The sequence below is a fragment of the Macrotis lagotis genome, chromosome X, assembly GCF_037893015.1.
Source record: "Macrotis lagotis isolate mMagLag1 chromosome X, bilby.v1.9.chrom.fasta, whole genome shotgun sequence".
NCBI classification, from domain to species: Eukaryota; Metazoa; Chordata; class Mammalia; order Peramelemorphia; family Peramelidae; genus Macrotis; species Macrotis lagotis.
The window spans coordinates 35,976,288-36,048,376 of NC_133666.1; positions in this window are offsets into that span (position 1 = coordinate 35,976,288).

The window sequence follows — 72,089 nt, forward strand, 5'->3', positions numbered from 1 at the left end:
GTTTCTGAGGTTAATTAGTGATATTTCATTTTGCCATGTTAGACAGAGAGCCTCAACAATGGAAACGCCATGAAAGAAAACAGCTCCTTAGGAGAGCAGTATTTAATGAGCCAATATCAATAGCTTGAAAGAGCAAGCTAAGGATTGCTACTGAGTGCCAACCAAATACAATTTTCGAGCAGGGTGGTTCTGAAATGTAACTTGGAAGACCCCCAAAGGTGATTCTAAAAAGAAAGCTCCCCTTTTGAGCTTTCAAAGTAATGCTCTATCCTTTTACTTAGTCTCAAATTCCTACCTTTCAGTCAACCCCTACATAAGAAAGCAGTGGGCAGTTTCTCTAGAAAGTCATTGTTACCTGAGGGGAGGGAGGGCCTCAGGGGATACAGGTACTCTGCATGGGGTATCAGACAAGTCATTTCATTCCTCTCAGCTTCTTTTTCCTCACCTGTAAAATTTGAGAGTTTGTACTAGATAACCACATCTAGGTTTAAATCTATGATCCCATGAGTCTCCTGTTAGGGTATTAGTCTGGATTCAGTGAACCGATTATTTGATTTTTATCTTGGAAGGTACAGCAAGACTAGAACTAAGGAGTGACTTGAAGAGGGACATTCTCTTCTGCATTTTTACTCCATTTAAATTTATCACACAGGTGCACGTCCTTGTGCATACCTCAAAGAATTTAGTATCTAATTCACAGGCCTTCTTACCAAGGGATTTCAACATACCTACATGTTTATTTATTTATTTTTGATTTTTATTTTTGTCGGTTATTTTTGGTGAGACAGTGGGGTTTAGTGACTTGCCCAAGGTTACACAGCTAGGAAATGTTAAGTATCTCAGGTTGTCCTGACTTCAGGACTTGTGTTCTATCCATTACGCCACCTAGCTGCCCCCAACATATGTATTTGTTACCTGAAATACTACAACTTAGCAGTTTTTCTGTCTGTTCCACTCCCATGATCTACTCTGCTATACTACCTCAGCTACACAAATGGATGATCATACACTTGATCTTACTATCATCCATAAGTATTTACTTCTTTCAATCACTCTGAAGCTCCTTTATCCAGTTATAAACTGGAATCATCCTCTTACCCCATGAGCTTATTTTTCATTCCCTCTGTGATGTGTGCTCCCTTTTAACCTCAATCTTTCCCCAGTTGATTATCCTCACTCTTTATATCCTCTGCTTCCTTCCCAATCTTCATCCCTTTCTAAACTAATTCAACTTGCTACTTTCCTCTCCTATCAAATCCTGTCCTTTATCCTGAAAAATACTTTGCCAAACTTCAAACCTAGAGTACTCTCACCAGCTGGCTCCTTTGTTCCTATTCAGATGTTGTTGAAAAGAACTAGAAGACATCATACACATGGGGGAGGGTAGAGCCAAGATGGTGGCAGGAGAAGAGCCTCTCTTAGGTGCTCTCTCCAAAATATTTCAGAAACCTTAAAATTATGCCTCTTAACTAAATTTTCAAGAGACAGAACCCATAGAATTATCCAGTGATGCAATTTTCCAGCCCAAGATAAGCTGGAAAATAGTGGGAAGCTCTCTTCCATAGGATTAGAGGAGTGGAACCGTGCCAGAAGGAAGGAGCTTCAGCATCCCAGGAACAGCTCCAGGGTGCCAGTTTCCTGCCCTGCACTCCAGGGAGCACCAAAAACAACTTGGAAGACCAGCAGGAGATGCAGCGGGTGTGAAGGCCAGGTGCTCAGTGTGGCTGGCATTCACTGCAGCCCATATCCCAGGAAACAGAAGCAGGCTGGTGGAGCCATCCAGCAGGAGCCTCCAGGCAGCTGTGCCCTAAGTGCTCAGCCCAAGGAAGGTAAGGGAGTGGAGGGAGACTGCCAAGGTCTGTCCTCTGTCCCTGGAACAGAGCTCTGTGGCTTTGACCACATTCAGACCCTGGTTGTAGTCTAGGCCCCCCATAGAGCAGTCCCCCCCACCCGGCCTCCGGGGCAGAGGGGTGAGCTTGTGGTCATTCACAGACCAGGAGAGCAGTCAGGGCCTCTCACACTGAGTTCCTTGGGGAGGTGTCCCAATAAAACTCAGAAGCTCAAGAAGCACCCCCAAAACCAGACACAGGCTGGGGAAATGAGTAAACAGGAAAAAAGTAACCTGACTATACACAATTACTTTGGACCCATGAAGGATCAAAATACTCAATCTGAAGATGAGAAAGTCCAAGTTTCTGCCTCTAAAGACTCCAAGAATTATAGAAGTTGGGCTTAGGCTATGACAGCTCAAAAAGATTTTGAAAATCAAGTAAGGGAAATAGAAGAAAAATTGGGAAAAGAAATGAGATAAATGCAGGAAAACATGAAAAAGAAGTCAGCAGCTTAGTCAAGGAGATCCAAAAAATGCTGAAGAAAATAATGTGTTAAAAACCAACTTAGGTCAAATGGATAAAACAGTTCACAAAGTTATTGAGGAGAAGAATGCTTTAAAAAGCAGAATTGGTCAGATGGAAAAGGAGATAAGAAAGCTCTCTGAGGAGAACAATCCTTTAGATGTAGAATGGAGCTAAAGGAAGCTGAAGACTGTGAGAAAGTCTTCAGTTCAACAGTAAATATTTCAATACTAAAAGAATGAAAAATTAGAAAAAAATGTGAGATATCTCATTGAAACAAACAACTGATCTAGAAAACAGATTCAGGAAAGATAATTTAAAAATTATTGGGATACCTCAAAGTCATTCATGATCAGGAAAAGAGCCTTGACCTAATTTTTTAAAGAATTTTTACAGGAGCATTGCCCTGATATCTAGAAGCAGAGGGCAAAATAGAAATTGAGAGAATCCATTAGTCTTGCCCAGAGAGATCCAAAAAAAACCAACCCCCAGGAGTACTATAGCCAAATTCCAGAACTCCCAAATCAAAGAGAAAATATTGCAAACTGCCAGAAGGATACTATTCAAATATCATGGAGCTACAGTCAGTATCACACAGGACTTAGCAGCAACTACATTAAGGGCCCATAGGGCTTGGAATATAATATTCTGTAAGGTAAAAGAGCTGGGAATGCAACCGAGAATCAACTACCCAGAAAAACTGAACATTCTCTTCCAAGGGAAAAGATGGACTTTCAGTGAAACGGGGGAATTTCAAATGTTCCTGTTGAAATGACCAGATCTGAACAGAAATTTTAACCTTCAAGTATAGGACTCAGAGAGAGTGGAGGAGAAGGATAAATTATGAGGGACTTAATGATGATGAACTACATGTATTCTGGCATGGAAAGATGATACTGATAATACTCATATGAATCTTTTCATTTAATAGAGTAGGTAGAAGGAGCTTTTATAGATGAGGCATAGGAGAGAGCTGAATTTGAAAAGATATATATATATATATATATATATATATAGTAAAAAATGGAGTCAATGGGTGAAAGGGAAATGTACTGGGAGTAAGAGGAAGAAGATGTAGAATAAGCTATTTCATATAAAAGATATTTTACATAGCTTTTGCAATGGTATGGAAGGAGGGAGCCTTCATTCTCATCGCAAATGACTCAGAGATGCAACAGCATATACACTCAATAGGGTATAGACATCCAGAAAAGAAGGAGAGAAGTGGGATGGGGGAGGGGAGGGGGGATGTGGGTAATATAGTAGAAGATAGTCAGATATAACACATTTTCTTTTTTCACTTTTTGCAAGGTGCTGGAATTGGGTGGTCTGTCCAGGACCAATGAGCCAAGTGGTTTCTGGGTCTCTGGGGTGGGATGTGGGCTTGGGGGCTCTTGATCCCAGGGCCAGTGCTCTGTCTTCTGTGCCACTTGCTGTCCCACAGCACATTTTTGAAAAGGGACAGAGTGAAAGGAGAGAGAAAATTTGATAGATGGTAGTGGGGAGGAATGGATGGAGGGAATTACAATCAATAACAGCAACTGTGGAAAAATATGGAAGTAACTACTATGATGGACTTGTGATAAAGGAAGTGATCCACCCAAGACAGAGATGATGGTATCAGAACACAGACTGAAACACATTTTTTTCTCTTTCTTTTACTTTATTTCTCATGAAGTTTTATGTTTTTGTGGGGGGGGGTATTATGTTTACTCTTAAGAATATTTTAGTAATGTGTAGATTAAAGAAAAATAAAAAAATATGAAAAAAGAAATTAATAAAAAGAAATCATACTCCTATACTGCCTGCTTTGGAGGCTCTAATTAGTTTTATCAGAACCAAGGAAAGTGCTACCAACATATGTCTACTCATTTTGCTACTTGGATAGATTTGTGAACTCTGTGATGAGGGTTTGTTGTTGTTGGTTATATCATTTCAGATTCTTTGTAAGCCCATCTGCGACTTTCTTGGCCAAAGGACTAGTGTGTTATCATTTTTCAGCTCATTTTATAGATGAGGAGCTCAGTTGAGGCAAAGAGGGTTAAGTGATTTGCCCAGCATTACATGGCTATTAAGTATCCGAGGCTAAACTTACACTCATGAAGATGAGTCCTCCTGTTTCCGAGCCCTGTACTCTATCCAGTGGGCCGTCTGCTATCTCAGTTGATGAAGGTTCTCCTTCAATTGATGCTGTTTGCACTTCATCCATGCCTACCCAACTTGTATAATTTTTCCATGTCATCTTCCTACACTTGTCACTGAGGGCCCATGCCAAAGGAACTCAAGAGCTGTACATAATTTATCTATTGATCTTAGTGTTTGAGCATCCCATCTTTTTTATGGTCATATGTTTTTCTAGTGACATCCTTTCTACTGCCTTAATTACATGATTTTGCATTTACTCACACTTGCCATATAACCTCTATTACTTTTTGGGTGACCATCAATTTAAATTCCCTAGAGACTAAAATTAGAAGCTATTTAATAGTATTAGAGAAAGTCTTAAAATTCACTGAAAATTAGGGAAAATATCAAGAAGAATTATGAAAAAAGGGAAATAATGAAGACAGATTTCAAAGTAAGCTATAAAGCAATCAAATAATTTGTGGTAGACAGAAATCTGTGTCCCTTGTCCCTCCCCACCAGAACTCTCTTCTGTAACAAAGTACAGTTGATCAAAACAAATCTCTGTGTTGCCTGTCTGAAAATGTATGCCTCATTTTGTCACTGTCTTCCTTCTTTGATGAAAGACAGGAAGCAGGTTTCCTTGTAAGCCCTCTGAAGTCTCAGTTTCATTGAATTAGTCACAGCTCTGAAATCTTTGAACATTGTTTTCCTTTCTTATTCTTATTGTAGTTTTCATGCTGTTGGAAGTGGGGTTTTTTGGAGACAATTACTGATTCCATTTTGTCCTATATTAGCTGTTATCTTTCTGGTCCTTTTTATGTATAATGCCTCTTTGAAGTATACTGAGGTCTCCTTAGGTACCTCCCTTACTCTATTAAAAAAAGAAAACTCATCCCCTTCTCTTTATCTGATCAAGTAAGTCAGTATAGGAGGAACTTACCAAATGCTAATTAACTGACTGATAAAGAAAATACTTTTTGATTTGGTCTAGAAGTAAGACTATACTAAGGACTAATTATTTCCTTTGTAATAATTTAAGCATCCTCTTTCTCATTTTAAATAACTTTTAAAAAGTACTTTTTCCTGTTAGTATGCCTTGATCTTACCCTAAACTACTTTTTGAGTGGAGCTCAGGATGAATCTATATCTATATCTATTTCTATCTTTATATCTATATCATCCAGATATAGCTCTTTGTTTCTTTCCTTCCTTCCTTCCTTCCTTCCTTTGTTCTTTCTTTCCTTCCTTCCTTTGTTCTTTCCTTCCTTCCTTCCTTCCTTCCTTCCTTCCTTCCTTCCTTTCTTTCTTTCTTTCTTTCTTTCTTTCTTTCTTTCTTTCTTTCTTTCTTTCTAAAACATTCTCATCAGGCTCATGTCTGGGAAACACAGATACCCCCAAGTCACTGAGTTCTGGAACTGGAGGTCTTCAGTATTCTTTCACTCTTTGTAAGATCCTCAGGCAGTTTGTCATGTGAAGAATTGTGAAACATACCTTAACATACCTTTCTATTACCTACCCATTGTGTGTTACATTTTTTTAGGTTTTTGCAAGGCAAATGGGGTTAAGTGACTTGGCCAAGGCCACACAGCTAGAAAATTATTAAGTGTCTGAGGCTAGATTTGAACCCAGGTACTCCTGACTCCAGGGCTGGCGCCACCTAGCTGCCCCCGTGTGTCATATTCTTGAATGGGTAAATGAACTTCAATATATCTGTCTGTATTCTGTGTAGTGCTTCAAAAGGACCCTGAAATTCTGGCAACAATGACACTTGTTTTTTGTAACTTTACTCTGTGTCATTTCACACAGGACTCTTCTCCCTCCTTCATCTCTCATATCCAATTAGTTGTGTGGTCTATTGGATAATTTTCTTCATATAGCTCTCAAACCTGCTCTTTTCCTGACTCCCAGGACTACTACCCTAATTTAGGGACCTCGTCACTTGTCATCTCAACTATTGAAATAATTTATTGTTTGGATTCTTCTTCCAGTTGCTTCTTTTTCAAATCATCTTCCATAAAGTTGTCAAAAGCTTGTTAAAATAACAAGAATCTTCAATGGTTCCCTTTTGCTGCTAGTATCAAATACAAGTCCTTCCATTTGGCATTTGAACAGTCTTTTATAATCGGGTCATAGGTTACCTTTCTAGACATATGTTATATTAACTCCTTTAATGTACTAGTCTGTTAGTTTGTGAACTAGACTACTAGCTATTCTTTAAATACATTTCTTTCATTTCCTTGTCTTCTCACAAATTATTCCCAATTCCGCTTCTGGACTCAGCTCCCCCAATGTGTATTGACATTATCAGATTGGGTCCCCAGACAAATGATTGCCAGTATTTTCAGAATTCTAGCAGTAACTTTGTAGATGTCTTTCCTCCCAATCTGTAACTCAGGAGCCCCTACCAATATGCTTCTCCTAAACATAGAGATGGTAGATATATTTCCTTAGAAAAGGAATTTATTCAAAAGAGATTGCAAGAGGAGTAGTTACAAAGCATTTCTCATTCTTCTATCTCCAGATAACTGGAATGTATCCTCTCATAAATACCTACAGAGGTTTGGGGGAGAAGAATGGTCACAAACTCAAAATATAATGGTGATGAGGCATAGGTCTAGGGAATCCAGATAGCCAATACAACTAAACTCTGGAACTGCAAGGGCTTCAATGTTATTTCATTCTTTGTAGGGTCGCATGCAGTTTGCAGAGGGGTAGGCTAATCATCCTGCTTCTTAGCTGGAATGACTTTTCATAGGACCTTACATCTCTGTAAAGCTGCAGCTTAGCTGAACTTGTTCCTTGTAAGCTGTCACATCTTGGTGGGCAGACCAGTCTTCTACTATGATTGGAGAGGGGGAAGCTGATGATTTTGTGCAACTCTGTCTCACATCTATCCAATTCATGTGTGAGTCAACATAACCCTGTGATGTAATTAGATCTCTTTGAACATTTTAAATTTTAAATTAAATTGAAAATTGAAAACTTGGAAATTTTAAACATGCTGCTTGGTTACTTCATTGACTCTTCACTGGCCTCAATTGCTGCTTGGTTATACTGTACTGACTGCTCTGCCATTGGGTTTCTTCTCAGATCATAACATGTCTGCTCACTAGATCTATCTGCTAGACTCTCTGAGCTCTTTTATGGCCAATTTCAGTCTCTTACCACCTTCAGTTGCTTACTGAGCTGGGAACTCTGAATTCTTTTCAGTTCGAGGGGTACTGCATTTTTTTCAGCTGGGGCAAAACTCCAAGATTGGTAAAAGGTTTTCTTTTAATCCCTCATAGTATAAGTGATAAACTGAGGTTTGCCATTTGTTGGCAGAAATTTGCAGAGGTCTAAGCTCTCCTGTTTGACAAACTTCCTTAGTTCTGATCCAATTTCCTACACCAGGGACTCATCCTTGGCATATGGTGATCAGTTTTGGTTCAGTCAATTATACTTCCCAAGTTCCTTTCAGAGACTCATGTAGATTTGTGGGTAGAGACAAAAGTATGAATGGAATTGTGTCCTAAAGACAAATTCATTGTCTTTTTTTTGACAAGTTCATAAACATTGGAGCTATTCAATCGTGTTCTCTTTTTTAATTTTTTTTTTTTTAGGTTTTTGCAAGGCAGTGGGGTTAAGTGGCTCGCCCAAGGCCACACAGCTAGGCAATTATTAAGTGTCTGAGGCCTGATTTGAACTCAGGTCGACCTGACTCCAGGGCCAGTGCTCTGTCCATTGCGCCACCTAGCCACCCCCTGTTCTCTCTCTTTTAAAAAAATATTTATTTAGTTAAATATTTCCCAATTTTGTAAAAATTTTGACATTTTTTTAAAAAAATTGAATTCTGAATTTTCTCTCCTTTCTTGAGAAAGCAAGAAATTTGAAATTTGTTTTTAGGTTTTTGCAAGGCAATGGGGTTAAGTAACTTGCTCAAGGCCACAAAGCTAAGTAATTATTAAGTGTTTGAGACTAGATTTGAACCCAGGTACTCCTGACTCCAGGGCCAGTGCTTTATCCACTATGCCACCTAGCAGCCCAGAAATTTGATATTGATTATACATGTGAAGTGAGAACTCTTTCACAGGGTGAATACTTTTCGTTAAATTAAAAAGACTTTCACTTTATTGCAGTGTTTCTATATTTGACTCTTTTCTCTTTTCCAACAGGGTTATTTTTCTAAGTGATCTCTTTGGTTCCCATGGGTCCAATTACTATCTCTATGCTGATGATTCCCTTATCTCCTTATTCAGTCCTAACCTCTTGCCTGACCTCTAATGTCATATCTTCAGCTGCCTTTTAGATAAGGCAGTTAGGTGGCACAGTGGATAGAGCCCTGGCCTTGGAGTCAGGAGAACCAGAGTTCGAATCCAACTTCAGACACTTGACACTTATTAGCTGTGTGATCTTGAATGAGTTACTTAACCCTGATTTCCTCACATCCAGAACCATCTCCAGTTGTTCTGATTCATATCTGGTCACTAGACCCAGATAGCTCTGGAGAAGATGACTTTGGTGACTTAGCACAGCACCCCTTTACAAATCCAGTTCATGTGCTAACCTCCTTGATATTGTGGTCTTCTTTGAGAATAAAGGACAAACATCAGAAATCTTGAACCAGATGTCCTATAAACATCTTAAGTTCAGTGAGATGAAAATTGAATTCATTCCCTTCCTACTACAATCCCTCCCTCTTCCTAATTTTCTAATACTGTCAGGAGCACCGTCATCCTCCCAGTCACGCAGACTTTCAACCTGTATGTCATCTTTGTCTTTTCATCTTTTACCTTACCACCTACCATATCGAATCTCTTGTCAAGACCTGTTGATTCTCTATAACATCTTTCAGATGTATCCAGTTCTTTCCCCTGATGCTGCAATCACCTTGGTTCAGGCCCTTACCACCTTACCCCTGGCTGTTGCAATAGACTTTTGGTTAGCTTCTCTGCCTCACTTCTGTGCTCACTCCAGTTCAATCTCCCCTTGGCTGTTAAATTGATTTTCCTAAAGCACAAATCTGATGATGTCACTCCCCCTATTCAATAGCGAACTCCCTATTTCCTTTAGTTTCAAATATAAAATCATCTGTTAGCCTCTTTATAAACTGCCTCCTATCTTTCTAGTCTTCTTACACTTACCTCAACCAGACCAACTGTTCAATACAGCAATGAGGGCCCCCTTGTTGTTTCAGTGGCTGTTAGCCATGACTGAAGTGCATATGTCTGAAGGTCAGCCTCCAACAAGAAATATTTCCTAGCTATCCTTAACTCTACTACCTTTTCTCAAAGATTATCTCCATTTATCCTGCCTATATTTTGGTTTCCTGTAGCTGTTTGCTCGTTGTATAGCCTGTTAGATTCCATATTCCTTGAGAGCTATTCCAGCATTTTAGCATACTAGGAATTGAATAAATGCTTGTTGACTGTGTGTGTATTTCCTCCCAGTAGAATTTAAGCCTCTTGAGGTCAAGCAGGGCTCTGTTATTATATTTGTATCCCCAGAATCTAAGAACAATGCTTGGCACATCGTTTTTCACTCATTAAATGTTGGGTGAATTAACTTGAATGAAATGAAGCTATTTTCAGAATTTTTGACCTGATAGTTTTAAAAATAGTAAGCATAAATTCTTTTATCAATATTTATTTGTTTATTTTCAGTTCCAAATGCTCTCCCTCCTGCTGGCCTTCCTCCATCCATTGAGAAGGCAAGGAATAGTGATCATCAATTCTTAATAAGCATAGGAAAAAACTACTTAAATTCCCTAAGATTTGGAAAAAATGCAAATCAGGATGAACAACATATCTCCCAAAAGAATGACAAAATTCTCTCCGAAGTGATAAGAAGTCTAACATTTGCAGTACTGCCAAACTGTTTCCAATGTTACAGTATCTTGTTGCAAACACTTAAAATACAATATGAATCTCAATTCCTCATTTTGTGCCACCCATCTACTCTTGCCTTTAGATCCTATAATTCCATTGCTTGCAGTTTATTGTTTTCTTAAGAAAAAGTCCTTCTTTGTTGCTGTAGAAACTTATAAACAACCTATGTGGTTAACATTTCAAGAATGTCTGAATCCATTATAAGAGATGTATTCAATCACCAATAATTTATTGAGTATTTATTATATGCCTGGAAGTATGCCAGATACTGGGCATACTCTTCTATCAACTTATTTTAGTGACATGAACATCTTGAATTTGTTTTAGGAACCTTGCTTCTTATACAAAAGACATGGTTCACAGCTAAATTTTTAATGATTGTTGCCTGTGGAATGCATATGATGTTATAAGAGGAATAATTTTCTTCATTATGAAAATGCTGCTCCAAATTTTCCATGTGTTTCAGCCTCCATGTTTCCAAAGGCCACTTTGATTATTCCAAGTGCTGTTAGGTAGTTTTGAGGTGGATGGAGGAATGGGGCAATTTGAAGCTGATTGTTGTTGCTTATTTGAAACTAATTTATTTTTAAAATGTCAGAGAACCATTTCCCAATTATCATCTGACCTAAAATTGGTAGCTGTGAGTTTGCTTTCCACATATTTGGTCTGGCCATATTTTATATCTTGGAAACTTATGTTTGAGGGGAAAGGAGCATATTAAGTACTGCTTCCAAATTAGTCCTCCTTTCAGAAGCATTTGAAGTTATTTTTGACTCCTATAGTGCCATAGTGGAGAGAGGACTGGTTTCACATCCAGGATGACCCAGCAATTCACAAGATCTTGACTTTAGAGTCAGAAGAGACCTTGGAGATTTTTTTTTGCAAGATCTGCAATTCAGGCTCTAGGAGTGAAGTGATTTGCTCAATCTTAAAGTAGTCCACTGGGATTCTTTAGAAACACATGAATTGAGTTTAGATGTGGAAAGGTCTTGTGTAGTTATCAATCCAACCCCTTCATTTTACAGATGACAAACTGAGGGAGAGCTAAGATGACTTGTCCAAAGTCTCATTCTCTGGGTCCTCTCACTCCAAATTTGTTATTTTTCCCACTATCCCACCATGCCTCCCATTCTCCCAATTAGGACTTTACAACTATCCAAATTCAATCAGTGAACATTTACCAAATGTTTACTATGCCCAAAGCTTTTTTGCTAGGTACTGGTTATACAAACATAAATTTCACAATCTCTTTCTTCAAGTAACTTATTGTCTCTGTGGAGGGGGATTCTAATAGATATGTGTGTGTATACATATATATATATATATATATATATTTATAGTTCTTATATCTCTGTGTTTATATCTCTATATCTGTATCTTTATCTCTTTCTCTCTCTCTCTCTCTCTCTCTCTCTCTCTCTCTAGCTATATATGTAAGTAAGTTTAATATAAGAAATCAGATAAAGGCAACAAAGAAAGAATCTACTTAAAATGTCCTAGGAAAATTGAGGACTTACAGTAAAATGTCAAAGGTTCTCAGTTTTGTAATATGGTTGTATAACTGAGACCTCTCAGAAACCTTAGGTAGCTTCTATTCCACTTCACTCATTTTTTAAAAGAAAAGTCAACTCAACTAAAAATCAGAGAGGTCAAGGATTTGCCCACAGCCCTACAGTCTGTAGCATATATAAGATGCTACGGTCCTTTCTCCACTGCATGGTATCCTTTGAAGCTTTTGACTCTGGATTCCTAAATATCTTTAAAAATAAAATAATCAATGTAGAAAAGCATAGACTGTGGGGAAATATTTCTTCAATATTTATCTGAGAAGTATCCTATTGTTCTGATAGTCTTAGCATTTGCAATTTGTTTCAAATGAATGGTTCATTATAGGCAAATTTCTTTGCTTTCCTAACACATTTTGTTTCAAATTGTTTCTCTTCTTTTTTAAAAATTTATTTTTGGGGTGTTTTTGGCAAGGCAGTGGGGTTAAGAGAGACTTGCCCAAGGTCACACAGCTGTCTGAGGCTGGATTTGAACTCAGGTCCTCCTGACTCCAGGGTCTGTGCTCTAGCCACTGCACCACCTAGCTGCTCCACATTGTTTCCTTTTGATGCGAGGGAAGTGGCTCCTTGAAACTCTTTTTCTTGTCCTAATGCTGGGTTGTGGGTTCAGGAGAATTTTATGTTTTCTTGTACAAAGAGCTGTTGGCTTTATACCCTGCAGCCTTCCCATCCCTCTTCTTTATAGCCTGAAGATTTCAGAAGCATTTTCTTACAAAATACCAGAAATAAATGAGATGAAACAGGTAGACCTAAGAGAAAACCACCATAGCTATCACATACCACCTGCATCTGAAGGAGAAAGCAAAATGTCACATTTCAATATAGGAATAAAAATGGCAATAATTTGACTCAGAAAAACAGTAATAACTGGTACTATAATCTTGGGAATCCATTTGTTCGGAATGAAGCACCATCAGTGCTACGATGAACCTTCGAATGTGCATTAGGAGACTTCTACTTTCCCAGGTATTCCTTAAGCTTAACTGGCTTGAACACTTTTTATCATCACGACTACATCTAGACATTTGCAGTAACTGGTATGGGGATAGAAGGAATGGGCTGCAGGTGCTACATGTATTGTTATCCCAATTTTGCTGATGAGGAAAATGAGGCCTAGAGAGGCTACATGACTTGCCCAGGATCATTGAACTAGGAAATGTCAGAGGCAATATTTGAATCCAGGTCTTCTTGAATTCAATTTCCATGCTCTCTATAGAAGGACACATAATTATACTTATTCTGTCCTTGTGCCAGTCTCCAATAGTTTAACTTATTTTGGGGTATGAATGTCGCAGAATGAAGACTTTGCCAAAATATAGAATCTAGAGATGTTTCTAGTGTTTGAAATATTTTTATATTGGGTAAAATTTGGAACTTTCCAATTTATTTATTGAGTAATTTTCCTAGCTAATAGAGCAGAGTGTCTGAAGCACCAGGCAACTAACAAAGCATTTATATTTGACTTTGGAAGCATTTGTTGATCCTGCCCTTTTCTTTCTTTTTCTTTCTTTTTTTTTAATCCTATCCTTTTCTTACACGAGAGTGGGACCAAAGGCCAACCAAAACCTGTAATCACTGAATGACTAAACACATGCAGATTTTAGTGGTCCACAGTTTCACTCTAGGGTGAGGGTGCATGTGATATGGAAAGTACCCTCCCCCAGTATAAATCCAAGTCCATATAGGGGGAGTGTTGGCTGGCCACCTGTGACTTTTACAATGTGTTTAAAGGACGTTTTGCATCAAGGTCCAAATGTAAGCCAACTAAGAATTTTTCAGGAACCTAGGAGAAAAGGAAACTTTGAGACTTTATCATCAAATTAAAAAATGATTTTATTTTAGAAATTAATTAAATTTAATTTGTGCTATGCAACTTTCTTTTTCTCTGACCCCCAGGCCCAGTATTTCAGCAGTCTTTCTCAGCTTGGATATGATATATAATTTGAAGAGAGATTCTTCTGCAGAACAAGTTTAATTTTCCCTCTCATTTTTGCAAATAGAAGATGACTATTCAGGGTTTAAGCCACTTGAAACTTGTAACCCACAAGAGTCATAGCTGTGTTAGGTAAAGGACATAGGACTTTTGTCAAACTTGGTAAGATAGTAAAAGCTATGGGTTGTCTGAAGGGCTGACCCAATGTCACAGTTTTCTTGTACAACCATTTAGGTTTTAATCCCACTCATAAATCAATTTGAAATGGCTATCCAAATCACCTGCTGCAGAATTGGACCTTCCATCCCCATCATATTTACTAAAATGTTCACTGTTATCTTCTTTGTATCATTGACTTTATACGAACCCCTGAAATCCATTTACAAACTTTCTTGCCATGACTAATGGTCATCACTTAACTTCTTATTATTAACCAAATTAGTCCAGATGTTTCTAGGACCATTTTAAGGAGTTATCTGGTAATTGGTGATGGCTTCAGTTATTGTGATCCAACTTCATATTCACCTGAAATTTTTGATCCATTTCTAATACCCACTACTCATATCTGGCCACTTTTTTGACTTTAGACTTCTCTTTTTGAATATATTTATGTTGGGAAAGGTGGCTTTTCAAAGAGCATTTCTTTCCAGCGAGATAACCATGTAATTGCAAGGTCACTTAGAACAACCCAGCTAGGTGGCCCCTGTCTGTTCTTCTGTTAAATCCTGGGTGAAATATATGCTGTCAGTCTCTGATTAATAGTTCTATTTTCTCCTCACTGTATTTGAGGAATTCCCAATTCCAAGGTAATTTGTAGGGGAAAAAAAATCTCACTTTTCAAGGCCTTTCCTCAAGGTTATAGTATCTCTGGTCTATTAGTCCTCGTTCCTTGCCCTCTTGGAGTCTGAGGCATCATATTCTCTCCAAAGATGAATGGATCCACATAAAGAATGGCCCAATTCCTAGACTAGTGAATGGACAAAGTGAGTCCTTCTATCTAATATTTAATTGGGTTATTCTGAAGCTTCTGCTTTAAATCATTTTTTATCATTTTATTTTTGAAATATCTTTTGTGATGCACTTGCTTTAGGGAAAAAAGTATAAGAAAATAATAATTTGCTAAAATACACCATAGAGTATGTCCTTCTTAGGTCAAAATTTATTTTCTTCATTTATACTCATTGGCCCAATTTCATTTAAGTTCATTTGAGAACAAACCTCTTTTCTGCTTCCAAAAACAATTTTTCTCTCCCTTGTTTTTGAGTGAGTCATACATTATTTTACTCATTAAATAAGAATCTAGTTATAATGCAGGAATGAATTTATAGCACTGACATTCTTTTATAATTGCATTTCCTTTGTCCTGTTATCCTTCATATGCTTTTGGGATGAGACAGATCTTTCAACGTTTCTGTAGACAAGGAGATGAAACAGATCTCACATGGGTTTAGGAGAAGTACTGCTTTGCTGACAAGTGGTGGCACTTAGGTTCAAGGCATAGGACATTAGATTTGACACAGAACTCAGAGATCATGTATTCTAAAATTCTCAATTTACAGGTGAGAAGACTGAGGCCCAGGAAAGGGAAAGATGCTAACCTTCAATTATTTTTTATCTTTTTTATATTTTATTTATTTATTTTTCCAACTAAATGCAAAGATAGTTTTCAACAGTCATTTTTTGTAAGGTCTTGAGTTTCACATTTTTCTCCTTTCCTTCCCCCTGTTAGAGCAATCTAATATAGGTTACATTTGTATAACTATGTTAAACATATATCCATATTAATCATGTTATGAAAGAAGTATCAAATCAAAAAAGAGGGAAAAACTATAATACCTAAAACAAATGTCAAAAATTGAAAATATTAAGCTTTTCTCTACATCCAGACTCCATAGTTCCTTCTCTGGGTGTAGATGGTATTTTCTACCATGTGTCCTTTAGAATTGTCTTTGATTATTATACTACCGATAGCAAGTCTGTCATAGTTGATTATCACACAGTGTTGTTGTTAGTGTATGCAGAGCTCTTCTGGTTCTGCTCACTTAATTTAGCATCAGTTCATGTAAGTCTTTCTAGGTTTTTTGGAAGTCCTGTCCCTCATGATTTCTTTTTTTTTAATCTAATTTTTCCAATTACATGCAAAGGTAGTTTTCAACATTCAACCATTTCCAACTTTATGAGTTCCACATTTTTCTACTGTCCTCCCTTTCCTTCACCATCCCAATGGTGAGCAATTTGGTAAAAGTTGTACATGTACACTCATGTTTAATAGTCATGTTGTGAAAGAAGAATTTGAACTAAGGGGAAAATGCCATGAGAAAGAAAGAAAAAACACCCCATTCACATTTATAGTTATATTTACTAAGTATGTTTTCCTCCATGCTATCCTTCTTCCATTTATGCTTTTCTCTTGTCTTTTCCCTTATTCTTCGACACCAGTGTTGTGCTTCTGAATGCTGCCTCTGTATCAGTCCTTCTTTCTAGCAGCCCTTTCCCCTTTCCTTCTTTCATTCTTTCCCCTTTTACTTTTGTTTTGTTTTCAATTTTGTGAAGTGATGGAGTTAAATGACTTGCCCAAGGTCACACAGCTAGGTAATTATTGTCTGAGGCCAAATCTGAGTTTGTCTTCCTGATTCCAGGGCCAGTACTCATCTACTGTGTCACCTAGCTACCCTTACTTTTCTTTTTTTCTTTTTCTTTACTTTACTTTTATTTTTGTCTTCCCTTTTATCAGTCCCTTTCTCCCTAGTCCCATTTCCCTGTAGGGGAGGATACATTTTTAAACCAAATTGAGAATGTATGTCCTTCTCTCTTTGGACCAAATCTGTTGAGAGTAAGATTTACTGAATGCTCATTTTCTTCCTTCTTTCCCTCTACTTTAATATGATATTGTGCTTCTTTTGTGGTCTTATTTGTCCTCTAATGCCTTGTCTTCTCCTAGTATAATCCTTCTTTTCATGTCTTGATTGTTTTGAATCTATCTTGTGTCCACAACCTCTCAAGATATGCTACTTTTATCCTTTTTTGATAGGTGTATATATATATATATATATATAGATAGATAGATAGATAGATAGATAGATAAGACTTACCTTTCTATGTATCTCCTTTTATGATAGAAGCACAATTCTCAAGTGCTGATTGATTGATTGATCTATAAGGAACATTACCTCATAGTCAATTTATACCCATAGCCTCATGTATATTCCCCTCAACTTTCTCATTAGTTCTCAAGAGATTCTAAAATGAAAGTGTGTAGGAATATTATAGCTAAATTTCAGGACTCCCAGGCCAAGGAGAACATATTACAAACAATCAGAAAGAAGCAATTCAAATATCATGGAGCCAATCAGGATAACATAATATTTAGCAGCTTCTATTTTTTTAATCAGTCAATTATAAAGTTTTTTATTAAATGTCTACTATGTGCTAGATGTTGAACTGGGTATCAGGGATATTAATAAAATAAATGAAACAAACCCTACTCACTAGCTAGGTGACTGTATTGGGATAGCAACTCTTCATTTAAGGGTAGCATTTCTTTTTTTTTTTAATATATAACTCTATAATATTAACAAAGGAGATATCCCATCAGCTTGTGAGCTCCTTAGAAACAAGAATTGTCTTTTACATCTTTTTTGTTATCACTGCAAGTTAGCACAGTGCAAGCCACAGTATTTGTTGTTGGCTCTTTGTATTTCTTTTCTTCTTATCTTTCCTTTTTATGTTATTTTCTTTTTTCTTATCACATGCAGATAGTTTTCAACATTCATCCTTTTGCAAGTTTTTGAATTTCACATTTTTCTACCACCCTTCCTTCCTTTCCCTCTCCCCATGGCAGCAAGTAATTTGATATGGGTTTTACATGAACAATCATGTTTAGCATATTTCCATATTAGTCGTGTTGTGAAAGAAGTATCAGAATTAAACGGAAATATGTGAAAAATAAAGAAAAAACATAAAAGAAGTTTAAAAAAGTAAACATAGTATACTTTGCTCTGCATTCGTACTCCACAGTTTTTTCCTCTGGTTATGGATGGTATTTTCCATCACGAGTCTTTTAGGATTGCCCTTGATCACTGAACTGCTGAGAGGAACTAAGTCCATCATAGTTGATCATCTCACAGTTGCTGTTAATAAATACAATGTTCTCCTGATTTCACTTAACATCAGTTCATGTAAGTATTTCCAGCTTTCTGAAGTGTAGCCACTCATGATTTCTTACAGAGCAATAGTATTCCATCATATTCACATAACATAATTTGTTCAACTGGAAGCTTCTTTGTTAAAAGATCAGAGAATTAGGAATAGGATATACCACAAGGCAAAGGATCTATGATTGCAATCGAGATTTGCCTACCCACCAAAAACTGAGGATAGTCCTTTACAGAAAAACAGACATTTAGTGAAATAGAGGACTTTCAAGCATTCTTGATGAAAAGACCAGAGGTGTATAGAAAATACAAAGACTTAAGAGAAGCATAATAAGGTAAACGGGAAAGAGAAATCATAAGGTATTAAAAAAAGCTTATACTATTTATAGTCTTACATGGGAGGATGATACTTGTAAGTCCTAATTGCATTATCATTGTTAGAGCAGTTGGAATATATATTTTAGGGACATGGGTTTTAATTGATTGTGATGCAATGATATCCAAAAAATATAGTTAAGATGTGAGAAAGAAGAATATGTTGGGTGAAAGGAAAGGGAAAGATAGAAAGGGATAAATTATGTCACATAAAAGAATTTCAAAAGATCTCTTACAGTGGAGAGGAAGATGGAAGAAGTGGAGTGAAATACTTGAACCATACTATCACTGGAATTCACTCAGAGGGAATAACATAATTGCTTATTTGGGTATAGATATCTGTTTTACACTACTGGAAAGTAGGAGGGGAAAGAAATGAGAGGAGGGATTTTATAGAAAAGAGGGAAGGTTGGGGGAAGCAGTAGTCAGAAGCAAAAAAAAATTTTGAGGATTGTCAGGGTAAAAGTAGAGAGAGATTAGGATAAATGGGTTGGATAAAATGAAGGGAACTACATAGTAATCATAACTGTGAAAGAATTTTCAACAGGTTTCTATGTTAAAGACCTTATTTCTCAGAGATGTGGAGGACTGAGTTCAAATTATAAAAATAAGAGCTCTTCCCCAATTGATAAATGCTCAACAGATATGAACTGGCAATTTTCAAAGAAATCAAAGCCTATCATGGTCATATGAAAAAATGCTGTAAATCTTTATTGATTGGAGAAAAGCAAATTAAAAACAACTTTGAGGTCTAACCCAATACCTACCAGATTAGCTAATATGACATAAAGGAAAAATGACTGATATAGGGAGTGTAGGAAAGTTGGGACACTACTGTACTGTTGATAGTTCAAGCATTCTGGGGCAATTTGGAACTATGACTAAACCATGCATACCCTTTGACTACTAGGTTTGTATCCCAAAGAGGAAAAGGATCTATGTAAACAAAAATATTTAAAGTGACTTTTTTTGTAGTGGCAAAGAACTGGATATTGAGGGGATGGCTATCAGTTGGGAAATGGCTGAACAAGTTGTAATATATGAATTTAATGAAATACTGTTGTACTATAAGAAATGATGAGCAGGGTACTCTCAGAAAAATCTAGAAAGACTTAAATGAACTGATGCAAAATGAAATGAGCAGAACCAGGAGAACATTGTACACAATGACAGCAATATTGTATGATGATCAACTGTGAATAACTTAATCATTCTCAGCAATACAATAATCCAAAGGAATTCTGAAGAACTTGTGATGAAAAAAAATGCTATTCATCTGCAGAGAAAGAACTAATGGAGACTGAATGCATATTGAAGCAAACCTTTCTCTCTCTCTCTCTCTCTCTCTCTCTCTCTCTCTCTCTCTCTCTTTCTGAGTGGGGCCAATGTTTCTTACCAACATGACTAATATGGAAATATGTGCTTTGCATAACTGCACATGCATAATCTGTACCAAATTGCTTGCCTTCTCAGTTGATGGGGGATGTTGGGGGAGTAAAAGGATGGGAAAAAAGAATTTATAATTCAAAAAATTTTTACATGTAATTGGGGAAAAAATAAAATATTTTTTTAAAGAAAAAGGAATTATTCTTTTTTCTGCAGATCCTCAAAGCTTAGCACAATACCTAGGACTTGGTAGGTACTTTAATAAATGCTTTTTGAATTAAATTTTATTGAAACATCTTTGGACTTGGAGTCAAAAAACAGTTCAAATTCTCGGCCTATCACTTTTTCTGTCCAATAGACATTGAACAAGTGCAAGTCCCTTCACCACTCCGAATCTCAGTTTGCTTATCTATAAAATAAGGGATTTAGACTGAATGACTTTGAAAGTTCTTTCTGGCCCTGGTTACTATAACCAGGTAGAGGATCAAATAAAATGATATGGTGTCATATAAATTATACATCTTTGGATGTATAATTAGGGCTTAAATCAGTATTAAATTTAAGATATCTGACCTCCTCCACACCACAGGAATTGACTTGATACATACATGGCCTTAGTGAGTCACTCTTCTGTACTATGTCCTGTAATTTTGCTATTTTATTTGGGGCTTTACTTTCACAGATAAATTTATCTGTGAGTATGACTTTCTAGAGCTGTTAGCCCATCTGATCCATGACGTTTAATTCTGTATATAGTGACCTGGTATATTATTAGGGTGAATTTGGTCAGGACAGTTGTTTAAGTGATTTCTATCCAAGTTACCCTACAGTAGCATATATTTTCTTAAAAGTGTAAGTTCACATTTAGATATCTGTCAACTCTATTTGAGCTAAAGAATCATAAGTTTCTGTGTAAACAATGTAAACATTGGAATGAAATGCTTCTGAAATGTTTCTCACAAAAATGTGCACTGAATCATAGCATCCCAAAGGGACTTCAGAAGTCATCTAGTCCAAATCTATGCCTGAATAAGAATCTTCGGAACAAAGACATCTAGGTGATGCTGTAGTGGATAGAGTGCCAGACCTGGGGTCAGGAAGTCTCATCTTCTCTAGTTCAAATCCAGCCTCTAATACTGACTAGCTGTGTGATCCTGGGGAAGTTGCCTCAGTTTCCACATCTGTACAATGAGCAGGAGAAGGAAATGTTAAACCACTCCACATTGGGTCACAGAGAGTCAGACACAACTGAAAAATAATTAAACAACAACCCAAAGGAGGGAATTTGAGTAAATCTCAAGGATAGCAATGATGATGTTCAAATGAGTTCATGAGGAAACGAAGGAAGGAACTAAGGGTGTTCAGCCTGGAAAAAAGAAGTCTTGATGTGAGGTGGGGTGGGTCATAGGTATTGTAGATTTAGAACTGGAAGAAATTTCAGAAGTTATTTTTTTGATGGGGAAATGGAGACCTAGACAGATGAGATGAATGTTTGCAAGGAGAAATGACACATCTCCAATTGCGTGAGTAGAATGTAGCAGAGCTGAAAGGTAAATGCAGATTCCATGACACTAAATGAGGGTGCTTTCCATTGTGTTACATGCATAGGATTAGTCTTCAAGTCCTTGAAGTACTGTTACCCAACACAAAGATTAAACTTGATCTAGTTGATACTCCGGGGCAGAACTAACTGGGAGGTAGAAGTTACAGGGAGCAAATTGAGGTTTGATGGCAAGAAAGACTCTAACAAAGTTGTCCCCAGATCGATTGACCTTTCTTGGGTGGTGAATTTCTACTCTTGGGAGATCTTGAATCGGGAACAGGACAAATACTTGTTTTGGATATTGTTCAGATACAATTTGGTTTTTTTCACTTCAGTTGTTCTGTAGTTCTCTACTCTGAGGTCCTTTCACCATCCTTGTTAAATTTTTTAGACAATCCCTGACTTAACAATGTTCTTCCTAAAATATAGCACTAGCCTGAACACAGTACTCCACATATGGTCTAACTAGTGCAGAAGACGGGGGGGGGGGGTATTGCCTCCTTACTCTGGACATTATGTCTCAAGATCTTAATAGAGTCTAAGATTAGATTAGGTTTTTTTGATGATCATATCACACTGTTCACTCATATTGATATTGTAGTCCAACCAAACCCCCAGATCTTTTTCAGATGAACTCTTAGCAGCCAAATGCAACTTCCTTTATCTAGTACTTATAAAGTCAATCTTTTGGAACCTTTAAGTAAGGTTTAATCTCTAATGAATTTAATCTGATTTAGTTGGCCCTAATATTTTAACCTGGTGAGATTTTGTGGGGATCATGATTCTCTTACCTAGTTTATTAGTTTTCCCATCCAGGCTTGTGTCATCTGTAAATTTGGTAAGCATGGCACTTGTGTTTTCTCTTTATCTAGGGTTGCAATTGAAGCTTCTGGCTCTGTAGAATATTTCAGCACTTTGCAATTCACCAGCATAGTCTTTTAAAACTCACAGTTGCCTTCATGACACAAAGAAGCATTAGAGGAGGTCTTCAAGGGAGCATGAATGGTGACCTCCATTTTAAAAATGGATAAACTCAATGAAACCGAGAAAACTTAAGCAACTTGCCCAAGGCTAGCTGAGATTCCAATGCAGGTTTAATGATTCTAAGTCTTGTGCTGTTTCTGTTATGTAATTCTGACCTATGTCAAACTGAAGAAAGAAAGGTTTTTCCCTTACTTAACTCTTATTTCTTTGCTGTCTCAAGGCAGTTTTTGAAATTTTATGCTAAACTTTGGAAGAATTTTTGAATTTTCCTGTCTTACTTTCTGAAGGTCTAGAAGATATATATTGTATTTAACAGAAATTGGCCAGTTACTGGTCTTTTTGTGTTAATGCATATATTTTTAAACTTAAATGACATTTCAAGAAAAAAAAAAGCCCTGAAATGATAATTTACTCTTCTTTGACTCTTCATATAACAAATATTGACTAGGAAGTGAATCATGGATTGCAAAGCTGGAAAATCACACAGTAGTGAAATTTAAACTAAGAAATTACTTGGAGGAAGATTTGAAGTCGCTATCATTAAAATTGGTAGCATGACATATCCTTAGTAAATTAAAGGGGTTTACTTTTCAAGAACTATTTTTATTTGACTGAAATAACCATATATGTTCTTATTCTTTAAAGGGACAGAAAGAAGAAAGACACATTTACCTTGGTCTAAATAGCTTTCCTATGTAACTTACAAAAGATTTTTGCGTGTGTGTGTGTGTGTGTGTGTGTGTGTGTGTGTATAAAATCATGATCTTAAAAGTTATTTTGGGGCAGCTAGGTGGCACAGTAGATAAAGCACTGGCCCTGGAGTCAGGAGTACCTGGGTTCAAATCCAGTGTCAGACACTTAATAATTACCTAGCTGTGTGGCCTTGGGCAAGCCATTTAAACCCATTTGCCTTGCAAAAAAAACCCCAAAAAATTATTTTAATTTTTGTCCTAGATCTCTCAGTTCATCAGCATAAATTTCCCATATGCATATACCCTCTACCAATGTAGATCAGGAAATCATACTTTTAGGCAGCTACCTAAGGGTTACTGATAGGTTATACCTTGATCATGATTACATGGCTAGTATGTGTTAGATGTATAATTTAAACACAGTTTTTCTTGTTCAAATGCCAGTCCTCTTTCCGTTATACCGTGGTGCCGTGGTGCCTCTCTTCTGCTAACACTCTTTCCATATTATTGTAATCATAGAAACTCTGTTCTCCTCTAAAGACTCTACCTTCTCTAGTACTGGATCTACCTCTCCCCACACCCTATTCCACACACATTATCCAGGAGGGTAAATAGACATATTTCTGTTTCTCCTCTTTCTAATTCTTTCTCCTATCACCTTTATTTAACTATCTTTTTTGAGTCACTTCTTGCAGAAAAAAAAACAATCATCCCATCTAAATTCTTTTGAATATTATTTCTTGGTCTCCATGTTATTCTCTTTTTCTTAGGGAATTCAGTATCTGGCTTATAGTCATTTTTCCAGCCACCCCAATTCTTGTACTTGAGGATTTTACCTGATTGATTGATGTCCCTTGAAATGCTCTTGCTTCCTAGTTCATTAGTTTCCTTAGTTCACTTCACCTCAGCCTTACATGAGAATGGTCATGCACTGGATCTTGTCATCATCTGTGTTCCTCCTCTAAATCTGTAATTCTGTATTTCCTTATCTGACTAGAACCTCTGTCCTTCCAGCATTCCCTGTGCTTCACGCCTCTTAAACTTACTTACTTTCCTTTTTGTAGTTTGCAATGCCTCAGCCTCTCCCTGATTTCTCAAATTATTACTCTCTCCAGTCTCATTTTCTTTCCTTCACACTCTTGACCCATTACTTTCCCACTTCAACTTTATGCTTTCCTCTACTCTTGCATTCTTTTGTGTCACTGTTTTATATCTACTCATCCATGACTAGGTTTCATCCCTGGATTATTATTTCCACTATCTTCCTTCACCTATCCTGCTTACATTATATCGAACACACAACTTTACTATTTGGGTCTTCTATGCATTTGTTTATTGATTTTATTTGGACTCTCACTCTAGATGGTTCTACTCATTGTTTTGCTCTTCCCTAATCAACTCTATCACACTCCTCACAGTGACTGTTTTATACCTCTTCTCAACTTGCTAACAAAACCACCACTCTCCTCTCCTTTTTGGCATGGGACCTTTCTTCATACTTCATTGGAAAAAACCCTGAAGTCCATCATTTTCACAATTTAGAGATGGAACTTAGTGTCATCATCTCCACAAGATCTTTTTATGGCCTTTATGAAGATGTTAAGTTAATGAATAGCTTATTCTGTCATTCATTTCACTCCTGCCCTTCCCACAACCAAAGTTTAACTGAGTCATAGCTATCATGAATAGAAAGGTTAGCCACCATCTGGAATAGTATGTTCAGTTCTGGTTTTCACAATTTATTTAGGTAAGATGTTCAGCATGGAAAGGAGGTGATTGAAGAAGGAGAATGTCCAAAGGAAGGTTACCTGGTCAATGAAGGAATTCGATTTTATACCACTTGAACATTTGTAAAAAGAACAGGGAAAGAATATTTAATTTGGATAGGAGAAGACTTTTAGGGACCCAACAGGGTCATGCTTAATAATGTTTAACATCCAGATCACAAAAAATTAAGTATGGCATACTTTTAAGCTTAATCTTTATTAACATTTTCACCATCCATTTCTTAACTCGAAACAGTCAACACAACAATGAAATAAGTCTTCATGTGCTGTGTTTGCTGATTTCCTAGATGTAGATGCTCTCAGTGAAAATTTAACAATGGGCTTTACCAGTTGCTCCAACACACCCTTGAATTGATAATCATCTTGAAATGTTTGAAGGGTTATTACTTGGAAGGGGGCTTAGTTTCCTTGGGGATGATCTCAGAGGGAAAACCTAGAAAAAACTAGAAAATACTAGAAGGGAAATTAGAGTTGATAGTAAGCTAGGATATCTCAAAATGAAATGGCAGACCCTTAAGGTAGTGAGGTCACTACTTTACGTACTCTGTTCCCCTGCTGAAATTCTTCAAGCTAAGACTGGATAATTATTTGTCAGGAACATTGTAGAAGTGATCCTTAATCAGTTTGGATTTGAAATCTGAGGTTCTGTGATTTTGTGATATGCAGCACTAAGTGCTTGGTGCTTTATCTATACTTAGATATCTTTTTATTTTGCTGGGAGAATAGACATTTGTTCTTTTCTTTCTGCGTTATGAAATACTTACCACACTAAGAATAGTGAATAATGGGCATTAACATGATCTCCATTTTCATCAGTAATAGGCTTCAGTATAGTATGAAATCATTAACAATCTATGTTACATATCTTCTTCCAAGAAAGAGTCCCCTTCCTGAAAACAACTAAGATATATTTTACTCCTTGGATTTCCTTTCAAAATCCTCTTACCTGTGCATACATTTCTATTATCAAAGTTATTCTAATCCTAAAATGCTTAGTACTGTGGCAATATCTAATCCAGGACTGAATCAAACCTTATTGAAGATGTATATTTTCACAGTTATTTCTAATACGGGTTAAAATATAAATATTACTTTGCTTCCTATAATAATGCCAGTCAGATCCCATGCTGCAGCTAGCTAGACACATCTTTTGCCTCTGGCTATGTGCTGATTAATTTAATAAATCATTTATTGTCTTTGAAAGTGGTTTGAGAACAGGGACAACAGAACTTGTTTCCATACAGAAGACTTGAAACTAAGTAGCACAGTGGATAGAGCACCGGCCCTGGAGTCAGGAAGACCTGATTTCAAATGTGGCCTCAGACACTTAATAATTACCTAGCTCTGTGAAACAGTAGCCCAGAGCAAGGAGCAGCTAGGTGGCGCAGTGGATAAAGCACCGGCCCTGGAGTCAGGAGTACTGGAGTTCAAATCCGGCCTCAGACACTTAATAATTACCTAGCTGTGTGGCCTTGGGCAGGCCACTTAACCCCATCTGCCTTGCAAAAAAAAAAAAAAAAGCAGTAGCACAGAGCTTTGCCAGGAGATAGCAGTTACAGGGTTCAGTTTGGTAGTGTTATGGTGTGAATCTGTAAAAACTATTCTAGTGAATTTAAAGCGAATAAACCTGGATCTAAAGTGGTTTTTATCTCTGACTAGAACTTGTCATGGAATCTTTGATTTCAAACAGCAATTTCATTTCATGAGGTTTTACCAAATAGCTATGTAGTCATTTTGGAGGGAAAATAACTCTAGGAGTTTTTGTTTGTTTTACAAGACAGTATGTCTGCCTCAAGTTCCCAATTTCTTTTCTCACTAATATGCTGTCATAGAGTAGCAGCAAAGTAAGAAATCATTGCTTCCTGTAATAATAATAATAATAATAATAGTAATAGTAATAACCACTCCCATTTTTGAAGTGCATGAAGACTTGTAAAATGTTTTCCTTAAAACAATAATAATAAATATTTCTATAGCTTTTTAAGGTTTGCAGAGTGTTTTACAAATACTGGCTCACTGAATGTTTACAGCAATCCTGTCAAGTAGATGTTATTATGACCCTATTTTATAGAAGAGGAAATTGAGGTTCATAGAGGTTAAGTGATTTGCTCCAAATCACACAGCTGGAAAATGTCAAGACAGTAGCTTACAATGTTGTAAGATACATATTTAACAGAGAATATAATCATGATTTCCATGAAGGCACACACAGTTCATTAATCATTCAGCTTATTGAGCATTTAATAATTGTAGCCAACATTTTCTTAACATACATGATCTCAGTGGTTCTTGACAGTAACTTGTTGAGGTAAGAACTGTGAATATTATTATATTTATTTTTTTAGAGTAAGAAACAGTCTAAGAGAGGGTAACTGATTCTGCCTAAGTCACATAGCTATTAATGGGTAGAATCAGAATTTAAACCCTGGTCTCCTGTCTTTTATACAAGAAACATGGGCTATGTGCTAGATGGATGGAATAGGCAGTATGGAATGGACTTTGGAGAAGCATAGCACATAGACACAATTGTGTGTCTGTATAGTTAGTTCTATGGCAAGAGTAATTGCACTTCTCTATTCCCTTATCTGTAATAAGACTATAGTTAAATTGAATATTAAGATGGTAATACTAAGCATAGAGGTAAAGTACAAAAATGGTGACTATCGAAACATCTTCTGAAACAAAAACTTTGAGGGCAATTAGGTAGCACAGTGGATAGAGCACCGGCCCTGGAGTCAGGAGCACCTGAGTTCAAATGTGACCTCAGAACACTTAATAATTACCTAGCTCTGTGACCTTGGGCAAGGCACTTAATCCCATTGCCTTGCAACCCCCCCAAAACCCAAATCATTTTATTGCTATCTTGTGTTTTTATATAACTCAGATTTCTCTCAGTGTAAAAATATTTTTTCAAACAAAATGAAAAAAGGAGAAAAATAGTAAAATAGAGCAATGCATCTAAAAATGTCTGAAAATATGTATAGTATCCAACCCTTATGGACGTTTTATTTCTGCAAAGGGGTGGGTGGGACACAAATCTTGCCTTTAAAATTGTACTTATTTTTTATAATTTTTAAGATATTCATTAGACATTATATGTGGTTGTGTCTATACATCCCAAGTACATTGTTACAGTCTTTGTTCATATTGTTTTCTTGACTTTGTTTACTTCACCCAGCAATAGTTCATGTGAGTCTTTCTGTACTTCTCTGTATTCATATTTCAGTATTCATATTTCACAATTTCTTTAGCCATTCCCCATCTGATGGTCAGCTACTTTTTCTAGTCCTTTGTTATTTCAAAAAATACTGCCATAAATATTTTGGTATATATTATTTATTTGGAGATGTAAGACTGGAGGTCAGCAGAGGGATTAGTACAGGATAGGTGGATTTGGGAATCATCAGCTTTTGAAATATTGATTATATTCATGGGAGCTAATGAGATGATCAAATGAAGTAGTATATAGGAAGAAGAGAAGCAAGCCCAGGGTATGATTAGCCTTTCCTCCTGTTATTTGATTGAGTCATTACCTTATTTTGGTTTTTGGTGTGTTGGCCTGAAAAGATAGCTGGGATTATCTGATCTTTTGCATATAATTTTTAGTTTGGGTAGTTTTGAGAATTCTGTAGTACTGAAGAAAATGTCTATTTTTTCAACATGTTGGTCATGTGATTTAGGAAACTGACTATATTGAAAGTGAATGAAAATAACTGATTTAAAAAAACAGAGAGATCAAATCTCTTCACACTGTGACCACTAGTACATTATATGTGTAATAAGTATGCTGTATTAGAGGACATAATTTTAGAAGATGGTCTTACCCACTGTGCAAGTCCTTTTTCCTTCTCTCACCCTTACTTTTACTCCTTAGTAAAATTAAAAGAATTTCATCAAGGTTTTTCTCTAATTTTCTTTCCAACTTTAAATCCTCAAAAATTATAAAAGTTGAAGGCATACTATTAATTAATACTACCTAACCTATAGGATAAGTAAGCTAAAAACTACATACCAATGATGGATGCATAAGTACTTTGACAGTAAAAGTACCATTTAAACAAATATAAGATATATTGCCTGTGTTCAATATATTGATGAATCCAGATATTTTTAATTCAGGTAGGAAATCACTGCTTTAACTTCAGGTTTTTGTAGACCAAAAGTTTTTAAAAATCTCAGGATGCTATCTGGTGGCTTTGTCTCTATTTCCATGCAGAATGTCTTCAATACCTTTTTAATATCTAGAGTGGGTGCTCATACTGATTTCTTTCACATTGCTTATTTCACTGGAAATCCTTTTTACTGTTTTCATGCTGAATGTAATGAGTAAAGAATCATATATAAATAGGAACATTTAAAGAACCTTGAGACCAATAGGGAATGTCTCTTTTGGATTTTGTACAGGCTATCTTTCCCAATGTTGGTAAATTTCTTTGGAGTATAAGTCTTTTTTGCTTTTCACTCCATTGAATATCCATATTCTTCCAGAGCCATCATCATTGTTATATATGCCACAGGACCATGTTGTTGTTTGTCAGTTGTTTTAGTTTTATCCAACTCTTTATTACCTTATTTGGGTTTTTTTGACAAAGACATTGGACCGGTTTGTCGTTTTCTTCTCCAACTCTTTTTACTAATGAGGAAACTGAGTTAAACAATGTTAAGTGACTTTCTCAGGGTCATACAACTAGGAAGTATATGAGACCAGGATTAAAATTCAGAGTTTTATTCTGCCAGGCCTGGCAGTCTTTCTACTTCATTACCTAGTTGTCTATATATGTTATATGTGCCATATAGTTGTTTTCAATATTTGGGAGATATCTTGTGTGAAAAGAGACTTCAAGGCAGCATAGTACACTAATTCTAATAACTTTTAAAAAACCAACAAATGACAGACAAAGTAGGAGCTTAGTATATGCTCTCATCTTTTAGTCATTTGTGTGACATCAAGGAAACCCCAAATGGGGTCATAATGAATTGGACACAACTGAAGAAGAATTTCCAGTAAAAAATGAACTGCAAAAAATAGACCAGTCCTCTGAAGATATTTTGGAGATGAAAAAGCAAGTCATTTGGTTCAGTAATTCTTGTTCTTGATGACTTTTTGTGGAAGGGGGAGAAGAACTGAAGAAATATGCATAAATTGGGGAATGGTTGAACAAACTATGATATCTGGATGTAATAGAATACTATTGTGTCATAAGAAAGGACAAAGAATGACTTTAGAGAAATATGGGAAGATTTGTATGAATTGATACACAATGAAGTGAGAACAATGATAACAATTTATACTGTAAGAGTATTACTATGAAATGAATAACTTGAAAGACTTAAGAACTCTGATCAGTGCATTAGCTAACAGTGATCTCAGAGGATTGATGTTGTGAACACTGTGAACAGAGAGGTGATGGATCAAATATACAGAACGAGACACATTTTTGGACATATTTCATATGGGAATTTGTTTTCCTTAATTGTGCATATTTTTCATAAGGGTTTCATTTCCCTTTTTTCCATTGGGGATGGAATGGGGAAAGTGGGAGGGAAAGAAAATGTTTGTCAATTGAAAAAATAAAAATTAATTAAAAAATAAAAATGTAACCCATGATCTTTTCCATCTAGGGGAATATTTTTCTCTTTGTGATAACCTAAATTTTCACTAGAGAGCTGGGTGACACAATGGACAAAATATTGGACTTGGAATTAGGAAAAAACTATCTTTGTGGTTTGTTGTAATGGCACATCAAATGACATAATAGTTGTAAAGTGCTTAGCATTATGCCTGGTACATAGTGGGTATAAATAAATGCTTGCTTCTTTCTTTCTTTCTTTCTTTCTTTCTTTCTTTCTTTCTTTCTTTCTTTCTTTCTTTCTTTCTATAAATATTGATTCCCATGGACCTTAAAAGAGTGTAACTTTCATCATAGATTTCTTCTGTATGTACTTGGTTTAGTTTAATCACTTTTATGACTTCCTCAGTTTACATGTCATTGCCATTTTTTTTTTTTGTGTAGTGCACTGATGTGGTAAGGTGGAGCCAACCAAAATGTAATAGGGAAGCTATAGTCCCTATTAAGAATGGATTGCCGTAAAAAGTTTGTCAGATCTTTTAATTTTGTATCTGTGATATTATCTTAGGCAACTATATTATAGAATTTAGAGTGGAATGTGCTGTTTGAGACATGAAGAAAAGAAGAATGCCTTTCTCCTTGGTCACATAGCACACAAGTAGGAAAGCCAGGATTTAAATCTAGTTCCTCTGACTCCAAATCTATGGTTCTTTCCATTAAACCACATTGCTTCCCATAGTTGCTTTCAGTTTTATCTACAAATAATCTCAGAGTGATGTGATTTAACTCAAAACTCATTGCAAATTCTCTGTAGTCTTTTTATCTCCATGACTATCTTGTCTTTTCTATTGAGGTAGTACTTCTTTCTTCATCTTTCTCCATTCTGCTATTCAAATGAACTAAACCAGTATTACTCTTGTCTGATATATCTTTTGTCTTGGCAAAGAGTCTCCTCTGGTGACTCTTTTGCATTGTTTAAACATCTGTAAGAAATGGTAATAGTCAAAGTTGACATTTGCTTTTTGTTTTGCTTTTAATCACAAGCTTTTGTAAACTGGTCTTGTTAGAGTTGTTATAGTCATATGCAGCATTTTCTCATTTTTTTTCCTTAATTTCATATGTAGTTTGACTTTTTCCTAATCAACTAATGATTTAACTATGCAAAAGGAGCAGACTCTGACATGAGTATCATGTCTGTAAATAGTCATTTCCTTTTTTATTAAGATATATTCACTGTCATTATCTTCTAATAACCTCTATGGAGCACTTTCCAATTCTCTTTGTGGAAAAAAAAAAGTATTGATGTTGTCTAAGTACTGGGGTTATGAGTAGACTGCAATCATCTGCTCTTTTTGATCAGAGCTTTTTCACTATCTTCCTTTGTACCCAGTTTCACATGGAAGTCATCAAGTATCAGGGTTTATGTTGCTTTTGTTTGAAAGATCTTTTCAAGGTCTGAAGAGAAGTTCTCTATTTCTTTATTTACTCTAACAACTGCAGGTATCTTTCCAGTAATCTGTTGACTTATAGTGCTACAAATTGAGAAACCAGGTACCCCACAAAATGATGTTTCTTATTACTTAACTGCACATGATAAAAGTCAACTACATTAGTAAATAAAGGAAAATCTTTAAGCTATGCTAAGTTAACTACAACTTTAAATGATAAGATGAATATGGGACATAGTTAAGATTTTAAAGGAAAATTCTAATTTGCAAAAAAGTACGATTATGTAACAACTGTTTTGATGACAAAAGAACTATTTGGTTTTTTTTAAAAGAATTTTTTTGAGAGACAGGATGCCTTTGGTAACTTCCATGACCTAGAAGACGTTGTAAAACAGCAAAACAGTACTTTTTCATTGTCTCCATTTTACAAATGAGGAAACTGAGAATTTGAGAGAATAATTGACTTTCCCAGGATCACATGGCTATTAAGTAGGAGAATCAGAAAGAAATTTCAGGCCCCCATCACTCCTTCAATCCTTGTAAAGATATAGTTACAATTGCCATATGAGACAACAAGGCAAAGTACTTAGTATTTCATTGTAGTAGGTATCACGTAGATGAGCAAGAATTCACATTAATTCTGTTAACTATTTCAAATACAAAATCTTCAGAAAATGCTACTTTGCATTACTTTTTGAGTAAACAGGAGATTTTTTTCAATGACAGACTTTTTGCATGGTTTGGGACTTCTGGATTATAATTATAAGCTCTCTAAAATCAAGTCTTTCCCCTCTAGGCAAGTATCTTGTTTATAACAAAAGGATGAAAAGCTTCACATTTAGTGAATTTGACTAGATTTACTGGCTATTATTTAAAATTCCATATGTAATTCTCAGAAAAAATCATTGTATACTTTGATTGCATTTTTTCCTAGTTTACTAAGTAAATAACATCATCCGTGAAACTCAGCTGGAAGCATATAAATGGAATAACTGAGTTGTCTAGCAAAACTCCTTTGTATATTGCAAAAAACATGAACTATTCTATTTGACTAAGGAGGAGCAATAAAAGGTAGTCAAGTTAAGTAGAGAATCTTTCTATAGAACACAAATGTTATTGCACAAGGATTGAATGTGATGAATGCGGATGTTTTTCTTCTTTGGATGTTTATCGACCCAGTATATATTGCATTTTCTCTGGGGGGAAAATAAATGAAAATAACCTGGCTTAATAGAGTTCTTTGAAATAAATAATTTCCTTGCAGTGATTTAATGGGTAGAAATGCTATTCCTCTTCTTGAATTTAGAAATATTGATTAATTTTTTTTAAAGAAAACCAACTTCTGGAGTCGAATTGCATCCTTAGAGGCTAAAGTTCATTGTCTGCTCATTGGTGATAAGAGTTGGTTAGCTCTACACAGAATCTGATAGGATAAGAACAGACTGAATGTCAAGACTTTTCTATGAAGAATTGCTACAAGTCATTGAAAATAAAGATTGAAAACCTCTGGGTTACTTTCCATGGGATGCAGGTTTTGTCATGTTTTCTGAGATGTCAAAAAATGAGACAAAACATGGAATGTTGATATCATCTTTTCATAATTAATAGCAAACAGATAATACTTTAAGGTTTGCAAAGCACTTTATCTAGATTTTTCTTGTTTGATTCTCACAACACCCCTTTGCAGTAGATGCTTGTGTTATGATCTTCATTTTGCCAGTGAGGAAACAGAGGGTAAGATAAGTTTAGTGACCTGCCTGGGGGTCACACATGAGGCATGATTTGATCTCATATCTTTCTTACCCCAAATTCAGAACTTTATCTACTATGCCACCTAGTGAGGATATTTATATAATTTAGTAATGACAATAAAAAAATAATAGTAGCTAACATTTATATAGTGATTGTCTAGTACTGCAGTCACACTTTATAATTATTACCTCATTTGATCCTCACAATGACCCTGGGAGGAAAGTACTACTCCTCCTGAAAAAAAAAAAAAAAAAACCAAGACAAACGGGAGTTCAGTGATGTCCCTAGGATCATAATCCTCCTACTTATAGCTAAGGCGTGATTTGAGCACAGGTCTTCCTGCTTCCAGACTCAGCACTCTATTTATTGCAGTGTCACCGAGCCAAAGAAGTACATTGGTCCTCAATAGACTGCTTCAATTGTGAACATCTCCATCTCCAGTTATTTGCTCGATCAATAGGATCATCAGAGATGAGGAAGCAATTGCAAGTCACAAAAGCAGAGCAAGACTATATCATGTTGCTTTCCCTGCCTTTTCTTAGCTCAGGCCTCCTTTTTATACTTAGACATTATCTTTTAAGGTCTAATAAGTCAATAGGAGATTTTTTTTATCCAGATCCTTACTTAAAATCTTTGGTAGAAAATCTTTCTAATGTGATTGAGGAATTTAAGCTTTTAAGAATATACTTGCAAGAGGGAAGAGATATATTATATCTGTTTTTTCTCCTTTTGGATCACTTTTGTGTTGTGGCTAAACTTTGTACCTCCACGTTGTGTGGGGATAGAGGTAGAGAAGGGGAGTTTCAGCCTTCAAATAGAGTCAAATATGTGAGGATAAGTTCTTCTTAGATAGCCTAAGATGAATCTCTGATTTGGTAATTATTTGACACCCTAAAATGTGACCTGCCTAGCAGTTTTTTATGTGGCCACCTGTGGGTTTACTAAATGCTTTAGTGAATGAAACTGGGCTATCACAGAGCTATCACTAACAAAGCAAATCAAAATAAAGTTTCTATTGTTTCAATAAAAAATGTTAAAAGTAAGGATGGAGAGCCCTGCCCTATACCACCAACCTTGGGAAGAGCTTGAAAATCCCAGATGTGACATTCAGAACATTACTGAGAGAATCTCAGCAGAAGGAAAAATTACAGTCCAATCCACAAGGACTAGAATGCTAAAGTTCATCCTCCTTCCATATCCTTTGATCCTGTGACATTGGCCTCCTTGTTCACTGAAGAAGACACTTCATCTTCTGAGTTTGAGCATTTTTTCCTGACTTTGCCCCATGTCTAGGAGGCTCTCCCTCCTCCTATCTACCTCCTGGCTTCCCTGCTTTCTGTAGATCCTAGTTAACATCTCATCTTTTGTAGGAAACTTTCATTCCCAATCCCTTTTCGCTCTAGTGCTTTCTCTCTGTTGATCATATCTTATTTGCATGTTGTCTGCCCCCTTAGATTGTGAACTCTTTCTAAGGAAGGAACTGTCTTTTGTTTTTCTTTGTATCCCCAGGGCTTAGGCACATAGTAGGTGCTTAATAAATACTTTTAGCACAACCTAGCCCCAACCTATCCTTCTAGCCAAATTTCCCAGGCATGAATTGACCATTCCAGCACTTCTCTGCCAATCTAGATCCCACCTGTATAATGGTAGCATGGATTCAGTATGATGCCATGCAGAACAATGAAGATGGTGGTGGTGGCAGGAACTTTCCAACTTAAAGGGACCTCAGAGTATCCTGAAAGTATCACTTGGTCAGACCCACCTGGACATCAAAGCATACTCATCCCCACAAACAATTAGCAATCTAAAATGAGATAATGGTTTGTCTAGGTCTTCACCCTATTGCCATATCTCACCCCTCTTTAGCCTCTCTCAGACCTAATCCTAATTCCTTACTTTCATCTTGTTTTATCTTCCTTCTTCCTGTCAAGGACACCATCATCTTTACATTCAGTCAGGTTTGCAACCTCAGAATCATTGTAGGTTCTCCTCCTAAATTCCTCTCCCTACTTCTCATATCCTTTCTAAAATCTTGTCTCCACAACATCTCTCACATTCGTCACCTTCCCTCTACTCACATAACCATCTCCCTAGTTCTGAATTTTACCTGAACTATTCCAATAGCCTCCTAAATTTTTTTCAATTCTCTTCCCTCTTCTGATGGAATGTTGGATGGAATCATTTTCCATACCATTGCAAAGGCATAGGAACAGGAAATGGAATGTCATATGAAAGGAACATTGTGAAAGGAACATCAAGTAGGCCAGTATAACTGGGAAGTAATATGTGACAAAGAGTAAAGTTTAAAAAAGACTGAAAAGGCAGGAAGGGTTTAGATTGAATAGAACTTAAATGACAGAGGAGTTTTATTGGATCCTAGAGGTAGTCACTGGAGTTTATTGAATAGAGGGTTGACATAATCAGACAGGTGCTTAAGGATAGTCGCTTTGGGCTCTTTTTGAATGGAGTGGAGTGGGGAGAATTTTGAAGCATTGAGTTTAATTTGAAGACTTGCAATGATCCAGTTGGGAGGTAATGAAGACCTGAAGAAAGGTGATAGCTGTGTAAGTACAGTGGGTGTGATGGATGTAAAAGAGGCCGTAGGAGCAGAGACAATACAATTTGACACCTTTGGATATATGGAATGACAGTAAAGTGTTGAAGATGATACCTAGTTTGTGAACCCAGGGAACTGAAGGCCTGTTATGTCTTGGACAGCACTAGGAAAGTTTGGAAAAGGAGTAGATGTTGCATGAAAAGTAATTTGTTTTGTACATGTTATATTTGAGATACTTATAGGAATCCCCTTTGAATAAGCAGTTGGTACTAAAGAACTGGTGCTCAGGAAAGAGTGTAGGAGTGGACATAGAGATTTGGGAGTCAGCAGCTTAGGTTATAATTAAACTCCTTTGTTTCTAGAGACCTCTCTTAAATTACTTTGTATTTACTCGCTTGTATGTTGTATTTGTTAACCTGGGGATTGGTTGTTTATGATAATAGAAGGTTGGGTTCTTGAGGGCAGGGTCTGATTCCTTTTTGTCTTTAGCTCATCAGTGCTCATGCTAGAGTCTGGTAAAAGCTTGTTGAGTTGAGTCCAATTGAATTGAGATAAAATTGTCCCCTACTGTCTAGCCTTTCAGTCACAGTCTAGGCTTCTGGCTCATTTCCATTGGGTCACTATATGGGAATTTTTTGACTTTTAACTCCATCCCATCCCCATCCTTGCCACCCAGTCCCCCAGTATCTTCTTCCAGTCTTTTCTGCTTCCCCAGCCAGGAAAGCTTCATACAGCACAATGAACTTCTAAAACACTTACAGCCTTTAATGGGACGGGGAGGGAATATATGTGTGCTTCAAGGTTCAGATTGAGTATCAAGTCCCACAGTGGAGCTTTTCCTGATTCCAAACTTTATTTATCTCCCTTTTCATACAACTAACAGTTGTCTGAACCATTCATTTGATACCTCTCAGGTTGACTGGGGCAATGCTCAAACAGTGATTAAGACTTTAGTTTAAAAAGTCCAAGGTCTCCCACTGCATCCAGGGCCAACCCCCAGTCATCCTAATTCATATCTGGCTACTGGACCCAGATGACTCCGGAGGAGAAAGTGAGACTGGTGGCTTATCACAGCACCCCCTTACTCCAATCCAATTCATGTGCTTGTCATGGCATCACCTCCCTAGCGTCATGGTCTTCTTTGAGAATGAAGGACAGTGAGGTAGCTAAGTGGTGTAGGGGATAGGGCACCAGCCCTGGAATCAGGAGAACCTGAGTTCAAATCTTGATTCAGTCACTTGAATTAGCTGTGTGGCCTTGGGCAAGACTTTTAACACTATTGCCTCACCCCCGACCCTAAAAACAAGAGAACACAGGACAAACAACATTTGGGAACTATACACTACCTTTTGGCAGCTGTTGCTTTATATTGTGTATTTCTTTTTTTATGCTTATCATCTATCTGATCACCTACATGATAGGTCTGTGAAATCATGATATTGATGTTCTAGTTCTTCATGTCATAGAGAGAGAATGCGTACATATTTACTAACTCACTGGCGTCAGAAATCCTTGCACTGTATGCCCAAGGCAGGAATCAGGTTTTCCTGATTCAAAGTCTAGCTCTCAGTCCACTATGCTAGCTTGCCTCTTGTGCACAAAGTGGTTTGTCAAAAAAATCTTTGATAATGTGTTGAATGAGTGAAACTACCTATGTACTCAGCAGCCAAAACCCAGAATCCTCAGTGGTACTGAAAGGTAACAGTGAGAGCTGTTGAAAGTACATAAACAGAATGAATAACATTCAGTCACACAACACTTTGGGGTTTAAAGTACTTTGTCACATATTTCATTCAATCTTCATATCATCCCTGTGAAGTAGTCAGAGAGACTTTGCTATTCCCCTTTCACAAAAAAAAGGAAATTGAGGCTTAGATGATTTGTCACTTTCCAAAGATCCCAGATCCAGTAAGCAGCAAAGCCTGTACTTGAATCCAAGATGACTGTGATAGAAAGTTCAAGATGAGATGTCTAACTCATTACATACTATTCCATCAGTGATTTTCTTGTGTACTGTCTGAGGCAGTTAACGAGCCCATCTATCCCTAAGGAGAGTTTAGGATTAATAAATGTTCAACCCTCTCTCTGCCAGTTCATGATTCTGGAAAAAAAACACCAAAAAATTTAGAGGTGGGGGGAGAGAAAGAGAGAGAGAGAGAGAGAGAGAGAGAGAGAGAGAGAGAGAGAGAGAGAGAGACCGAGACCTTATGTATCCTTAATATTCTTTTTAAAATGGTAGGACTCTCTGTATAGCCCAATTTGTACTTTGTTTATCCAGATTTCCCAGAGATTGTGTTGTCTGGAAGCATGACATATGATTCAACTTGAATCCCCTTCAGTGAGGAAGCCTTCACTCAGTACAAATTGCTGACTTCGAATGATCCCCTGGAGACACTGAATGCCCCAAATACTGGTGACTCCAAGAGAAGTATGCCCAGTTTGAAAGATATATCTATCCACAGAATACATGAGGACTCTTTCTCTAAAAAGATCTGTAAATTACAGTTGCTGGAAGGCAACTCACCCTTGTGCCTTTGGTTTCTGTGTAAGCAATCTGCCAGTAAGTGTCAGAGCCAAGACTCCAAATGCCATTTGATCCAAGTGTCTATTGTAGCAAGACATTGCCTAGGGATGTGCTTAAATGAAGGCAGACAGATCTGTTGTTGAGCTCTCCATTTGCAGCACTACCCCGTGGAGGGAAAGAATCCTTACACTACACAATGTTGTACAAGAGTGTCCATAATGCTACCAAGATAGTGCAGGCCTCTGGGCTCTAAGGCTCCATGATGCATATCATCCTGTTTGGTATTCATCACAGCCTGAAGAAGGAGAGAATAAAGGATTTTAGGAAACAGAGGCTCAGGCAGATGAGGTGACTTGCCCTGGCTCACAAGGCTATCATCAACAAAACTGACATTCACTCTGGTTTCTCTGGACTTGAAAGCCTAGTACTGTCTACCTGACACATACATGGGAATTGAGACCGATCATGCACATCACACAGGCTCATTCACAGTCCTCTAAGTGACTGGCAGGTAGTTTTAAAATGTGGTGTATCATAATGCTTGTTCGTTTTAAAGGGAATTTCCCATTCTTGTTATCTGGTTGTCCTGAATAACAAAGTACAATTCAGGTTATATCCAGAGTCCTGTCCTTTTTTAAAGAATTTCAAGGATATCTCTTTTAGAATATGATGGCCAATATGGTCTCTCTGTCTCCCTGAACCTCGAATTTTTCTGAGTTAGTTGTTCTTCAATTTGTATATTGAAAAACAAAATAAGGCAAGCAATAATAATAAGCTTTCTCATTTCTGCAGCACTTTAAGGTTTGTATAGCGCTTTCCAAATGTTATCTGTGTCATTTGTCCCTCACAACAACTTTGGAGACGAGCGCTGATATTGTCCCTTTTTTACAGTTGAAGAAACTGAGGCCATCAGAAATTAAGTGACTTGCGTAGAGTCACACAGTTAAATGTCGGAAATCACATTTGAACTCAGGCCAGAACTATACATGTGTGGGGATGCCAGTGTTCCACGTTAGCTATGCTGCAAAAGAAAACACAAACAAAATAAAATAATAAAATAAAGTCAAAAAGTGTGCTTCAATTTGTACTCAAAGTTCATAAATTCTCTCTCTGGCTGTAAATAGTATTTTTTTTTATCATGGGTTCTTTGGAATTTTCATGGATTATTGTTTTGATCAGAGTCTTTAATAGTTGATCATTCTTATAATATTGCTATGTACAGTGTTTCCTTGGTTTTTCTCACTTCATTTTGCATGAATTCATTTAAGTTTTCCCAGGTTTTTCTGAAACTGTCTTGCTTGTCAGTTCTTGTAGCAAAATAGGATTCCATCACAATGACATATCACAATTTATTTAGCTATTCTCTAAATTATGGACATCTCTTCATTGTCCAGTTCTTTGTCATGACAAAAAAAAAAAAGAGCTGCTGTAAATATTTGTGTAGAAATAGGTTCCTTTACTTTTCATTTGCTTTTTTTTGGTGGTGGTGGTGGGGTGATTCAGACTAAGTAATGGTAATTCTGGGTCAAAGGGTAAGTACAGCTAGCTTGCTTTCTTTCTTTCTTTCTTTCTTTCTTTCTTTCTTTCTTTCTTTCTTTCTTTCTTTCTTTCTTTCTTTCTATCTTTCTTTCTTTTACAAGGCAGTGAGATTAAGTGATTTGCCCAAGGCCATACAGCTAGGTAATTATTATGTGTCTTGAGATCAGATTTGAATTCAGATCCTCCTGACTCTAGGGCTCTATCCACTGCATCACCTAACTGCCCTATGCACAGTTTCATAGCCCTCTCAGCATGGTTCCAAATTGTTCTCCTTAATTGTTGGACTAGGTCACAACTGCACCAACAGTGCATTAATGTCCCAATTTTTCCACATTGACTCCAATATTAGTTATTTTCCTTTTCTATTATGTTAGGCATTCTGATAGATATGAGATGGTAACCTCAGATTTGTTTTAATTTGCATTTCTCTAATCAGTAATATTTAGAGCATTTTTCATATGACTTTGATATCTTTGATTTCTCTTTCTGAAAACTACCCCTTCATATACTTTGATTATTTATCAAATGAGAAATGACTAATTTTTATAAATTTTATTCAGTTCCCTATATATTTGAGAAATGATCACTTTATCAGATTATATAATTTTTCTCCCATTTTCTTGTTTTCTTTTAATTTTTGGCTGCATTAGTTTTGTTCATGTAAAATTTTTTTAAATCTCATGTAATGAAAATTATCTATTTTACTTCCTTTAACCTCCTCTATCTGTTTGTCATGAGCTCTTTGCTTATCCATAGATCTGACAAGTATATTTTCCCATACTATCTTAATTTACTTATGATATTACCCTTTAGGTCTAAATCATTTATTCATTTGACCTTATGTATATATGTTGTGAAATGTTGGTCTGTGCCTAGTTTCTGCCAAACTGCTTTACAGTTTTCCTAGCTATTATTGTCTCAAGTTGAATTTTTAACCCCCATAGCTTGACTCTTTGGGTTTCAAACACTAGATTACTATGGCCATTTACTATGTATTGTGTGTTTAATCTATTCTATAGATCCACCGCTCTATTTCATCAATTATACCATGTTGTTTTGATGATTAGTGCTTTGTGACATAGAGATCTGGTACTACTAGGCTATCTTCCCTCACTTTTTTTGATTCCCTTAAAATTTTTGACCTTTTGTATTCATTTATTTATTTATTTATTTATTTATTTATTTGTTTATTAGATTTATTTTTTTCAAGGCAATGGGGTTAAGTGGCTTGCCCAAGGCCACACGGCTAGGTAATTAAGTGTCTGAGATCAGATTTGAACCCAGGCACTCCTGACTCCAAGGCCAGTGCTCTATCCACTGCATCACCTAGCTGCCCCGACCTTTTGTATTTACTGATGAATTTAATTTTATTTCTCTAATAAAATGATTCTTTAGAAGTCAGATTGGTGTGGCACTGAATAAGTAAATTAACTTAGGTAGAATTTTCATTTTTATCTATTTTATCTATCTGTGAGCAATTAATAATTCTTCAGTTGTTTAGATTTGTCTTTATTTGTGTGAAATTTTTTTTGTTTATGTTCATATAGTCCCTTGGCAGGTAGACACCCAAGTATTTTATATTGTCTACAGTTATTTTAAATGGAATTTTTCTTTCTATCTCTTCTAACTGTATTTTGTTGGAAATATGTAGAAATTCTGATTATTTATGTGGGTTTATTTTATATTATGCAACTTTGCTGACAGTGTTCTTTTTTTCCACTAGTTTTTTTTAGTTGATTGTCTAGTATTCTCTAAGTATACCATCACAACATCTACAAAGAATGAAAGTTTTGTTTTATAATTGCCTATTTTATTCCTTTAATTTCTTTTTCTTATCTTATTGCTATAGTTAGCATTTCTAGTACAATACTTGAATAATAGTGGTGATAATGGGCACCCTTGTTTCACCTCTAATCTTACTGGGAAGGCTTCACATCTATCTCTAATACAGATAATGCTTACTCTTGGTTTTAGATAGATACTCACCATTTTAAGTCAGGTTTCATTGAAGCTTATGCTTTCTAGAGTTTAAATAGGAATGGGTGTTATATTTTGTCAGAGGTTCTGCATCTATTGATACAATCATATGTTTTTTATTGTTATTGATATAGTCAATTATGCTGACAGTGTCCTAATTATGAACTGGTTCTCATTTCTGGTATAAATTCCATCTGGTCATAGTGTATAAACTTTCTGATATATATATTGCTGCATTTTACTTAAATTTTTTGCATTGATATGCATTAGGGAAATTGGTCTGTAATTTTATTTCTCTATTTTTGATCTTCGTGGTTTAGATAATAGTACCATATTTGTGTCAGAAAAAGAATTTGGTAGGACTCCTCCTTTACCTATTTTTTTCCACATAGTTTATGTAGGATCAATATTAGATGTTCCTTAAATGTTTGGTAGATTTCACTTGTGAATCCATCTAGTCTTGGGAATTTTTTTCTTAGGGAGCTCATTTATTGTTTATTCAATTTCTTTTTTTTTAAATTAGTGTTATTTAAGTATTTTATTTCCTCTTCTGTTAATCTTGGAAGTTTATATTCCTGTAAATTTTCATCCATTTCACTTAGATTATCAGTTATACTAGCATTTGAAGGGGCAAAATAACTAGTAATTGTTTGGATTTCATCTTTAATGGTGGCATGATTATCCTTTTCACTTCTGAAAGTAATAATTTGTGTTTTTTATTTTTTTTAGCTTAGTCAAATTAACCAATGGTTTATTTTATTGTTTTTTTTTTCATAAAATCAGCTTCAGGTTACTTCTTAGGTCAGAGTCTTTTTTTTTACTTTTGATTTTATAAATCTTTTCTTTGATGTTCAGGATTTCCATTTTGATACTTAATTTGAAATTTTTAATATGTTAATTCTCTATTTTTTGTAGTTGCATGCTGAATTCATTGTTCTCATCTTTCTCGCTTTTATTGATACTTACATTTAACAGTATAAACTTTTCCTTAAGAACTGCTTTGGCTGCATCCCATAATATTTGGAATGTTTTCTCCTTGTTGTCATTCTCCTCAAAGAAATAATAGACTATTTCTATGATTTATATGTTCTTCAGGATTAAATAATTTAGTTTGAAATTAGTTTTTAATTAATGCTTCCATTGTCCTTTATTAAATTTAGGTTTTTTGTATTATGTTCTAAAAATGGCACATTTAATATTTCTGCTGTTTTGCATTTGATGGTGAGGCTTTTTGCCCATTATATGGTCTACTTATGTCTAATGAAAAAATGAGAAAAAAGTATACTCCTTTCTATTCTATTCAGTTTTCTCCAGAAGCCTATCACATTTAACTTTTCTAATATTCTATTTACCTCCCTAACTTCTTTATGATTAGATTTATCTCATTCTAAGAGAGGAAAGTTGAAATCCTGTATGAGTATAGTTTTTTCTGTGTGTTTCCTCCTGTAACTAATTTAACTTTTTCTTTAAGAATTTGAATGCTATGTAATTTGGTGCATATACATTTAGTACTGATACTATATCATTGTCTATGGCACCTTTTAACAAAATGTAGATTTCCTGCTTATCCCTTTTAATAATGTCTATTTTTGCTTTTGCTTGTTCTGAGATTATTGCTACCCCTGCTTTTATTATTTTAGTTGAAGTATAGTAGATTGTGCTCCAGCCTCTTATTTTGACTCTCTGTATGTCTCTCTGTTTCAGATTTGTTTCTCTGGAAAACATTTTATTGTTGGATTCTGGTTTCTAATCCTTTCTGCAATCAACTTCCATTTCATGGATGAGTTCATCTCATTCACATTCAGATTTATAAGTACTGTGCATTTCCCTTTATTCTGTTTTCTTCTATTTTTCCTTCTCTTTTTCTTTTTATCTTATCTCTCCTCTAAAGTTTATTTTGTTCCTGACCACTGCCTTCTTTTATCTGCCCTCCTTGTTATCACCCCCTGTCTTTACCTCATTTCCTTCTCCTCTTCTATGTTGAGTACAATAGATTTCTATTAGCAATCTAGTGTGTTAGTGTGTGTATATACACAAATATGTGCGTGTAACATGTATATTATATATATGTGTGTATGTATATATATTATATATATATGTGTGTATGTACATATAATATATATATATATATATGAATTTCCCTCTGTGAACCACTTCATTTATTGCTAGGCAATGGGGTTAAGTGACCTGCCCAAGGTCACACAACTAAGTAAGTATTAAGTCTCTGAGACTGAATTTGAACTCAGGTCTTCCTGACTCCAGGGCTTGTGCTCTATCTACTGTACCACCTAGTTGCCCTTCTTTGAACCAATTTAAATGTGAGTGATATTCATGTGTCTCCCCTCCCCACCATTCCCCCCCATTTAAAATTAAAATTTTCTTGCATGCCTTTCTTTTTTTAATCAAGACATTTTTATTAAAGAAAGATTTTATTTATTTTGATTTTTACAATTTTTCTCCTAATCTTTCTTCCCTCTGCCATCCCCCACAGAAGACAGTCTTTTAGTCTTTACATTGTTTCCATGGTATACATTGATCTAAGTTGAATGTGATGGGAGAGAAATCATATCCTTAAGGAAGAAAAATAAAGTATAAGAGAGAGCAAAATTGCATGATAAGATAATGGTTTTATTCCCCTAAATTGAAGGTAACAGTCTTTGGTCTTTGTTCAAACATCACAATTCTTTCTCTGGATATAGATGGTATTCTCCATCACAGCACAAAATTGTCCCTGATTGTTGCACTGATGGAATGAGTAAGTCCATCAAGGTTGACCATCACTCCCATGTTGCTGTTAGGGTGTATAATATTTTTCTGATTCTGCTCATCTCACTCAGCATAAGTTCATGCAAATCCCTCCAGGCTTCCCTGAATTCCCATCCCTCCTGGTTTTTAATAGAACAATAGTGTTTCATGACATACATATATCACAGTTTGTTAAGCCATTCCAAATATAACAGGAAATTCACTTAATTTCCAGTTCTTTGCCACCACAAAAAGGGCTATTGTGAATATTTTTGTACAAGTGATATTTCTCCCCTTCATCTCTTCAGGGTATAGACCCAATAGTGGCATTGCTAGATCAAAGGGTATGCACATTTTTGTTGCCCTTTGGGGCATAATTCCAAATTGCTCTCCAGAATGATTGGATGAGTTCACAGCTCCACCAATAATGCATTATTGTACCAAATTTCCCACATCCCTTCCAACATTGATCATTGTCCTTTCTAGTGCTATTGGCCAGTCTGAGAGGTGTGAAGTGGCACCTCAAGAGATGCTTTAATTTGCATTTCTCTGATAATTAGTGATTTAGAGCAATTTTTCATATGACTATGGATTGCTTTGATCTCCTCATCTGTAAATTGCCTTTGCATATCCCTTGACCATTTGTCTATTGGGAAATGGCTTGTCTTTTTAAAAATTTGACTCAGTACTCTGTACATTTTAGAACTGAGTCTTTTGTCAGAAATATTAGTTGTAAAAATTATTTCCAAATTTACTACATTTCTTTTGATCTTGGTTACAGTGGTTTTGTCTGTGCAAAAGCTTTTTAATTTAATGTAATCAAAATTATCTAGATTGTTTTTAATGATGTTCTCCATCTCTTGCGTGGTCATAAACTGCTTCCCTTTCCATAGATCTGACAGGTATACTACTCCTTGATTTTCTAGTTTGCTTATAATATTGTTTTTTATGTCTAAATCCTGTATCCATTTGGATCTTATTTGGTATAGGGTGTGAGGTGTTGGTCTTATCTAAGTTTCTTCCATACTAACTTCCAATTTTCCCAACAGTTTTTATCTAAGAGAGAATTTTTATCTCAATAGCTGGACTCTTTGGGTTTATCATACCCACCAGAGAAGTTGATTAAATATTTTTCCCACAGTTACTATTACTATCTGTATTTCCCTCCACTCTATTCCTCCCCACTCTCATTTATTCTATTCTCTCTCTCTCCTTTCATCATGACCCTGTCCAAAAGTATGTTGTATCTGAGTACCCTCTCCCACAATCTTCCCTCTCTTCTATCAGGTATTCCCCGCTTCCCTCCCCCCCATTGCCCCTTATCCCCATCCCTCTCTTCTCATTTTTCTCTAGGGTAAGATAGATTTCTATACCCTATTAAGTGTGTATGTTATTTCATGTCTGAGCCATTTCTGAAGACAATAAAGGCTCCCTCATCCCCCCCCCTTGCTTTCCCCCTTTCCAGTCCATTCAAAAAGCTTTTTCTTGACTCTTATTTGAAATTTCTTAGTTCCTTCTTCCTCTCCTTTCTCTTCCTCCCTTTATCACCCTTTGACTCCATCTTTTTACTATATTATAACATTATTTTACTCTCCTTCCTGTGCCCTGTCTAGTTGTTTCAACAGGAAAGTCTGAAAGTTTCCTGTTTCATTGAAAGTCCATCTTTTCTCTGGGAAGAAGATGTTCAGTTTTGCCAGGTAGTTGATTCTTAGTTGTAAAACCAAAATATTTTTGCCTTCTGTAATATCATATTCCAATCCCTATGAGCCATTAATATAGATGCAGCCAGATGCTGTGTAATCCTGACTATGGAGCCACAGTAGTTGAATTGTTTGTTTCGGGCAGCTTTTAGAATTTTTTCTTTGACTTGGCGTTTGGGAATTTGGCTATAATATTCCTGGAAGTTTTTCTTTTGGGATCTCTTTCAGAAGATGATTGGTGAATTCCCTCAATTTCTATTTTGCCCTCTGCTTCTAGGATCGCAGGGAAATGTTGCTGTGGTATTTCTTGAAAAATGAAGTCCAGGGCGGCTAGGTGGCGCAGTGGATAGAGCACCGGCCCTGGAGTCAGGAGTACCTGAGTTCAAATCTGGCCTCAGACACTTAATAATTACCTAGCTGTGTGGACTTGGGCAAGCCATTTAACCCCATTGCCTTGAAAAAAAAACCTAAAAAAAAATGAAGTCCAGGCTCTTTTCATAGTCATGACTTTCAGGTAGTCCAATAATTTTTAAATTATCTCTTCTGGAGCTGTTTTTGAGCTTGTTTATTTTTCCAATGAAATATTTCACATTTTTTTTCTAATTTTGGGGGGAAAAGTTTTATTTGTTTTTGATTTCTTACAGTCATCAACTTCCTTTAATTCTCTTGTGCATTTGAAGAAGTTATTTTCTTCAGAAGGCTTTTTTATCTCCTTTTCCAGCTAACCAATTCTGCTTTTTAAGGCATTCTTCTCCTCATTCATCTTTTGTTTTGCTTTTTCCAATTGGCCTAAACAGGTTTTTTTTTTTTAGTTTTTGCATATTTATATATATATATATATATATATATATATATATATATAGTTTATATATAGTTTATGGTTTTAACATATTATTTTATTCAGTATTTTTTGTATTTCACCAACTTGCTGATTTGTTTTTCATGGTTTTTTTTTGTATTGCTCTCATTTCCTGTCCCAATTTTTCTTCCACCTCCCTTAATTGCTTTTTCAAAGTCTATTTTGAGCTCATCCGTAGTCTCAGCCCATTTTCTATTTCTCTTGGCAGTTTTGAATACAGAAACTTCAATTTTGTCATCATCTGAGTATGTGTTTTGATCTTCTATGGGACTAAAGTAATTTCCTGTGGTCAGATTATACTTTTTCTGTTATTTACTTATATCCTCTACCTTAATTTACAGCACTTCTAAAGCTTTGGGAGTTTTTGGGGGGGCACCCCCTGGGACCTTTAGTCCTGCAAAGTCTTATGCTCTCTTGCTTGTGCTTTCATATGTAGATGACCATAGGAATTTCCCTCTTCCCTGGAGCTGTTTGGAGGATCCCTGATATCTTAGTATGGAAGCCCCTTACTTCCTCTTGGAAAAAAGTACTCCCCTCTGCCTTTGAACTAAGACTCAGAAGGCAATGGATTTGCCAAACAGCATCTGATCCTGCGTCCAGTACAGTAAAGAGGTTTCTCTAATTTTTTTCTGAAGAGTTGTCAGATCCTCTTTATGTTTCTGGCTTGTGAGTTCCTGAAGCTGCTGCTACTTCTTTTACTACTGCTGCTGGTATTTCATCCATATGGGTTCTTAGTCTGCTTCCTCCCCCATGTCACAGTTCCCTCTTTCTGATATTCTGTGTTGCCTTGGGTTGGAAGAATCTCTCAATCTGACTGTTTGTTGACTCTGCCACTCCATAATTCAATTTGAGGTGTTATTTTAAAATTGTTTGGTGGGCAGTGTTGGGAGAGCTTGCCTGAGTGCTTCTATACTACACCATTCTGACTCTGCCTCCAGAAATACAACAAATGATTTTTTTTTAAATTAATGCATGGACTTCTCCTTGGTTATCTATTCCTGGCTTTTCACATATATATTGCCAGCAACTAGCTTCCTCTATACCTCTCTGAGAATCTATGAGTCATTCATTTAGCTGAAACTTCTTTATGTTTTCTATTTTCATTTATAGGAGAATGTCAGTATGAATGTGTTTCAGTTCCTTTGGTTTAATTTATAGTGAGAATGCTTATATGGATGTGGTCAGTTCCTCTAGTATGGGTTAAGCTGCTGGCCATTACACAAAGATTGCAAATTTAGAGTCTTGTCAACTGAATTATTGTTTGTAGACAGTCTGAAACCTAGGATTCTTTCCCCTCTCTCCCCGTTTGTCTACTACTCTCCCACTGCCAGTAGAAGAAGAGAAAAAAACCATTATCTATGTTTCTTGATTTCATGGGTTGCCCTAGCCAAACAAACCTCTGCCTGTTGTCCATCGTCCTCCTGATGAACCTCCCTGTCCTTAACTAAACCAATCTGCAGATAACACACACACACACACACACACACACACACAAACACAAAATACATGTAATTCAGTACTTCAGTGGCTTCATCATCTCACTAATGTGGATCCCCTTAAGTGCAGATTGGAACATAGCCACACTTTCCTCTTCTTTGGGACTGTTGTCCATATTAAAAAGAAATAAATCTAACATAAAAGGTGAATCCATTCAACATATTTCAGATCTTACTCTGTTTCATTGAATATTTCATGGATACTTTTGAAGCACATAATTACCAAATGTCAGACTTGGAAGGGACTACAAAGGTCACTTATTTCTAACTATACCTAATTAACAATCTCTTCTACTACATCCATGACAACTGTTCTTTACTTTCTTTAAATAAGTTTTCATTGATGTCTTTTTCTTACATATTCATAATTATCCTGTGCCCCCACCCTCCCAGAGAGTCAACCCATATATTTCAAATATATTTCAAATATTTTAAGGTCGCTTTGCATCTATACTTTCACCTTTACATCTCGTCTTCTCTAGGCTAATCACCTTCTCTTTCTTTAATTCATGTAAAATGTTTTCTAGTTCTTTTTCCTTTATGATTGTTTCCTTATGGTTCCTTTCTATGTTATCAGTGTCCTTCTTAAAATGTCACTCTTTACTGGGTAGGGAGCAGAAATGATGTCTAAGTTAGTTTACTACATGAATTTGCCTCATTAGATACCCTATTACTTTGATTATCCCATGATCTTTTCTCTGTCTTGTACATTTAATTCAACCTCCACTAAACTATATAAGATAGTCCTGAAAGTAAAATACTTAGCTTTTATATCCTGTATTTTAACAATGGCTATTGATAGATAATGTATTTGGAGATAAAAATAAACCAAGGAGATAGAATTTCTCTCTGCTTTCTTGTTGTCACCTGGAAATAGATTTTTCTCTTCATTGTAGGAATGAAAGTAAAATTCAGAAATCATAGCTGCCTGTATTAGAAATCTAGTCTAATTGCTACTGCTTACTATGATTGTCAGTAGCAGTGCCCATTTATAGTATTCATTAAAGTATCTAAAAGCTAATAAATATTTTCTAAGGCTAATAATAATGTATTCAATAGTAATTCCTTTGAAGTTTTTTCCTAAACAACCTCTGTTTACTCCCTGTCCATGTGCAAACAATCCAGGAATTACTAGACTTTGCCAAGCCTTGCTTTGGTGGGAGTGGTCCAATCTTGGCTGTGGTCTTTTATATTATTAACCTTTGTGATTTATTTGGGCTATAGCATGATGTTCAATCAACTTTATTCAGCAGAGGTTTTTTTTTTTAATTTTAGAATGTCAATGTGGCTTAGGATTGATTAAAAGGGAAGTTAGGTGTTACAAAAACTCACATGCTGTTGTTGTGTGTCCTTCATTCTCTAAGAACACTATGACATCAAGAAGGTGATTCCATGAATTACATTTGGGGGGGGGGGCTGTGCATAGTCCCCAGCTTCACTTTCTCCTCTGAAACCATCGGAGTCTACTTGAATCTGGACAACTGGATATGACCCTGGATGGGAGGCAGTCAGGGCAAAGTAACGTGCACAAGGTCACACAGCTAGGAAGGGTCAAGTGTCAGAGGCTGAATTTGGACTCCTGTCCTCCTGACTCCAAGGCCAGTGCTCTATCCACTGCACCATCTAGCTAAGTATTACCATAAGGAATGGAATAGTGAAAAGATCACTGAATGTGGTTTCAGAGGATGTGGACCCCAGACCTGGTTTCAAGAAGATTTGAGTTCAAATGTGGTCTCAGACACTCACTTACTAGCTGTGTGCCCTAGGGCAAGACACTTAACCTGTCTGTCTGTCTCAGTTTTCTCATCTATGAAGTGAGGGTCATTATATAACACCTGTGTCCCAGGATTGTTGTATAACTTAAATGAGATATTGTTCAACAGTTTAGCAAGCCTTAAAACACCCAGTTCTACCTCCTCAGCATCTCTCCTATCCACTCGTCTAATCTATCTGTCCATCAGTCAAAAAGCAGTTTATTAATGGCAGACACCATCATCTTCTCTCCCCTTACATGGCCATCGTCCTAATTTATCCTATTTTCCCCTAACTTGTATTGTTCTTTGTCCTTCATTCTCAAAGAAACCAATGACATCAGGAAGGTGACATCATGACTTGGAGGTGAATTGGATTTAAGTGAGACAGGTTTGTACAAAGTCAAGAGCGTCACTCTTTCCTCCAGAGCCATTTGAGTCCAGTGGCAAGCTATAGGTCAGGATGACTAGAAATGACCCTGGATATAGGGGGAGACCTTGGCTTTTTTAAGCTAAGGGCTTTCCCAGATTTTAGTTTTTCTGAGTCACTCATTCAGCAATTAAGTTTAGGTAAGAAATGAGGCAAAAGATGATTTCTTTTACCTACTCAAAAAGAAAAATCAGTTTGGGAGGGGAAAACCCCTCCTATGCCTCCAGACTCTTTCCTCTCAAATATACCCACTATGCTGTTGTCAAATTGATAGTCCTAAAGCACAGATATGACCCTACTTAAGAAGCTCTGGTGGGTATCCTACTGCTTCTCAAAGAAACTATAAAAATCTAGCTCTTCTTTTTGGCATTTAAAACCCTTCACATCTTTCCAAACTTACAGTGCATTACTCTTCCTGCCTCTCCCCATATACCAAATTCTTCCAAATTGGCCTTTTGTTGCTCTCTATAGGTAGCATTCTATTTTTACCTCTTGTGCCTTTATGCATGATATTCTCCCCACCCCATGCCTTACACAATCACCAAGGCTTAGCTCAGCTTCTGCCATCTGTAGAGGCTGTTTCTCATTCATCCCTCTCCCTCTTCTTAGCACCCCCTCTGGATTATTATCTTTTTTGTAACTCCCCAGTAGCACCTTGAGGGCAGTGACTATTTTTTCATTTCTGTCATTGTATCCCTAAAGCTTTGTATTGTACCCGACTAGGTGCTAATAAATATGCTAAATTGAATTGCAAGTGGAATCATTTTTGAGCTAGTATTTACAGTCCTGATATTGTTTGTATCTTTGACCTAGAATATGTCTGATACTTTTGCTCAAATAATACACCCGAGCCTTCTGTTCCTTATTGCTTCGAAACTAATTTGTCTCTCAGCTACTGTCGTTTCCCCGCTACTCCACAGCAAAACTTTCTCTTCCAAGTGATGTTTTTGCGTTTCTCTTTGCAATTTTCTTCCACCCCCTACCCTCACCTCCCAAATTATATTTCACCAACCTTCTTAGTTATTGGACTATTTGCGGTTCTCTTTACATGTCTAGGTCAGCAGAGTTGTGTATTGGCAGATATTCCTTCAATGTACTTATTTCGGGACTTCATTGGTAATCCTGACTTGCCATTTCATGTTAAGGATGATTTATAGATGATGCTGATAAAGCTGCTGAAGGAGCTGGATGGGATGTTATTAGCAGGGTCCAAAATCCAACAGAAAACAGCCTGTCTTCTCTTCTCAGGCTCTATCCTTCAGTTTGGTCTGAAGATTGAAGTACACATGCATGTGTGAAATTAGTAACAGCTAGCACCATCCCTGGAATCCTTCGGAAGTGTCATCAGGGTGCATTGTTGAGCAGCAGTGGGGAAAAGTGAAATTGCTTTTTAAGAGCCGAATTCTAAAATAAGCCAATTTTTGCCACTTCTAATTTTGGGGGAAAAAAGATGGGCAGTAATCATGTCTTTTTAATTTCCATTAAAGTATTTTAGGTGATACTGTTGATGATAGGTAGTTTGAAGTAAAGAAGGGAAAAATATCGACTCAAAAAAGGCTTTTCCACAACAATTTGAACTTCATAAGCATCATTTGGGCCTTTGTGACAAAGACAGTGAAATTCGTTGAAAAGATAAAAGCTTTGAGAGATGAAATTGGCACTTGACTTTCCAGCTGTCTCTTTTGAAGTCTCCTTCAGAAGTTTTAATAGGTAGAAACTGTTTGAATTTTGGTACTATTTGCTATAAACTTACCATGTCAGTACTCTTGTGATTGTATCCCAGAAATATCTCAAAGCTGAATTTGGTAGTCATTATTACAGAAATCAAAGTTTGATTCACAAAATTCCTTATTTCATGTGTCGGTGAGAGTCTATATATCTTCACAATGCTTCTCAACAATAAGTGAAGTTCATAACTGATGAAGAAAATCTTAGCTATCTAGTCCTTACCCCAAAGCCCCACAATAGAGCTGGTTGGACACAACAGGGATATTGCCTTTCAAGACTTACAGGACTTGAAACTTTTAGAAGAAAAAGGGGGAGAGCTCTGTGATAGGAATTCTGAACTCGGAAGATTTAAGGCTTAATTATAATTCTGATCCCAAGCTACAGACTGTGTGAACTGCTGTTGCTAAACTGTACTATGTAAACATTGCATACTGAAGGAATTTGCTTGTCAACTCAACTGGCATTTCTGGGCAGTAAGCTTGTCTTTCTGTCAACCCAATGCATCCTGGGAAATGATAAGCATCCCAAAGGAGTGTGATCTGCATGGCTAAAGAGAAAGAAAGCTCTAATAAAAACGAGCCAGTGTACCTTTTCCCAGTCTCTACTGATGCTCAGAGTTTCATTCCTAAACTTTGGAAGATAAACCTGATATTGGTTGATTAAAGTAAGACAATTAAAAATTCTTAGCTAGATGTAACATGCCATGGAAAAAGAAAGCAGAAAATCTCTAGAACCTTAAAAATTTTCACCTTTTTAACTCTGTGGTCCTAAGGAATTCCATTTTTTCAGTATATTATCTCTGCAGCTTTCTTTCCCTTGATTTTCATTACCCAGAACTCTCATGGATCTCCTATACCTCTGACCCCTCTTTCTCTGACTCTTCATCCTCCCCTTTGAATTTTGGTGTTCCCTAAAATTTTGTTCTTGGTACTCTTCTGTCTCTCCTCTCTATTGGTGATTCTGTTTCCAGCATCCCACTATTTCTTTTATTCATATGATTCTCAAAGTTGTAGCTATATGTTCCCCAGAGTTCTAACTTTCTTCTGGCTTTCTCTACCGAAAAGTTCTGTTAGCCACCATTACCTATGTAAAAGTCTGCCCATTTCAGGAAAATTTGCAGTATGAAGGGACAAGTAACAGTGTTCTGAATTAAGGGCATATTACATACAGACTTTATTTGTACCTTGTAAAGAATAAGCTTTTTGAGATGTGAATAGATTATGTTGTACTTTGTAAAAGTTGTAAAATTTTGAGTAGTTTCAGTTGCACCTCAGATAGGATGTTAGGCTTTGAGTAGCTCATTTGCATATGAAATGGTAAGAAATGCAGCTGAACAGCCTTTAGAGACAACAGATCTGTCTCCATGGTATTGGTTGCCCCCATGTTGTTGTTGAAAGGCCCATGGCATCAGGGAAGTGATGCCATGAGATGTACAGGAATTGAATTTAATTTCAGCATGGCTGTGCAAAATCCCCAGCTTCACTTTCTCCCCCAGAGACATCTGGGCCTAGTGCCAGGATGTGAATCAGGATGACTGGAGATGGCCCTGGATATGAGACAATATTGGTTAAGTGACTTGCCCAACGTCACACAGCTAGTGAGTGTCAAGCATCTGAGACTAGATTCTAATCCCTGTCCTCCTGACTTCAGGACTGATGAAACCTCTATCCACTGCTACCTAACAGTTCTTTCCCCCAACTACTCATTTGCATGGCACAGCAGGAGACACTTAGAATTAAAAAAAATAAACAACAAACAAATTTGAACACTCTTGAACCCCAGAACAATTTATTCATTATTGAAAGAACAAAGACGGAAAGAAAAGTCCTATATACACCAAAATATGATTTGGTCATTGCTAGTATAGCCTGCAAAGATGAAGATATAGCAAATATCTTGGATAGTAATCATAAGTTAGGGTTGAGGAGACTCAAGCTAGTCTAAGGAAGACTTGCCAAAAGGAGAGGCTAAGGCCAAGGCCAAATATTAAAGGGTATCAGCTTTCTAGAAGAACCTTGCTTTACTGCTTCCTTCCTGGGAGGTGTTAAGCTTTAGAGTTGAGGGAGCACTGCTAGGGAGATTTATGCCATTCCTAGGATAGGGATCTCTAGTTTTTCAAAAACGTGTGTAGTAATTCTCTAGCTAAGAAATTGTTGCAATATGTGATGCTAGAGGTGGTGGAGACTATAGCTGGTCATTCTAGCAGAAATACTGTGTATAGTGAGGAGTTACTTCAGTCCAGTAGAGTAACAATATACTTGGAACACTCCATCTTGGAACCTTATAATTCTAGAGGAATGAATTGCTTCAGGCCCAGGTTTCTTATTTGAGTACCTTACTACCAGTGTACTCTATGCATGTGTTCACTCTTACTGTTGACACTGTATAAATCTGTGGAAGAATATGCCTCAAGTTTATGGGAGTAATTTGTAGTTACTATTCTCATATTCCATCATAGTAGAAGCCTTTGCTTTTGAGCTAATTGTGGCTCCTTGTTAATTGGGAATAGGTAGCATACCAGTGGAGGCTCATGAGCTATATTAGCAGATGTGCAGACCTAGTGGATACTGAGGAATATGGGAGTCTGCAATTCCAGCCTGTGAATTCAAGAACCAAGTGGTGAGATTAGTTTTGAGAAAGAGAGTTGTTTGAAAAAATTATTGGTATCTTTTGTTCATATTCTTGTTTTACATCATAGTCATTTTCCAATATACTTTTTTTATAACTGAGAAAAATAGTAAAACAAAATGAATGAACACAGTAACCATTCTTGATAGCATATGGTATTTTGAGGAAAGTATGCTTCATTATTCTCCTTGGGGCCCAAGAGTGATCCTTGCACTTAATCTAAATTCATTTACCTTTAAGGGTTTTATTAGTTTTCATTAATGTAGTTATTGTGTATACTTTTTGGTTCTTGTTATTTTGCTCTGTATCAGTATATGGTTTTTTCATATTCTCTAAATTCTTCATTTTTATGTAACAAAAAGGTTTTATTATATTCATATATCATGATTTGTTTAGTTATTCTCCTTGGCATTTCATTCTAGCCATCGCTAGATACTTGGACCTGGCTAGAATTAAAAGGCAAAAGTTCCCTCCCTTTTATGAACAGATGACAAATCACCATGCTACAAATATAAACCCTAGAGAATTCAGCTACTAAACTGTACTGCGGCATGATGGTCAGTACAAATGGAACTGTTCTCTACAACTATATGGAAATAATATTTTAATCCATAAAAATTTCAGAAGAATATTTTAATAGCTGTTGTCTTACATAATCTCTATACTATGTGGAATGAAAAAATTTCAAAATATTGAGACCTAGTGGAAGAAATTAAAACCATGTAGGAACCTGAAAGGCTATATATTGTTATCCTTGTTATTCTGTTTACTCCTGTCATAGTTCTTTTTTTAGGCTTTTGCAAGGCAAATGGGGTTAAGTGGCTTGCCCAAGGCCACACAACTAGTTAATTATTAAGTGTCTGAGGCCGGATTTGAACTCAGGTACTCCTGACTCCAGGGCCAGTAGTCTATCCACTGTACCACCTAGCCACCCTTCTGCTCCTGTCATAATTCTGAAGACACTTTCATGAAGCTTTAAAGTATGAGCATATATGCTATTAATCTTAATTATGAAATAAAATCGTTTTATCCTATATTCCAAAGAATATTTAATGTACAGGAATAATAACAGGATAGCCTTGTCCTCAGACCAATTCTATCTGAACCCCATCAAAAAGATGAAAAGAATGAAAGAATAGTGTTGTTAATAATTACAACAAATAATAATAGTAATAACAAATGTAATTAGTATGTTGTGCTTCAAAATTTGCAAAGTGCTCTACATACATTGCATCATTTGATCATCTAACCTGGTTCATTGACCAGAAATTCATCTTTGATTCTTCCATTTGAACGAAATCAGTTACTAAGTCCTGCTGAGTTTACTATAGCAATCTTTGGCTATGTATTCTTGATGCTTTTTGACCAATAGAAAGTATAATCCCAATTTACCTAAAATATAACAATATTTTCCTATATGCATATTTTTGCCTCTAGTCTCCCCTTTCTCTAGGACCAGGAGGGTAACTTATTTCCACCAAGGATCGTTTGGATATTAATTTAAATGTGTGTGATCAAACATTTAATTAATTCACCCCTAAGAAACTCGTAGGTTTATTGAATTTTGAATCCCACCTTGGTTGCAAGGGTCAGATTATGGGCCTTATATGGTCAGCTGGATGATAGGGCATCTGTCTTTTTACTTATCCATTCATCTTCCTTATGTACTCCTCTGATCATATCATTCCTTTACTGAAAAATTCACTGTGCTCCCCATCACCTATTCCTTATGCTGGTATTCAAGATTCTCTATAGTCTGTTTCCTCCTTACCTTTCTATTCTTATATTATACCATTTCTATTTCTGTGCTTTGAACTGTAGCTAAACTGTAACTTTATCAATTATTTATACATGCCTAGAACAAAATCTTCACCCCCTTATTCTATTTAAGCTCTCCTCTCTCTTCAAGACTAGTTCCATGTTTTCCAAGAAACCTTTCCCTCCTCCCTCCTCCCTCCTCCCATTATTCTTCTAATGGAAAGTGATACTTCATTTCTTGCAGATCTCCTAGGTCTTTGTTTGGCTCTGTCCTCTACATTTGTTTTGTTCTTCCTTCCCTCATAATTTTTAAAGTACTGATTTTTTTTTTCCTTTTTTTGGATCATAAACCCTTTAAGAACAAGATCTGTTATATCTATAAGAAGATGAAGAGGTTTTGTGCAAGATAAAATGTAGAGCAAAAGTCACGAATTTTGTTAATTTTTGATGGCCAGCATTAAAATCTAGTGGGAAATATGGACTAGGAGACTGAAGTACAGTTGCCTTACCCTTCTTCATTTAGCCTCATTTTTCTTTGACTTCATTTGCCAACTAGGAAGAATCCTGGGTATGTATATACTTTGTAGCTCTCTCTTCACAGCTTCTGGGGATCTGGGAGTAGACGATTCTCACAGGAAGTTTTAGGGATGTTATAAGGCATTTCTAACTCAGTCTAAGTGTGTGAGTAGGATCAAGACTTAGAATCATCACCAGATAGAGACAATTGAAAGAATACACAATTGTAAGCCGGGCCACTCCAACTGACTAAGCATGGTGGTATGTGTTTCCCATAGCATTCACTAAACTAAAAGATATCAACTTGCCCTTGTCAGATAGGATCATAGGTTTAAAATTGGAATAGGCATTAAAAATCATCTAGTCTAAAATCTTCATTTAACAAATGAAGACACTACAAGACCCAGACAAATTAAGTGATTAGCCTAAATTCACCCAATTAGGAAGTAGAAAAACTAATACTTGAATCTAAAAACTTATGATTATAAATCCAGTTTTCTTTCCGCTGGACAATGGTGGGAATAGAGATTCAGTAAATGTCCCTGAAGAGTTGAGGATCATTAAATGGTAGCAGAGAGCACCCAGCAACCAGAGATGCATAGAAAAAATGATGTAAACCCACTGATATTGCGTGAGTCCCCACAGGAGTAATGTACCCAGCAGAGGCATGAGGCAGCAGAGGAAAGCAGATAGTGTAATGACATCATTAGGGGGATATTGGTATCCATCTTGTGTCAGAAGTTTGAGTTACCCGTGACACATGCATGTCCTTTCATGCATTTCACCTGATTACATGAGTTCTTGGCATGTGTCCCAAACAGCTTCTCTGGCCATCCATGTTTCCCTTGTGTTTGCCCTTTATACTTGTTCCTTGGACATGCTCTCTGTGTGTATACTTTCCACTACTGACAGTGGTGGAACTTGTGGGAGATCATATATTGTTTTTGTGGAGGATAGTTTACTTTCCTTGTTACTTGATTTGCTATGCTGTTTGATTCATTATCTTTTGTTTTCAACTAATGTATCCTCTGTTCAGCTGGTATAGGGAAGAACTTTTATAGGGACCATGAGAAATAATTTTGAATGGATGCTGGCCAACCAAGCACCATAAATGTGGAAAGAAATTTCGATATGAGGCATATTTTTTTAAAAAAAAGAAAGCAAGAAAAGTAAAATGAGAAAATTATTTTTCAATCCCTCTCCCTCTCCCCCTCCCTCCCTCTCTGTGGATAGAATTTTTTCATCTCAAGTCCTTCAGAATGGTCTTAGAGTACCGTATTACTCTGAGATACCAACTCTTTTACAGTAGATCATCATTACAGCATTACTGTCATTGTGCACAATGATCTGCTAATTCCTCTCACTTCACTTTGTATCTTGCATTGTTTTCTTGAAATCAGCCCCATGTCTTATGGCACAATCACATACCACATTTTGTGCAGCCATTTCTCAATTGATGAGCGTCCTCTCAATTTCTAGTTCTTTGTCACCAGGAAAAGAGCTGCTATAAATATTTTTATAATATAGTTCCCTTTCTTTTTCAACTATGATCTCTTTAGGTACCACTAATGTAGTATTGTTGGGTCAAAAGGTATGCATAGTTTTATAATCCTTTGGACCAAAAGTTATAACTAATTCATTAGAATGGCTGAACCAGCTCACTATTTTTCTAGTGGTTCATTAGTGGACTTAATTTTCCCTCAACTGCTTTAGCTATGCCTTTTCTGATAGCTGTGAGATAGTGCCTCAGAGTTTTTTTTAATTTGCTTTTCTCTAATCACTAGTGATTTAGAGCTTTTTTTCCATATGACTAAGAATTTTTGTCTTTTGTAAACTGCCATTTCATATCCTTTGACTATATATCAATTGGGGAATAGCTCTTATCTTTTTAATTTAGTTCATTTCTATAATCAGTTTCTCTTTGATATTTGAGGCTTTTATTAGAGAACTTTTCAAAAATATTACTTATTACTTCATTGTCTCTGTTATATTTTATCAAAATGTAGTTTCACCTGTTACCTCTTTTAATTAGCTCTGTTTTTGCTTTGATGTGTTTGAGATCAAGATTGCTATCCCTTACATTTTTGCTTAAACTGAAGCATATTAGATTCTTTTCCAGCCCTTTAAACTTTGTGTGCATCTCTCTGTTTCAAGTGTCTCTTTTGTAAAGAACATATTGAATTCTCATTTCTAATCCATTATGCTATCTGATTCCTTTTTATGGGTGAACTCATCTTCTTCACATTCACAGTTATGTTTGCTAATTATGCATTTCCCTTCATTCCGTTATCGTCTGTTCTTTCCCTTCCCTACCTCTCTCATTTTCTCAGAAACATTTTCTCCATTTTACCTTTCCCTTCCCCTTTTCCTAAGTGCATCCTTTTTCTCACTGCTTTTTTTGAGTGATCATTCTAACATGATCAACTTATACTCATGTACTCTGTCTATGTAGACTCATTTTAACTACCCTAATAATGATAAAGTTCTTAGGAATGACATGAATCATCTTCCTATATGGAAATATAAACAACTTCATTGAGTTTCTTAGTATTACTGTTTCATATTTATTTTTTATGCTTCTCTTGAGTCTTAGAAGTTTGAATGTCAGATTTTCTATTCAACTTTGTTTTTTTTTCATTAGGAATGTTTGAAAATCCTCTCTTTCATTAAATATCCATTTTTCCCTTTTAGGACTACATTCACTTTTGCTGACTGTGCTATTCTTGATTATAATCCTAGCTCATTTGTCTTCCAGAATATCACATTCTGAAGCCAATAATATTTTAACATGGACACCAATAAATTTTGTGTGATCCTTCTGGTGACTCTACAGTTATTGAATTGTTTCTTTCTGGCTGCTTGAATTATTTTCTCTTTGACATGGGAGCACTGGAATTTAGCTGTGAAATTCCTGGGAGTTGTATTTTGGGATCACTTTAAGGAGGTAATTGATGAATTCCTTCTATTTTTATTTTACCCTCTGGATCTAAGATATTCAGAGAAACTTTACTTGATAATATCTTGAAATATGATGTCTAGGCACTTTCTTTGATCATATCTTTGAGCTAGTCTAACAATTCTTAAATTATATCTCCTTGATCTGTTTTCTAGCTCATTTGTCTTTATGATGAGATATTTTACTGTAAAAAAATTTTCTAGGGAGCTCACATATGAGAAGGGGTGCCCTAGTTGCTATATTTTCATTCTCAAAACTTAATACAGTGTCTGAAATACAGAAAACATTGCATAAATGTTAATTGAATTGAAGAGACAATATTTAAATTGTGAGACAAGAAAAAGCTCACTTCTCTTTGGAAACAATATATTGACATATTTTTAAAGAAAATTGTTTTTTTCATAAACTTAAAGCTTAAACTCATACATTTTAATATCCAAAGAACAATGGGGATTGTATATGAAATCATGAACCTGTTATTTACCTTTTTAAAAGTATATATCAAATTTAACAAGGTAATGAGAACATTGCCATTTGTTTGTGTTACCTTCCAAATTCATTTGTTTCGTTCTGTGAATTTTTGACATTTTATCGAAACTTTGGGTTTTTCTGTCTTCATTCCATCTTTATTTATTTATTTTTGTTTAGCATTTTAAGTTCTGAACTCCCTCCCTCCTCATCCTAGTGTAGAGAAGACTATACTAAGCATACTTCTATTTATCAGTATTTTGTCTACAATTATATAACATTTTCCTTTATAGGTCTTTATTGGTTAATTTAGTATTTATAATACTCAATAACTTAGTTCACAATTATTTTTATAACAATTTTGCTGTTAATATACACAACCTCCTTTTGGTTCTGCTCACTTCACTTTTCGTTATTTTATGCAAGTCTTCCTTGTTTTTCCTTAAAATTAGCTAGGTTATTATTTCTTACAGCACAATAGTTTCCTACCATAGCCATATACCACAGCTTATTTAGCCATGGTTCAAGTGATGAGGATCCTCTCAGTTTCTAGTTCTTTTGCCACTGCAAAGAGAACTTCTGTAAGTATTGCAAAAAATAGGGATTCTTTTCCTTTCTCCCCAATCACCTTGGGAAACAGGTCTAATAGTGGTATTAACAGTGGTATCAAAGGTTTTACATGGTTTTATAACTCATTGGATATAGTTTCATTTTGTTCTTCAAAATGGTTGAATCATTTCACAGTTCTGCCAAAAATACATTAACGTTTAAATTTTTCCACCTTCTTTTCAACATTTGTCATTTAACCATTCTCTCATTTTAGTTAGTCTGATAGGTGTGAGATATCTCAAAGATGTTTTAATTTGCATTTCTCTAATCAGTAACAATTTAGAGCATTTTTTCATATGACTATATTTAATTTTAATTTCTTCATTGAAAAGTTGACTTCTTATCCTTTTACCATTTATCAAATGGGGAATTACTAATATTCTTATGAATTTGAAAAGATTCTCTATATATTTGAAACAAGACCTTTATTTGAGAAATTTTCTATTTCCTTTTTAATCTCAGCTACATTGGTTTTATTTATATAAAACCTTTTAATGTAATGAAAATTATATATTTGATATCTTATTTATTCATAATTCTCTTTCCTTACCATAAGCCTGATAGATGTGTTTCATATTTTTCTACTTTTATGAAATCTCCCTTTATATCTCTATACCATGTATCCATTTTGACATCATCTTAGTAAATGATGTAAGATATCGATCTATACCCAATTTCTGTCAGACTACTTTCCAGTTTTCCCAATAATATTTTTAGCCAAATAAGCTCATTTTTTTACATCTGTCAAACAGGAGGTTGCTACAATCATTTACTATTATGTATTATATGTCTACTGTGTTTCACTGATTCACCTTTATGTTTCTTAAGCAGTAGCTGGCAGTTTTTGATAATTATTGCCTTATAATAAAGTTTAAGATCTAGTTCCTTTCTTTACATTTTAAAATTTAATTCCTTTGATAGTCTTGATATTTTGTTCTTTCCAATCAATTTTATTTTTTCCCTGGGTCAGTAAAATAATTTTTGCTAGTTTAATTGGGATGGCATTGAATAAGCAGATTATATAGAATTGTCACTTTTTGTTGTTTGTTTGTGTCTTATCTCTGTTACTAGCCAGAGTCCTCTCTTTAAACAGAAAATTAGAGTCAAGGAGAACAAATTAAGATAGTGACCCTATCTGAAAATATCTCTTATTTCCTCTCTGAACCATTCCCTCTTTGCCAGGAGGCAGAAAGAATACTTTGGTCTCATTCTTTTACCGTTATTATTGATCACTACTCGAATTGAAATCCTGAAGTTTTCATTCTTTACAATATCATAATCATTGTGTAAATTGTTTTTCTGATTCTGTTAATTTTACTGTTCATAATGTGCTTCTGGGTTTCTTTGAATTCATATTTTTGTCATTTCCTTTGGTATAATCATATTTCATTATGTTCATATACTCTAATTTGTTCTTCTAGTTCCCAATTTATGCTTACTCTTTAAAAGAACTTTTTGTTTTTGCCTATTAAAAAAGAATTGTTATAAATATTTTTGTAAATGTGAATCCTTTTGCTCTTTCTTTGATCTCTTTGAGGTAAAGATTTAGCATTACTGAATCAAAAAGTATGCACAGTTTAGTGACTTTTTGAGTATAGATCCAAATTGCTTTCTAAAATTCTTAGAACAAGAATTGTTCCTGGAGTGTTATTACAGAATTCATAGTTCTACCCACAGTGCATTAGGATGCCCATTCTCCCATGTCCCATGTACCCTCCAGCAGTTGTCAATTAAAGCACTATTTTTTAAACATCAGTGTTGGTGGTGCTATGCCTGTATATATAACTTGAAACATCACAATTTTTGAAGATTCAAAATTGTGGTTCACTTAAAAATTCATGGAAAAGATAGATACTTGGAGTACAGAATATTACCAATGATAATGGGGGCAACTGAAGCCCTCATTGTAGTGTGTTAGTCAAAACAGTGTATTTATGGTCAGAAAACTTGTGTTCAAATCCTGTCTCTGAGATGTACTACTGCATATAAAATCTTGGGCACATTAATTTATCTCCTGAAGTGGAACAGATGTCAACAAATTATACCAGCCCACTAAATCCACCCACCACCTATTTCTGGCCCTCAAACTAGGAATGTTTTTTTATATCTTTAAGTGAAGTTTCATCATATTTAAAAATGTAAAAAAATATTTTTTGCTGGCCATCGTTTGCTGATTCCTGTAGTAGAAAAAATACTAAGCTCTAAAAAAGACTATGATCCTAAATAGCATAAAATGCACCAAAGATATGTATAGTTTTAAAAGGGGTTGGATTGCTTTTGTAGTGACAATGAGGAATAATAGTAGTGAAATGGATAGTGTATGTCTTCCTGATATTAAGAGAACCAGAGAAAAATCTCTACTGTATTGAATGACTCTTCCAAGGTGTATTTCCCGAAAGGGATGGATAAGGATTGTTGTAGGATGAGGTGGTTGTGGGGAGGGGTCCCAGGTCTGCACTGTAGTGTAGAGAGATGAGATTATTCTTTCCGTAGTGCAGATCCATCAAAGTATCTTTAGATGTTCGTTTCTCCTCTTCAACTCTGAAACTCATGTTTTTTTTTTAATTGTAAGCTACAAGAGGACAGGGAATATAGTTGGAAATTTTTTGTTCAATTTTCCAGTGTACAAATGATGTTTAATTAATACTTACTGATTGGTGCTTTCAGTTTGTTAGTTATCACTATTGAACATATGTTTTCTCTTCACGTTGTCACTCAGAGAGAAGCTGGCATTTTTCTGCGACAAAGGATGGATCAGTAATTGTCTATCAAACTCAGAAATGAGCTTAAACTCAGGCACAGTGTGTATATATCATTAATAGTAAAGGGACTATTTCAGATTGACCATTAAGAGGGAAGTAGGAGTGAGAAAGGGTAAAAATAAGAGATGGGGGAGTCTTGGAAGAAAGGAAGATGGGGAAGTAAGTGGAGAACCTCTCTTCTGCAGATACATATAATTCATGAAACTATCTGGTTTGAATTAACAATAAGCAATTGGTTCTGCCAGGTACCCAAGAAATGATCCTAGAGTCTTCTTCTTGCAACAGAAACATAACCCAAAGGCATATGAGACACACTCAGAATCACCATAGGATGCTCATATACTTTAGTCATTGCATAATATTAGTTCATGTTCACTCCAAAGCATTGACATAAATTTTAATTGAGCCTCCCAATAACCCTTTAATGTAGGCAGAGATTATTATCCACCATTTTAAAGAGGAACTAACTGAAACTGAGAAAGGCAAAGAGATTTGCCTAGGCTATAAAGTGTCAAAGCTAGGACTCAGATCTTAGACTAAAGACATTATAACATTTTGAAAGAAAGAGATGTGGTATGTGATTAAATATGCTAAGAATCTCTTTTAATTAGCTGATATTTCCTTGGAACAGTGAATTGATAGCACTTCATCCTCCTTCCAGTCTTTCATTTGTGCCTCTCTGGGGCAAGGTATTATTCTCAACCTTACTTTTCACATGAAGTAAATCCAGGCTCAGAGAGTTGAAGTGAATTGTTCAAAGGCCCACATCTAAGATAAAATTCAGACCTAGGTCTCTCCTAACTCCGTATCTACCACTTTTGCAGCAACAAATACTATGTTGCTTTTCAGATGACAATGTTGAAGTTACTTGACTAAGCTAAATTCTGTGGCTCTAAATCAGGGTCATCATCAGCAGAATGTGCTGTTTATTGTGATTAAAATTGTACCTTGAGGGTACAAACTGCAGAAAAGCGTTTCCTTACTTTTAGTTACTTCTAAAATGATAGTTTTCTAGCTTCCTTCAATCAAGGTCTGTGTGAAGAGGATCTAACTGAAGGGGGAAGGGTTGACAAAAGTAAATCAGTGTCTGTGAACCCTTGGAGACTCAAGTTAATGTGTTTGTCCCAGGTCCACTTGGTAGATTTAGTACCAAGAGATAACTAGAGTTTTTAGATTTTTTTTTCTATAAAGAAGATATAAAAATAAAATTCCTTTCAAATATTATCAGGCCAGTAGAAGGATGATCCTATTGTTCCCTTACCACAATTGAGTTTAAAATCAAAGAGTAAGTCCCACACATAGAAATATCAGCGGGGCGGGGGGGGGGGGGGAACAACTCATTTCAAGGGTACCAGTGTCATGAATTCAAACTAAGTCAGGAAATATAGGATATGAAAATCTTTTGCTGTTTGTTGCAATGAAGTTGAGGATCAGCCAGAGGACTGTAGAAAGGTGCAAGGTGGGTGTGAGCAAGTTGACAAGGAATTACACAGAAGAAGAGACATGAAGTATGTTATCAAAGAAATGCATGTTTCAAAAAGAAGTTGGGAAGTTCAAATACAAAGATGACTTGCTGACTTCTCTCAGCAGTTCAGAAATCAAGAACGACATTGAGAAACCTGCTGTAGACAATGCCACCTGGATCCAAAGAAAAACCTATGGAGTCAGGGGCAGCTAGGTGGCACAGTGGATAGAGCACTGGCCCTGGAGTCAGGAGGACCTGAGTTCAAATGCAGTCACAGATGCTTAATGATTGCCTAGCTGTGTGACCTTGGGCAAGTCACTAACCCCATTGCCTTAAATAAATAAAATCTAAAAAAAACTACAGAGTCTTAATGCATACTATATTCACTTCTTTAAAACTTCTTTTTTTGTTTTTCCTTTCTCGTGTTTTTTCTTTCCCTTTAATTTTTTTTAAATCTTATTTATTTAAGGCAATGAGGTTAAGTGACTTGCCCAAAGTCACACAGCTAGGCAATTATTAAGCGTCTGAGGCCGGATTTGAACTCAGGTCTTCCTGACTCCATGGCCAGTGCTCTATACCCTGGATCACCTAACTGCCCCTTTCCCCTTAGTTTTAATTCCTCTTTCACAGCATGACTAACGTGTAAACATGTTAAACACAAATGTACAGATACAACATTTACCAGATGGGACAGGGAAGAGAGGGTGGTAGAAAAATGTGGAACTCCTAATTTCAAATAGATGAATGTTGAAAAGCTACCACTTCAAATAATTGGAAAAAATAAAATTTCAATTAAAAATAGATGTTTGCTGGAGATCCCATGTGCTCTACTGGTATCCATATGAAGTAAAAGAAGAACACTGGGGAAACTTCCTTTGGCAAACTTCTGGGAGAATAGATAAGAGAATTTCACAGGATAGGCAGATATGGATGGGTCATCAGTTGCATTGTTGGAAGGCATATTCTCTTTGACGAAATCAAAGGTTCATTGAAGGTGTGTGGTATTATTTCTTAATGTCTTTTGAGGCAAAAAATTTATATTTGCCCTTTCAATAGAAGGGGCAGTATATAGTGACCAACTAGATTATACTAGATGATGAGGAGTCATCAGTGTCAGAATAAGTTGTTGAAAATTGCGGGTCTGAACTCAGTTTAGTTATTTGCAATTTCTTTCCCTTTTCTTCTAGCCTCATGTTCTTAAAGGATATCCAATTAGGAAGTGATAGTCCTGCTGTTTTCTGCCCTTCTCAGACCACTTTGGGAATGTTATGTTCAGTTCTGAGCACTCATTCTAGGAAGGACAGTGATAAGCAAGAGTTCATAGATTATGCATCCAGAAGGGACTCAAGTTCATGTTATTTAAGAATCAGGTGAAGTAACTAGGGATCTTTAGCTTGTAGAATAAATCTGAAGTAGTACACGTTAGTTATCTCTAAGTATATGAATTACCTTAGACTTGTTCTGATGTTCGGCTTGAGAGTGCAGAATGAAGAAAAACGGAGAATTAATGTAAGGAAAATTCAGGTTAGATCTTTATAAAAGTGGAATGGACAGTTTTTCACTGTTCACTGACAGCTCCTTGTTTCTAAACTCCCAAGTCTTTCTCTACAAGGAAGAATCCACATGATTCTTTCTGCTGAGATATTTGCCTTGGGATCCAGAATGATTTGGCTCTTTGAGAGAGAAGGCTGAGAAAATACCTTTTTGGCATTATGAACTTAAGTGGAAATAATTTTAGAAATTTGGTTTAATTTTAACTTAGAAATCACAGATTTCTCTAGCCACACCCTCCCCCCTTACAAAAACAATAATCATGTAGATCAACTTTGTTTACATATGGTCAAAGTCTGTCATGACTTCTGTGTGGTCTTTGAGACATACCCCAAGGATTTGCCAGGATAGGTACCTTTGATGAAGGCATCCACATGACCAACAAACCAGTTGAAGAAACTGTTGGCCAATATGTACAAATAATGGGTATGACAAATGAAGTATAGACAAATTGCTTCTTCAGATAGATTAGCTACAGAGAAAGTTGACTTCTCTTGAATTTCTTTGGCTGGTAACCAGGCAGCAAGGGAGGAAAGGAGGAGAAGCGGGAATTTTAGAAATTGTTTTGGACAAAATTTTGTTGCTATTGTTTGTTAAAGTATATTTTATGTCAGTAGTTATGAGTGTATTTTCAGGTGTTTTTTTGCTATATAAAGATGAATTCATAATAAAAGTAATTTTAGAATTTAAAGAAAATCTCCATAGTGTTCTCACTGAAATTGTTCTTGAGGTTTCTTCTGGTATGTACTAGCTAGGAACTGCCCAATTTCCCAAGTGTCTGTCTAGATTAGGTGATGTTTCAGCATACATACAGTAATGCAATTGGCATTGATAACTCCTGGGAAGTAGAGATCTTGACTTTTACGTTCCCCTCAAATGTGTTGAATATATGTTTCAGTGAATGAAACAGGAACTTTATCTTGGGATGACACTCTGCCTTTAGATGCCGAAGCTTGGACTTTCTCATCTTCAGATTATTTTGATCCTTAATGGGACTGAAGTAATTGTCTATAGTCAGGTTCCTTTTATTCTGTCTACTCATTTCCCCAGCCTGTGCCTGATTTGGGGGTGCTACCTGAGCTTTTGAGTTTTTTGGAGACACCCTTACAAAGACCTCAGTGTGTGAGGCTCTGACTGCTTTCCTGGTCTGTGAATAACCACAAGCTCACCCCTTGCCACGGGACTGAGGTGGGCAGGTCCCTGTTCTAGGGGGGGTCTAGACTGCGATTGGGATCTGAATATGGTTAGAGCCCCAGAGTTCTGTTCCAGGGACAGATGACAGACCTCACAATTTTCCTTGCACTCCCTTACCTTTGGTGGACTGAGCACTCAGGGCACAGCTGCCTGGAGGCTCCTGCTGGATGGCTCCGGGGACCTGTGGGCCTGCTTCTGCGGGCCTGCGGGCCTGCAGACCTGCTTCCATTTCCTGGATCTGGGCTGCTGGCCTCACTGAATGCCGCAGCCGCACTGAGTGCTCTGAGTGCTGCGACCACACTCAGGGCCTGGCTTCATGCTCATTCTGACAGAGGTTTCCCTGCTCATCTTCCAATTTGTGCTTGGTTCTCCCTGGGGTGCGTTAGGAAAGTGCTTTTGCTGCCAGGAGCCAAGGCTCCCAGATATACTGGGGCTGTTCCCAGGAGGCTGAAGTTTCTTCACTCTGGTGGGGCTGCCCTTCTAACCCCATGGAACAAGTTTTTCCACTATTTTCCATGTTACCTTGGTCTTGGAGAATTGCCTCACTGGATCTTTCTGTGGGTTCTCTCTCTTCAAAATTTAGTTAGAGTCATAATTTTGGAGAGAGCACCTAGGAGAGGCTCTTCTCTTGCTGCCTTCTTAGCTCATTCCCGCCCCCCCCCCATATAATTTAGGAAACTGAAGCAGTTTGAATGACTTGTCTATAGTCATAGCCAGTGATTATCTGAGGCCAGATTTGAACTAAGGTTAGTTATCCTGACTTCAGGCACATCACTCTGCCTACTCTTGTCATTATTTTGTCTCCTGGCTATCTAGTCCCTGCTGTGCTGACAAGAATTAGAAATTGTTTTGGAGTATCCAGAACATGGCAGGGAACTCTACCAGTTATCCAGTCCTGATGAGAATAATAGGAGACTGAGTAGTTCAGAATTAAAATGAAGTCAAGAGGCTAATTCAGAAAAGGTGAATACTAAGTGGACAGAATGAAGAAGTTGTCAACAAATTTTGATTTGCTTGCTATAAGGAAGAAGTTCCAAAATTTTTTTTGTTTGGACCTGTCATTTTTTTCTCTGTAGGGAACTCCAAGCATGAAAATTCCCTCTGCCAAACAGAATGGAAATTCTATAACTTATAGTCTTAGGGATTTCCCTGGGCCACCAAGAAGCTAAGTGGTATGCCCACTATCATAGTCTATATGTTAGAACTAGGATTTGAACCCAGGTCTTTGTGACTCCAAGTTCAGCATTTGATCCACTGTACTAATGCTATATCATGATGAAAATCAAAGAAACAGAAAACCAATATATCTTGCCTTGCTTCTGGGGTGAATATAAAATGAAATCACCTTTTTGTTGACTAGAAAGGGCCAATGAAACTCTTCAAAATTTTTTTTCTCTTGTCTTTTTCCTTATTATTTATGCATAAATTCATCCTTTTTGACATGAGCTCCATGAGTCACAATCCTGAGGTGGAAGCAGTGGGTATGTGGGCCTTTGCACAGGCTTTCAATTCTTTCTGGCTGGAATGTTCTCTCTTTTCCCTCTGCTGCCTCCTAGACACTGTAGCTCCTTTTAAGGCTCAGGAGGCTCGTCCTGATTTCCTCCCACTGCTGTTCTCTCCCTGCCACATTACCTTGAACTGATCTTGTATTTCTTGTTTATATTGGATATCTGTTTATTTTGTACCTGTTGTTTCCTGTTAATAAAATGAAAACTCCTTCAGGACAAGAATTATTTTAGTTTTATCTTGCTATCTCCTCTGCTGACAAGTAGTCGATGCTTTAAAATATGCTCTTGATTGAATGGTCAGCAAGGTACTCCTATAATCTGTTGAATTCAGTTATCCCCTTAAGGGAGGCCACTGCCCATGCAGAAACTTTAGTGACCTCTTACTTCCCATTGTCCGGACAGTTGCTATTTTTTTCTTCTAAGAGGATCAATATCAGTGATGTCAAATTCAAATAGAAATTGGGACCACACATAAGGATCCCTATAACTGCATACTGACTTACTTTTAAGATGTAACATTATCTATATTTTATTGTTAAATATTTCACAATTACAATTTAATCTGATCTCACTCTGGAGTGCAGTGAGCCCCATGTGGTAAGCAGAACCCATGTTTGACAGCTTGGACCTATTCAGCAATGAAATTACATTCTATGAGACATGAAAGATCATAGGATTCCATAACATGAAAATTTGGGGGCTGGACGGAACAACCTCCTAGGTACCTGAAGCCCAGAGAGAAAAAGTGACTTGTCTAAAGTCACACTAAGTGGCAGAGACAAGGTTTGAATCCAGATCCCTGACTTCCAGTCTCTCATTCTTTTATTTAATGTACTGTCTTTGCTCCTAGCTACTAACTGTTCTTGTCAGTCAAAGTAATCAAAGTAATCATCCCATCTCACCAGAACCTCTTTCAGGGGCAGTTATGCTTAACCTCTTACATATAGCTTCAGATTAAAAAGGGGCCATTTCCTTGACTGTCTTTACTCTGTGACTGAGTCCTTGGAATGTGTCTTCCTCCACCTTAAAGGCCTACACATTCATCTCACTACTAGGCTACTAATTATCAGCACTTAGGCCTTGCTCCTTCAGTCTCTCCACCACATTATTTAGTGGACTGGTGACACTGCAATCCAGCTCATTACTACCCATGGCTTCACCTGGTTTGTTTCTGCTTTTGACCATGAGGCTGACATAGAGAATGCACGAAGGGAAGGAGTGGAAAGAGTGGGAATTTCAGAAGAGTAGGAAGAACATTCCAGAAAGGCAAAAATGAAAAAAAAGCTAGTGTTTATCCAAGGTAATCATTAATATTGTCTTTACTATTACCTTTACCGTATACCTGTGATTCTTGACCTGGGGGCACTGAACTTGTTTTTTTGTTCTTAGTATTTATATGAGTGTGCTGCAATATATTGCTTTACTTTGTGTAAGTCAGATTGGCCTCATAAATATCCAGTCCAGTAGTCAGTTGTAAGTCAGGAGCTTTTCTCCTGAGTGCAGATTCTAGATTGCAGGTTCTGGATTCAGACAGAGCAAAGAAATGCTGGCAAGCTGTGGGGAGAGGAAATTCATATGGTTTATTCTGCAGCCTCAGGTTAGAGGGAGTACAGCAGGAGGGGCACAAGGACCCCTTGTCCACGCACATATCTGCCCACATCTCAATCAACAAATCTGGAAGTCAACCAGCTAATTCAAGGTCTGCCCACAGAGTAAGGCATTCTAGGGGCATAGAACAAAACTAGCATGATTTACCTGAATCTAATTAACAAATAATTATAACAGTGACTACAGGAAATTTACATCCTCACTGATATAACTTGCTTCACAC